This window comes from Podarcis muralis, chromosome 7 (genome assembly GCF_964188315.1).
Source record: "Podarcis muralis chromosome 7, rPodMur119.hap1.1, whole genome shotgun sequence".
NCBI classification, from domain to species: domain Eukaryota; kingdom Metazoa; phylum Chordata; class Lepidosauria; order Squamata; family Lacertidae; genus Podarcis; species Podarcis muralis.
Window position 1 is genome coordinate 88,716,722 of NC_135661.1, and position 65,273 is coordinate 88,781,994.

Consider the following 65,273-nt stretch of genomic DNA (forward strand, 5'->3'; position numbering starts at 1 on the left):
GGGCCTGATCCAGCGGGTGCTCTTCTGCTATTGAAAAGAGACCGGTAGTCACATTCCAACCCCAGGTGTGATTTCTTCAGCTGGAATTCCAGCTAGTTTCTGGTCTCATCTTTACAATCGCGCAAAAAAAGAGAGAAAGTCCTGTGTCGCCTGATCGCTGAATTACATAATCCTAGATGAGCTCGCCCCCCACCCACCGCTCTCCCTTCCCTGCCTGCTTTCTTAAATCCTCTGTAATTTTTTGAGAGAGAGCAGCAAAGATGAGAGAAACTAATCCAGTAGCAGCAGCAGATCATGAGGAGGAGCTGGCGAGGCTTCACTGCACCCTGGGACTCATCAGCCAGCAACACAGGGGAGGGTGGATGTTTGGCTTTTCTATAGAAGGGCTTTCCAAAATCCTCTGGCCCCAACCCCAGACGATGCTCAAGGGGCTTAGCTCTGGGACCGCTTCTCTTCCTCCGAGCAAAGAGGCCGCACGTTAAAAAGCCCCAAGCAGGGGGTGATGGAATCATGGAAGGGGCACCCCGAGGTCATCCATCCCAACCCACCCCCTGCAAGGTAGGAACATGCAGCTGTCCCATACGGCGATCCAACCTGCGCCATGCTGTCACCATCTGAGCTACCCCAGGCTCCTTTTGCTCCAGGCAGCGTGACATTCATTGGGCAAACAAATTCGCCGCGAGCGCATTCGACCGCATACCTGACCTCGGAAAAGCACTGCTTGTTTAGGCTCACCCTGTGAGGTCTGTTTAAGGTTCAGGAGTTGCCCCTGACAATGACATTTACACACAGGAAGGCGTGTGTGTGTGTGTGTGTGCGTTGTTAGGTCTCTTTTTATTGTCGTATTCTTATTAAACAGCTTTCTAAGCTCTGCCACATTTTCTTTGGAAAATACAGAAGACAGACAGACAGACATGCTTTGCCCCTCCCCTTCCACCTTCCTGCTCCTCGGCGGGGCCTGAAATTGCCAAAAACGCGTGCCACCCCCCCGTCCCCAAACCATCAATATGTCCAGTGCAAAATACCGCCAACCTGGTCTGAAAATGTGACTCTGTTGGGAGTTTTAAAAAAAGGAGATTATGTTGTCCCCATGCCCTCAGACTTAGCTCCCCAAGACGCCTCTCCTTTTCCTCTAATTCAGACAGCGACAAGGGATTCCTCTGCTCCCAATATTGCTATTCACCCATCTCCAACCTGGCGCCCTCCGTCAGTTTAGGAATATACAATTTCCCACCATCCCCCAGCCAGTTAGGGAAGCCTGGCCAAGTCCGATGCCGTGGCGCGAAAGGGCAGCCGTCTTAATTCATGGCTGCACGCATAAAGTGGGGGGGGGGCAAGGCCCATTTTGCATGAAAACGGACCGGCAGGAAACCCAGGGCAGGCAAGAGAAAGCCCTTCTCCAAAGCACCGATTCGGGGAATGTGACGGAGGGATACAGGTGGCTTCAAAGAAAGATGAGCAAATTCATGGACGGGGGGGAAGGATGTCCGGAAAAGCGAAAAAAGGACTCTTGGTTCCCTCACTCAATGCCTCTTTGCAAAGCTCTGGGTGGGATAGGGAATGGGGGAGATTGGGGGAGCAGGAATCAAAAGCCTCGCCGGTCAAAGGAGGTCTCAAACTGCTTGACATCCATAGTGCAAGCGTCTGGGGAGGAGAGGGAAATCTGCAGGCGGCAGCTTCTCCCTCTCGTGATTTCTTTAAGGAGCGGAGCAGGGGCAGCCTCACAATTTGGGAATAAGCCCCCCCCCCCAACACCGTCACATTCTCAGCCTGTGCAACCTTCAGCCTTTAAATATAGATATATAGAGATAGATCTGGATATATATTATCATTATTCATATAGAGATGTCTGTAAAATATAGCTCCGCCGTATCCTCTCTTTAAATCTTCCTCTTTCCACAATCCCACCCCCCACATTGCTGTCACTCCCAACCTCAAAAAGTGTTTAATAGGATCCACCCCCACCCCCAACCCTACTCGTTGCCCCGTTCCCTCCCCCTGGGAGGGGGAAAGCCCCGCTTGCCCCCCGCCCTGCCCTTCCCCTAAACGAGTCGCCACTGGAGGATGCTGGTGTCGGTCCCACCGGTGGAGAGCAGCAGGCTGTCGTCGTGGAGGAAGGCAATGTTGGTGACGTGGCTGCTGTGGCCGTTGTACGTGTGGCTGGGGGCCTGGAGGAATAGAGAGGAAAGGGGTCTCAGGAGAGGGCAGGAGAAACCCTATACACAAAGGCCGGCCGCCCCGCTTGTCAAAAGCCTTCCCGAAATCAAGATACACTATGTCCACAGCGTTCCCCTGATCCACCAAGCTTGTAACTCCGAGGATGGCAAGTGGGGATGAGATTGCAAGATAAATAAACATTTAAACATTTCAGTGTAATACAGTATAGTTTCTTTTTCCTCTGCAGAATATGGATAGCTGTCTTTTCAAAACGAGAGCAAGAGCATCGAGTGACACTGAGGACAATCTCATCCTATAAATGAGATCACCCAGCAAAAGTGAGCTCATACTTCCCCTTGAGTTTGCCTACATACTTAAGGTACATATAGGCTTGTTTATAATTGTATTTGGGGAAATATTCACGTTCTTAGGTAGCTGCACGCTTCTCTATTTGCTGTGTGTCCCGTGATAACATTATAAAGCAGTCGTGCTCTATGTTATAATTCAACGAGTTGTTTCTTTTTGTCCTCCAACGTACGGTATTTCTTATATTTAAAAAATCGGTGTGCTGCGAGCAAATTTTTATTCTGAAGGTGTGGACCAGAGAAATCTTTTTGAGAACCACTGGGCTAGGAAGGGGGGCAACCCAGACACGCAGGCACTGCGGAAACCGGGGGGGAATGGGGTTGAGTGGCGGATGCCGCAAGCAACTGGGAAAGAGATGAGCCAAGAGAGGTTGGCGGAGAAGTCTCAGGACGCCCCTTGCCCACTTTCAGGTTACTTAGAAGGAGAGCAGTAGGAAAGGATCGGGGCAAGACGAGAGGGTAAGAGACCCTGGGGAGGTGGGGCGGGAGGCTCACCCGCGGCTGACAGCAAGGGTAGGAGAACAAGTGCACTTTGCCGAAGTCGTCGGCAGACGCCAGGAGCTTCCCGTCGTGGGAGCGGCAGACGGCGTTGATGTCGGTGCCATCCGCACCCTCGGGCCAGATCCCTAACAGGGCAGAGAAAAAATCAGCAGCGGAAATAACAGTAATCATAACACAGTCGTGCCTTGGAAGTCCCCTTCACGGATCCCTGCCTTGCCGTGGCGAAGGGGCTTGAGTAACTCAGAGACGCTATGAGCTATGCCGTGCAGGGCCACCCAAGATGGACAGGTCATAGTGGAGAGTTTTGACTAAACGTGATCCACCTGGAGCAGGAACCGGCAAGCCACTCCAGTATCCCTGCCAAGAAAACTCCATGGACAAACTCCCTGGAAAAGTCGCTGATGTTGGGAAAGATGGAGGGCACAAGGAGAAGGGGACGGCAGAGGACGAGATGGTGGGACAGTGTTCTCAAAGCTACCAGCATGAGTTTGACCAAACTGTGGGAGGCAGTGGAAGACAGGAGTGCCTGGCGTGCTCTGGTCCAGGGGGTCACGAAGAGTCGGACACGACTAAACGACTAAACAACAACAACCTTAGAAGTAGAAGCGAATCCATTCTGGAAGTCTGTTTGACTTCCAAAATGTTCAGAAACCAAATTGCAGCTTCTGATCAGCTGCCGGAAACTCCAGCAGCCGATCAGAAGTCATGGAAGCCCCGTCGGACGTTCCAAAGAACGTTCGCAAACTGGAACACTCACTTCCGGGTTTGCGGCGTTTGGGAGCCCAAACATCTGAGTCGCAAGGCGTTCGACAACCAAGGTACGACTGTAATAATTTTCTTATTTGTACGCCGCCCATCTGACTGGGTTGCGCCAGCCACTCTGGGCGGCTTCCAACATATATAGAAAGAAAGCGAAACATCAAACATTAAAAAGCTTCCCTTTAAAGCCCTATACTGCCTAGGACCCTCGTACCTACGGGACCGCCTCTCCTGGTATGTCCCAGGGCGGACCTTAAGGTCTGCAAATAATAGCACCCTGAGGATCCCAGGCCACAAGGAGGTTAGGCTGGCCTTAACCAGAGTCAGGGCTTTTTCGGCAGTGGCCCCAATCTGGTGGAACGGTCTGTCACAAGAGACTAGGGCCCTGCGGGACTTGACATCTTTCCGCAGGGCCTGCAAGACAGAGCTGTTCCGCCAGGCCTTTGGCCAAGGCACAGTCTGACCCCCTCCTTTGGTAATCCTCACAGAACTCTAGCCCAATGGTTGCCATTAATTTGATTTTGAATTGATTTTAGAATGAATTGATTTTAGAATGCTGTGTTACTTTTATTGTTGTTAGCCACTCTGAGCCCGGCTTTGGCTGGGGAGGGTGGGATATAAATAAAATTATTATTATTATTATTATTATTATTATTATTATTATTCAGGAGAAAGAAGTTGTAACATCCCGCCAACCCATCCCGTTTTCCCGTTTTGTGCATCGTAATCTGCAATGCCCAAACGAAAACCCTCTGTTGCTTGCTGGGCCAACCACCCGCATGGCTGAAAGGACTGGCAGGAGTGGGGAGGGGGCGGTCTGTAAGGGGTATTTGCCATATCCTATTCTGCCTGGTTTAGCGGTAACCAGGGGGTTGCTTGCCGACATTTTCACTGTTTGAAAATAAAAGAAATCATTTATTAAGAAGAGGAAGTTGGAGAGCCCTGACCACCACCCCTGGCCAGCCAGAGGGGTGGAATATAAATAATTATTGTTGTTATTATTTCTTCCATTTGTGCTTCTGGGCGGAGCCAAGGGCATCATCCTGTCTGAGGGGGTTAAAGGATGAAGTGTGTGCCTTGGTTTTGGGAGCCCCGCAGAGCCTTTCTGAATGCAGCCCTGTTTAGGGAAGCTTTTAATGTTTGATGCATTACTGCATTTTAATATTTTATTGGAAGCTGCCCAGAGTGGCTGGGGAAGCCCAGCCAGATGGGCAGGGTATAAAAAATAAATTATTATTATTATTATTATATTTCTTGCTCACACCACCCGCCCAGCCAGGAGACACTCACCAAAGACCCCAAAGCCCAGGACGCAGGTGGCCGTGGCCCAGTCCATGTTGCGGACGGCCTCAGCGCTGGTGATCTGGCGGCAGGTGGAGGGGTCCCCTGTAGGGAGGGAGGAGGAGGAGGAAGGAGACACAGACAAGAAAATGTAAAGCACGTAATGCCATCAGAACCTGGGCTGTTCCTTCTGCAGAGATCTCAGATTGTGGAAACAGACTCTAAAGGAGGAGATGGTTTGATAAGGAGGACGCCTCCTAGTCCCACTCCCAGCGCAAAGGTGGCGCTAAGAACAAGAACCCAAACTCTATACTCACAGTACAGGATTTCGTAATCGCCAGAATTGGTGACCAAACAGCTGCTGTCAAAGGCCCAGTCCAGATGGGTGATGAAACTGGAGTGGCCCTAGAGCAAAGGGGAGATTTTAGATTGATTGATTGATTGATTGATTGATTGATTGACAGACACACACACACACCTGCAAGGGGAACACTTCCTGTTACACACATAACCCCGAGGCTCCTCACGGGGTCCCTGCCAAGAAAGCATATTCACCCAGTGCTTTACCAGTCGCACTGGCTCCAGGTGGAGTATAGGGTCAGGTTCAAGATGCCCGTCTTGACCTTTAAAGCCCTTTGTGGCTTAGGGCCCTCATATTTACGGGACCGCCTCTCCTGGTCTGACTCGCAGAGGACCTCAAGGTCCATGAATAACCATAGTTTAGAGGTCCCAGGCCCTAAGGAAGTCAGACTATCCTCCACCAGGGCCAGGGCCTTCTCAGTGATGGCTCCGACCTGGTGGAATGCTCTGTCCCAGGAGAGCAGGGCCCTGCAGGATTTAACCTCCTTCCGCTGGGCCTGTAAGACAGAGCTATTCCACCTAGGCTTTAATTTGAATTCAGCCTGATCTTTTATTTCCCTTCTCTTCCCTCCCCCTCCCCTGTTATGAAGATCACCCGCTCTGAGACCCCACAGCTCATTCTCCCCTGGCCTCCTCGCTGGCCCAAGTAGGACCAATTCAGCCAGCTAGCCCTAGGGATCATCTAATTGATTTTTGATTTTTATTGTTATTCAGTATTTTATGCTGCTTTTATAATTAAGTGTTTTAAAATAAGCCGCCCTGGACCCGGTTTTTGAACCAGGAAGGGCGGGGTATAAATAAAAAAATATTATTATTATTAATTATTGTTATTATTATTGTTTGATGCTCTACAACCCCTTAGAAACCACAGAATCATTGACTTGGAAGGGACCCTGAGGATCATCTAGTCCAACCCGCCTGCAATGCTAGATTATGCAGTTGTCCCATCAAGGGATCAAACCTGCGACGTTGGCACTATCAGCCCCACACTCTAACCAACCGAGCCCAGAGTGTTTTATTTCCATTCAAGGCAAAGGACCCTGGCACTCACGGCCACTGTGTGCCCTGCTAATCTCCTCGCTGTGCCCAGATGAGGTGGACACTCTGCGCATGGCCAGAGGCTCATGTGGTTCAGCATCTCCTGGGGCCAAGTCAAAAAAAGCCCAGGAAATCAGGCTGTTGTGGACAGCCGTACCTGCCCAGAGGAGGGAAGCGCCACAAACCATTCTCCATTTTTTAAAAGGATATATATATATATATATATTAAAAGACATACCCATCATTTATTTATGCATGGCTGGCTGGACCCCTATATCTGACAAAGCAGCTCCCTCTGCTGCCCACTTGCAATATTACAGTGTTTCGCTACCTTAATATGGCAGCCTTTGTCAAACTGGTGCCCTCGATATAAAGCTATGGTTTTCCCAGTAGTGATGTATGGAAGTGAGAGCTGGACCATAAAGAAGGCTGGTCGCCAAAGAATTGATGCTTTTGAATTCTGGTGCTGGAGGAGACTCTGGAGAGTCCCATGGACTGCAAGAAGATCAAACCTCTCCATTCTGAAGGAAATCAGCCCTGAGTGCTCACTGGAAGGACAGATCCTGAAGCTAAGGCTCCAAGACTTTGGCCACCTCAGGAGAAGAGAAGACTCCCTGGAAAAGACCCTGATGTTGGGAAAGATGGAGGGCACAAGGAGAAGGGGACGACAGAGGACGAGATGGTGGGACAGTGTTCTCGAAGTTACCAGCATGAGTTTGACCAAACTGCGGGAGGCAGTGGAAGACAGGAGTGCCTGGCGTGCTCTGGTCCAGGGGGTCACGAAGAGGTGGACACGACTAAACGACTAAACAACAACAACAACCTTTGGGTGAAAGGAAGTCAAGGAGGGAGGAAGGAAGGAAGGAAGGAAGGAAGGAAGGAAGGAAGGAAGGAAGGAAGGAAGGAAATCTTTCTGGGCAGAATGCAGTTCTGTCTTTGGTTCTGCCTCCACTCACCGAACACTTGCCGACGCGCCCATACTTCCTGCCACCCTCAGAAACCAGGTAGATGTAGACAAAGTTGTCGTGGGAGCCCAGGGCCAGGTATTTGCCATCTGCAAAGCACAAAAGCAAGAGTCAGGGGACTGGAGGGGTGGGCAGACACTGGAAGGCAAAATGGGGGTCTCAATGCAGCTCAGCATTTTTAGTCTCCAGTGCACACTTAGAATCAGAGAGTTGTAGAGTTGGAAGGGACCCCGAGGGTCATCTAGTCCAACCCCCTGCGATGCAGGAATCTCAGCTGAAGCATCCGTGACGGACAGACATCCAACCTATATTTAAAAACCTGCAAGGAAGGAGAGTCCACCACCTTCCGAAGGAGTCAGTTCCAATAGGCTTAGGTTTTTTTTGTAATATTTGAACATTGCTTTCCACTGAAAAGGTCCCAGAGAATATTCCCAACCCGGCAAAAAAAAATAAAAAAAATAGGAAATTGCATAAGCGTTGTTAAAAAAATATTGAACAGTGCAACAACATATCTCTGGGATTCAGTGTCCCTCCAAATCCCATCGTATTATAAGTAGGGCTGCCTCTGAAGACAGTTCGGAAACTTCAGCTGGTGCAGAATTCAGCGGCCAGGTTGCTCAAGACGGTATGAGCATATTACACCAGTTAACTTCTGGGCCCAATTCAAAGGGCTGGTTTCGACCTATAAAGCCTTAAACGGCTCAGGACCGCAATACCTCAAGGACCGCCTCGTTCCATATGAACCAACCCAGACCCTGAGATCATCTTCTGAGGCCCTCCTTTGTGTGCCTCCTCCGGGAGAGGTCCGGAGGGTGGCAACATGAGAACGGGGCCTTTTCTGCAGCGGCTCCCCATCTGTAGAATGCTCTCCTCAGGGAAGTTCGCTTGGCGCCTTCATTATACACCTTTAGGCGCCAGGCAAAAGCATTCCTTTTTAACCAGGCCTTTGGCTGATCTGATTGACATCCTATGCCCTTTTAAAATGTGTTTTTTTGGGGGGACGGGCTATCACATGGTTTTTATTTCTATTAGGTATTTTGTGGTTTTATATCTTGATTTTATTCTGTGAGCCGCCCTGAGACACCTGGGTATAGGGCTGAATATAAATTCAATTAATAATAATAATAACAATTTGCTGGGAATCACAGGAGGGAGAGAGCGCAATTGAATTCATGTTCTGCTTGTGGGCTCCCATAGGCATTCGGCTGGTCACTGGGAGACTGGACGCCCTCTCCCACCGGCCAACTAGCCAAATCTTTGGTCTGATCCAAAGCTCTTTACACTCCTTCCATCAAGAATGGAAGAATGAACCAAGAGGACAAGCCCTCCTATCTTAACAGCGAATGCTCTGCTTGCCTTTCCCAGGCGGAAAAAATGCTACTTGCGGACATCACAATTCGACAACAACAGCAGCAGCAGCTAAACCCAAAGACAAACCAACAGATCCCGGTAGGATTCTGCCGCAACCTTCCTTCCAAACCCACCTCTTGGCTCCTCCCTCCGTACCCCTCCCTCCCCCCCCATCTCCTACCTGGGGAGAAGCTGACCACAGAAATGGGCTCCCCTCCATCCGTGTGAATGGTCACCAGATCTCGGGTCTCCGTGTCCAGCACCAGCCACCTGAATTGAAGCAGAGAGGGGAGGGGGAAGTTTTCCAGGATGTCAGAGCAGCTGAAGATGCCGGGATCAAAGCAGAGAACAGCGCCGGAAGTTGGATTTCTTCACCTTCCCTGCCTCCAGTATCTACCGTATTTTTCGTCCCATAGGACGCTCCGTCCCATAGGACGCACCTAGTTTTTGGGGGGGAACCGAATGTGGGGAAACCGAACCAGGTCGAGGAACAGCGGGATGGCGGCGCTGCGCCTCCCTGCTGTCCCCCGAGCTTGTGGGGCTGGCCGATGTCTGCCCGGCGCGAGGGGTGCCCTGCTTCAGGGTGCCCTGCCCGCCGGGCGGCAGGCTGCTATCCGCAGCATGGGGAGCCCTGCGGGACCTCCCACAGGGCTGCCTAGGCTGCGGATGTCTTCCTCCAAGCTTTCTCCAAGCTTCAGCGAAAGCCTGCATTCGCCCCATAGGACGCACCCAGATTTCCCTTTCATTTTTGGAGGGGAAAAAGTGCGTCCTATAGGGCGAAAAATACGGTAAGTTGTGGGTCCAGAAGCTCCAATTAATAATATTAATCATAATTACTTTATACCCCGCCCATTTGGGCAGCTTCCAGCAAAATATTAAAATACAGTGGTACCTCTGGTTGCAAAAGGGATCTGTTCCAGAGGCCCATTTGCAACCTGCGCCTGCATGTGCGCGTGTCGCGATTCGCCGCTTCTGCGCATGACGTCATTTTGCGCATCTGCACATGCGTGAGCGGCGAAACCCAGAAGTAACCCTTTCCGGTACTTCCGGGTCACCGTGGGACGCAACATGAAAACGCTCAACCTGAAGCAAACGTAACATGAGGTATGACTCTACAATTATTCATCAAATATTAAAAGCTTCCCTGAACAGGGCTGCCTTCAGATGTCTTCTAAAAGTCAGACAGTTGTTTATTTCCTTGACATCTGAAGGGAGGGCGTTCCACAGGGCGGGCGCCACCACAGAGAAGGCCCTCTGCCTGGTTCCCTGTAACCTCACTTCTCGTAGTGAGGGAACCGACAGAAGGCCCTCGGAGCTGGATCTCAGTGTCCAGGCAGAACGATGGGAGTGGAGATGCTCTTTCAGGTATACTGGGCTTTTGAGGCCGTTTAGGGCTTAGAAGTTTCCAGGCCCAGCTCAAAGTGCTGGTTCTGACCTTAAATGGCTCAGGACCGCAACACCTCAAGGACCGCCTCTTTCCATACGAACTGTCCTGGACTCTGCGTTCCTCCTCTGAGGCCCTTCTACTTCACGTGCCCCCTCCACTTCAGGTCCAGAGGGTGGCAAGACGAGAACAGGGCCTTTTCTGAAGTGGCTTGTGGAACACTTTCCCTGGGGAGGTTCGCCTGGCGCCTTCATTGTACACCTTTAGGCGCCAGGCGAAAATGTTCCTATTCAACCAGGTCTTGGGCTGATTGGCATGCGATACCCTTTCAAAATGTGGGTGGGGGGGTAGTTACTGGGTTGTTCTTGCTTTCATTTTTAATATGTATTTTTGTATTGCGATTTTATCCTGTGAACCACCTTGAGACATGTGGGTATAAGGCAGGTTTGCAAATCTAATACAGTGGTAAAGGTAAAGGTAAAGGGACCCCTGACCATTAGGTCCAGTTGTGACCGACTCTGGGGTTGCGGTGCTCATCTCACTTTACTGGCTGAGGGAGCCGGCGTACAGCTTCCGGGTCATGTGGCCAGCAGGACTAAGCCGCTTCTGGTGAACCAGAGCAGCACACGGAAATGCCATTTACCTTCCTGCCGGAGTGGTACCTATTTATCTACTTGCACTTTGATGTGCTTTCGAACTGCTAGGTGGGCAGGAGCAGGGACTGAGCAACGGAAGCTCACCCCATCGCGGGGATTCGAACCGGCGACCTTCTGATCAGCAAGTCCTAGGCTCTGAGATTTAACCCATAGCGCCACCTGCGTCCAATACAGTGGTACCTCGGGTTAAGAACTTACGGTAATTTGTTCTGGAGGTTCGTTCTTAAGCTGAAACTGTTCTTAACCTGAGGTACCACTTTAGCTAATGGGGCCTCCTGCTGCCGCTGCGCTGCCGGAGCACAATTTCTGTTCTCATCCTGAAGCAAAGTTCTTAACCTGAGGTCTTATTTCTGGGTTAGCGGAGTCTGTAACCTGAAGCATCTGTAACCCCGAGGTACCACTGTAAATAATAATAATTACCTGCCAGTTACGGTGCCCACCACTAGAACAGAGCCGCTGGGATGGAATCCAGCCGAGCGAGCCGCGTCCTGCAGGAGACAGAGAAAGGAAGTGCAATTATGGGATGTATAGCACTAAGCATGGGAACCATTTTATGTCACCAGGGAATTGGGGAGGGAGGGATCCCACGGAACAGCATTGGCATCACCCAAGTGATCTCCCTGGGGCGCAAGCCTGGGCAGTGTGTCTGGAGGTCCTGGGCTGCCCAGAGGACAAGACCCCCCCCCATCCTCAGCCTCACATAGAACCCCCCACGGAATGCCCAACCCAGTCCTCCCCTCTGCCCCCCACCCGGCACAAGAACCCACCTCGATCCCCTTGCTCCACAGGGGCTGGTGGGTGGCCACGCTCCACAGGTGAACCTGCTTGTCTTGCCCGCAGGTCAGGAACTGGTCCAAAGCCGGGTGGGTGGCCAGGCCCCAAAGTTCTTCCGTGTGTCCCTGGGGAAAAGGGAGAGAGAGAGAAAAGACTACGGTCACCCAGGTCTCCCACTGCAGGCAAAACTAATATGGGTCGTCCGTTTAAGGAAGACTGCAGCATTTGGGACTTTTTTTAATAGTTTGGAGTAAGAGGCGACAAGGTGCAAGTTTGTACAATTATTCACGGCATGGCGAAAGTGGAGAGAAACTTTTCTCCCTCTCTTATCACTCTGGAGCAGGGATGTCCAACAGGTCGGTCGTGATCTACTGGTAGATCCCTGCAAGGTTTTGGTAGATCACAGTCGATCTCTGGCTCCCTTTGCTTAGTGTCGCTAAAACTGACTCCTGCCCTCCATTGTTGTATGATCTCTGGAAGGGAAGACGGAGATTTCTCTGTGCTGCTGTTCTGATCCATAGCGATCTTTTTATGAGTGACTTTACCCCTTTTCCCTTGCCTTTAAAGGTAAAGGGACCCCTGACCATTAGGTCCAGTTGTGGCTGACTCTGGGGTTGCGGCGCTCATCTTGCTTTATTGGCCGAGGGAGCAGGCGTACAGCTTCCGGGTCATGTGGCCAGCAGGACTAAGCCGCTTCTGGCGAACCAGAGCAGCGCACGGAAATGCCGTTTACCTTCCCGCCAGAGTGGTACCTATTGATCTGCTTGCACTTTGATGTGCTTTTGAACTGCTAGGTTGGCAGGAGCAGGGACTGAGCAATGGGAGCTCACCCCGTCGTGGAGATTCAAACCGCCGACCTTCTGATCGGCAAGCTCAAGAGGCTCAGTGGTTTAACCCACAGCGCCACCTCGGCAAAACCACTTCTCACTGTTTATAGCAGAGTATTTCCCCGGAGGCAGACAACAAGAACAGGAGTCCTACTCAAATTCCTCAGTCAAGAGCTTCTTTATTACTTGACTGGTTTCACAACCATTTATTACAAATATATACAAACCATTTACATGCCTTCTATATTTTGGACTCACAGCTGTCCATGGAGGCGCAGGTCCATTCTGTGTCCAGGGCAGCTGTCTGCCAGCTCCATCTGGTACGCAGGATGAGACCCTCCCTGCCCGCAGTCTGTCTTGCCAGAGTGGTGCATGCTCTGGTTATCTCCCGCTTGGACTACTGCAATGCGCTCTACGTGGGGCTACCTTTGAAGGTGACCCGGAAACTACAACTAATCCAGAATGCGGCAGCTAGACTGGTGACTGGGAGCGGCCGCCGAGACCACATAACACCGGTCCTGAGAGATCTGCATTGGCTCCCAGTACGTTTCCGAGCACAATTCAAAGTGTTGGTGCTGACCTTTAAAGCCCTAAACGGCCTCAGCCCTGTATACCTGAAGGAGCATCTCCACCCCCATCATTCTGCCCAGACACAGGTCCAGCGCAGAGGGCCTTCTCGGTGGTGGCGCCCGCCCTGTGGAACGCCCTCCCAGCAGATGTCAAGGCAATAAACAACTATTTTACTTTTAAAAGACAGCTGAAGGACGGCCCTGTTTAGGGAAGTTTTTAATGTCTGGCGCTGTATTGTTTTTGATATGCTTTTGGAAGCCGCCCAGAGTGGCTGGGGAGACCCAGTCAGATGGGCGGGGTATAAATAATAAATTAAATTAAATTAAAAAATTAAATATCTCTCTCCAGCACAGTATAAACTCAGCGTGCGTGTGTGTGCTTTCCTCGTGCTGAAATTGCAGTCTGCAACTTCCTCCCTTTATCTGCACCTCCGGCTGACACCCATCAAGCCACGAGTGCCACTCCCACACACTAAAGAAAATTCTGGAACCCTCTTTAAAACTTAAAGGAACTTTTATCTGTTTCTTGGAAAATGTTTTCCTATGGAACTCCCTGCCACAGGAGGCAGCGATGGCCACCAAGAAGGATGGCTTTAAATGAAGATTAGACAAATTAATGGAGGAGGAGAGGGCTATCGATGGCTACTAGCCGTGATGAAGGCTCCTTGATGAAGGTCTCCACAGTTGGAGGGAGCAACGCCAGTTGCTGGATAGCACAGTAGAGGAGACCTGCTCTCGCACTCAGGTCTGGCTTGCGGGTTTCCCCTTGGGGCACCTGGTTGGCCACTGTGAGAACAGGACGCTGGTTCAGAAGGGCCATTGGCCTAATCCGGCAGAGCTCCTTTGGGGCCCTTATCAGTCACCCCAGTGGTACATCAGTGATCCCAGTCACCACACCTCTTCGAATCCAGACATAAACCTGCGCAGTAGCTGCCCTCTTCCTTACCTGTATACCTGAAGGAGCGTCTCCACCCCCATCCTTCTGCCCGGACACTGAGATCCACCTTTGAGGGCCTTCTGGTGGTTCCCTCCCTACGAGAAGTGAGGTTACAGGGAACCAGGCAGAGGGCCTTCTCGGTGGTGGCGCCCGCCCTGTGGAACACCCTCCCTTCAGATGTCAAGGAAATAAGCAGCTATCCTATCTTTAAAAGACATCTGAAGGCAGCCCTGTTTAGGGAAGTTTTTAATATTTAATGCTGTGTTGTTTTTAACATTTGACTGGGAGTTGCCCAGAGTGGCTGGGGAAACTCAGCCAGATGGGCGGGGTATAAATAATAAATTATTATTATTATTATGTTAATTACCTGCACTAGGAGGGAGAAGCCAGTCGCCAACGATCCATGGAGCACTGAGTTCCGGGTGGTGCCCACAAAGAGCGAGTCGCCCTTTCCCTCCGCAATGGTGCGCACTGGCCCAAATCCCTCAGGCACCTATAGGGAGAAGGAAACAGAGACCCCCTCAGGGAGAGCAGAAGATGCCCAGACAGGGCTAGCAGAGACGTGCATCCGAAACAGTTTGCAAGTGGTGATTTGCTTTTTATTATATGATAGAATCATAGAATCCTAGAGTTGGAAGAGACCACAAGGGCCATGGAGTCCAACCCCCTGCCAAGCAGGAAACACCATCAGAGCACTCCTGACATATGGTTGTCAAGCCTCTGTTTAAAGACCACCAAAGAAGGAGACTCCACCACACTCCTTGGCAGCAAATTCCACTGTCGAACAGCTCTTACTGTCAGGAAGTTCTTCCTAATGTTTAGGTGGAATCTTCTTTCTTGTAGTTTGGATCCATTGCTCCGTGTCCGCTTCTCTGGAGCAGCAGAAAACAACCTTTCTCCCTCTCTATATGACATCCTTTTCTATATTTGAACATGGCTATCATATCACCCCTTAACCTCCTCTTCTCCAGGCTAAACATGCCCAGCTCCCTTAGCCGTTCCTCATAAGGCATCGTTTCCAGGCCTTTGACCATTTTGGTTGCACTCCTCTGATGTTTTTATTAGCTTTTTAATTTCCTCATGTATCATATTCCAGTATTTCTTAATTTGACCACCACATATGGTATAAGGTTCTAATCATTCTATTACACCTCCAACACTTATTATCACCCGGTTTTTTTCATTTTTGCCAACCTGTCTGGTGACATATACCATCTATGATGCATCTTCATGAAATTTTCTTTCAATTGATAAGAAGCTGTAAAATTTATATTTTTTTTGTCCAAAATTTAACCCAATCTTTGTATTCAATTTCATAACCTAAATCTTGTCCCCACCTTAACATAATCTTACTTTTGATTTCTTGGTCTATTTGTATATTATTTAATAATTCACACAGTTTTGTAAGTATTTTTTTGTTTGTAAGACTTCTTTATCTAACTGAATAAATAAAAAATACTTACAAATAGGTACCCGAAAAATACACCGCTGAGGTTAAACATGAGGAAATGAGCTTATTGAATGAATGCATTCTAATTTTTTTTAAAAAAAGATTTCACCTGTAGGCAGATCTGACCACTGTGACAGTGGTCAGAGACAGTTCAGAGACAGTTCACTGCCAACTAGCAAGTGCTGGGGGGGGGGTTAACAACAGAAGATGCCATCCTGCGCCATTTGTAAACCTCTCAAACCAGGCAGAGGACCTTCTCGGTGGTGGCGCCCGCCCTGTGGAACGCCCTCCCCTCAGATGTCAAGGAAATAAACAACTCTCTGGCTTTTAGAAGACATCTGAAGGCAGTCCTGTGCAGGGAAGTTTTTAATGTTTGATCTTTTATTGTGTTTCTAATATCCTGTCCTGGATCACTGCCTTGTCGTGGCGAAGGTGCTTGAATAACTCAGAGAAGCGATGAGCTATGCCCTGCAGGGCCACCCACGACGGACAAGTCATAGCCAAGAGTTTAGACTAACTGTGATCCACCTGGAGAAGGAACTGGCAAACCGCTCCAGTATTTTGCCAAGGAAACTCCATGGAGAAGCTTTGAGAAGAAAGTGAGTGTTTCCAAGGCATGCTCTGGCTTATGGGGTCATGGAGAGTCGAACAGGACTAAGACGACTAAACAACAAAATATCCTGTTGGAAGCCACTCAGAGTGGCTGGGGAGGCCTGGCCAGATGGGTCGGGTATAAGTAATAAATTTGCAGCTGGCTATTTGCTGCCAGAAGGTCAGGTGCTGAACCAGAGGACCTCTGTAACATGAACCAGCAAGGAAGGAAGTGCTTGTGCCTCTGTTTCCCCTACTAGAGTTGTGCCAATAAACTAGAAGTCCCGCCTCGCAGGCCTGGCGTGTTGTTTCTGCATCGACAATATCTAGGCAACACGATGACCATGTACATACACAATAGACAACCTTTATATTGTATTATATTTATATTGTATTATATTCTACAGTATTACTGTATTTTAATATTTGGTTGGAAGCCGCCCAGAGTGGCTGGGGAAGCCCAGCCAGATGGGCGGGGTATAAATAATAAATTTATTATTATTATTATTATTATTATTATTATTATTATTATTATTATTATAGAATTCCTTCAAACCATAACAAGTACAAAACGAAATCTTCAGTCTCAAAGTCTCTGAAAATCTTTAAATGAAGCGAGGTACCAGACTTTGTATGATGAAAGACAAGCTGTGAAGCTTTGTCTCCTGTCTCGTAGAATTCTTCGTCAAATATTGAATGCTGTGACTACATTATTACATGAGCACTGTCCCACAGCATTTGGTATTTTCATTTACATACATTCATTCGAAATAAGGTGGGTTCATGAAGCGATTCTATATCCTCCCACCACGCTGACAAAGAATTCTACGAAACGGTAGTCAAAATCCGGAATCACTGTTCAGTGTTGGACGTCATATTTGCTGAATACACAAAGCTTCGCAGCTTGTCTTTCATCGTACAAAGTCTGCTACCTCGCTTCATTTAAAGATTTCCAGAGACTTTGAGACTGAAGATTTCATTTTGTACTTGTTATGGTTTGAAGGAATATTGTAGTGCTGGAGGAGACTCTTGAGAGTCCCATGGAGTGCAAGAAGATCAAGCCTCTCCATTCTGAAGGAAATAAGCCCTGAATGCTCACTGGAAGGACAGATCCTGAAGCTGAGGCTCCAAGACTTCGGCCACCTCATGAGAAGAGAAGACTCCCTGGAAAAGACCCTGATGTTGGGAAAGATGGAGGACACAAGGAGAAGGGGACGACAGAGGACGAGATGGTGGGACAGTGTTCTCGAAGCTACCAGCATGAGTTTGACCAAGCTGTGGGAGGCAGTGGAAGACAGGAGTGCCTGGCGTGCTCTGGTCCAGGGGGTCACGAGGAGTCGGACACGACTAAACAACAACATTGCGTATGTACACGGTCATCGTGTTGCCTAGACATCGGTGACCTTCTCTTTGCAACACAGGGGTTTGTTTGGTTACGTGTTGTTCCTGCTTGGCCGGAGGTTGGAACAGATGGCCTTTGTGGCCCCTTCCAACTCTACAGTTCTGTGATTCTATGATCCCTCGTTCCACAGCACCTTCGGCCATGTCTGGGTCCAAGCAAGGCATGAACTGCTGCTACCCTAAGGAGGCAGGACTCCACCCAGCCGGCCGCAATACCTCGTTCTCCTGCAGCTTCTGGTAATCCCGTCCCCAGAGCACGACTCTGCGGTCCCGGCCGCCTCCCGTGACGATGGTCCCGTTCCGCAGCACGCACAAGCCGAAGATGCCCCCTTCGTGGGCTCCTGGCACCGCGTGGCAAATCCTGTTCCCCCCTGCCAGGCAAAGGACAACGCTGTTAGATGGGACAACCTTCCCCCCTGCCCAGGACAGAACCTGGAAAGGATTTCTCTTCTGCAATAGAAACCAGCTTCGCTAACAGGGCTGCAGCATCCGTTTGCAAGCCTTTCCACGCTTACTTCGGTGCAAGTCCCTTTGACATCAGTGGGACTTATATTTGAGTATACCTGCCTTGTCTTGTGCTGATAATCCTCCTTCTGGAATCCTCATAGCACCTAGCTCAATGGTTGCCATTAATTTGATTTTGAATTGATTTTGGAATGAATTGATTTTAGAATGTATTTCAATTAATTGATTGTGATTTTATGTAAACTGTGTTATTTTTACTGTTCTTAGCCGCTCTGAGCCTGGCTTCAGCTGGGGAGGGCGGGATATAAATAAAATTGTATTATTATTATTATTATTAATCTGCAAGGACGCCATAAGCCTACCCCAACCCGCTCCCCTCCAGCTGTTTTGTACTACAATTCCCATCAGCCCCCCCCCCCAGCCAGCATGGCCGTGTGGCGGCCCAGGGGCTGATGGGATATGAAGTCCACAACCTCAGGAAAGCATCTGAATAGAAAAGGGTGCCTTAGAGGCCTAAGTGCTGCCTGGAGACGCAACGGAGCCTGTATGACATAAGGAGAGTCAAGTCTGGTGTAGTGGCTGGTGTGTCAGACTAGAACCTGAGAGACCAGGGTTCGAATCCCTGCTCGGACATGAAGCTCACTGGGTGACCTTGGGAGCCAGTCACTGCCTCTCAGCCTAACCTACCTCACAGGGTTGTTGTGGAGATAAAATGGGGGGGGGGGGCGACCATGTACACCACCTTGGTGAAAAAGGGTAGAACATAAATGCAATAAATCAATAAATGCTTTTTCCATAATATTATGCTCCACTACCCAAACCTTTGCCTTTACTCCCAAACTTACGTTTCTTTTCAAAAAGTAATGGCAAGAGCAGCACTCAAGGGAGGGGAAGGAAAGAAGCCCCCCCCACCAGAGGAGTCATTCGCCTCCCCCAATGTCTCATTCCTTTCTTTCAGAAATCTATTAGGAGAGGTGGGCTCTTTTCTCCCCCTGAGCCAAATGCACTTGGCCCCTCCAGTTATTGGTTTGGTGTTTTTTTCTGGCGTCGCATCTGAGTGTTGGGAATTACCGTATTTTTCGCTCCATAAGACACACCTTTTTCCTCCTAAAATGTAAGGGGAAATGTCTTATGTGTGTCTTATGGACTGAATGCCTACAGATGGCGGCGGGATCCTGCTGCAGTCGTGAGCAGAGGATCCGTGGCTCCCCTTCCTTCCCTCTTCCATGGCTCGCTTTGAAGCAGCAAAGCGGGAGAGGAGTCGCTTACACGGGTGTAAGCCGCTCCTCTCCTCTCCCGCTTTGCTGCTTTAAAGCGAGAGAGCTCTCTTTCCCTCCCTCCACCCTGGCTCAGTTCAATTTAAAGCAGCCAAGCTGGACAGGTATCTCTTCGGTGAACCTATGCTTCTCATTCCAAGAACATTATGCAAGCGGAATATTAAAAGGTAAAGGGACCTCTGACCGTTAGGTCCAGTCGCGGACGACTCTGGGGTTGCGGCGCTCATCTCGATTTACTGGCCGAGGGAGCCGGCATTTGTCCGCAGACAGTTTTTCCGGGTCATGTGGCCAGCATGACTAAGCCACTTCTGACGAACCAGAGCAGTGCACGGAAACGCCGTTTCTCTTCCCGCTGGAGTGGTACCTATTTATCTACTTGCACTTTGACGTGCTTTTGAACTGCTAGGTTGGCAGGAGCCGGAACCAAGTAACGGGAGCTCACCCCATCGTGGGGATTCGAACCGCCGACCTTCTGATCAGCAAGTCCTAGGCTCTGTGGTTTAACCCACAGCGCCACCCGCGTCCCTTTTCAGGCGCTTAATAAAATGCTAACACGGTTATGTGACTGGTCGGTACGAGATAGGGAACGAACCATGAGTGAGAAAAGGCGAGTGAGGGATTCAGTAAGAGTAATATAATTATTTGTCCCTGCAGCAACTCACAAATTCTCCCAAAAAAGAATTTCAAGAGCACCCAGCTAGACTGATTCAGCCCAACCAGACAGAGCTGCTGTTTAGGAGCACCTCAACGCAATCCCATCTCTCCTCGCCCCATTCCCAAACTGACCTTTTCCCCAAATGTAGAGGTTTCCCCCAGAATCTCCGGTCACAGTGTCCCCGTTCTCTGTGAAAGCCACACACAGGACATATTTGGGCTTCTCGTGTTTCTGCAGAAGGAAAACAGGTGAGCCTCAAAAACAGGGAGGAGAGGGGGCGGGAAACCCACCCCAAATCCAACTTGGAGCTCCCACTTCACCCCACTTCTAAGGAGAGGTGGCCAGCAAGACAACAGCACCTTTCCCGCCCCAGTCTGGCCACAGTGATCCATGCAACGGTCACCTCCAGGCTTGACTACTGTAATTCGCTCTACGCGGGGCTGCCCTTGAAGCTGACCCAGAAACTCCAGCGGGTGCAGAATGCTGCAGCGAGGCTCCTCACGGGGTCTCTGCCATGGGAGCATATTCACCCAGTGCTTTTTCAGCTGCACTGGCTCCCGGTGGAGTACAGGGTCAGATTTAAGGTGCTGCTTTTGACCTTTAAAGCCCTTCACAGCCTAGGACCCTCGTACCTACAGGACCGCCTCTCCCGGTATGCCCCACGGAGGACCTTAAGGTCCATAAATAGCAACACCCTAGAGGTCCCAGGCCCTAAGGAAGTTAGATTAGCCTCAACCAGAGCCAGGGCCTTTTCAGTGATGGCTCCAGCCTGGTGGAACGCTCTGCCTCATGAGACCAGAGCCCTGCAGGATCTTATTTCTTTCCACAGGGCCTGTAAGACAGAGTTGTTCCACCTGGCCTTCGGCTTGGAATCAATTTGATTCCCTCCCCCTCTTTCCTTTTTCCTCCTGTGATGGAACTCCTATTTGGAGACTTCCCTGGCTTTTTTCCAGCCCGCTTAGGACCAGTTTGGATAGTTAGCCTTGGTGAAGACTTGGCGTTTTCATCCCCCAAAAAAGTTTTTGATTTGAGTTTCCATTGAAACGAGGCTGTATTTTAATGTTTTAATGTTGTATTTTAATCTTGTTTTTAAGTTGCATTTTGATCAATTTGTTTTTATATCGGGTGCTAGCCGCCCTGAGCCCAGTCTTGGCTGGGGAGGGCGGGGTATAAATAAAATTTATTATTATTATTGAAACCTGGGCATGAAAGCTCACTGCGAAAGAAAGGGTTAAGAGTCAACCCCTTTAGCAAACAGATCCGAACTGGTTCTCCAGGACCGTGTGCACACACAGAGCAGTTGGTTCAACTGGTTTGGCTGGGTGGGGTTGGGAAAGTGTCCCCCCCCCCCCCCGTCCCAAAGAGCAAATGAAGCATAAACCCCCATCTTGTCTGCAATTCGAGAGCTAGTGACTTGCTATGGACTGGGACCTGGGAGGGAAGAGGTTTCAAATCCCTGCTTGGCCCTGAAGCTCAGAGGGTGATTTTGGGGTCCGGCCACTCCCTCTCAGCCTAACCTGCCTCGCAAGGTTGTTGTGGGGATTAAATGAGGAGGAATGGAACCATGAACGTCACCGCTCCTTGGGAGGAAAAGGCAGGGTAGACATGTAATGAAGAGGACAAAGCAAATCAGCAATGGTGGCTGGGTCCAATTGGGTCATATGTTGGTTGGTTGGCATACGTTTGTCTCGAGAGGCAATGGAGTGCACCTCCAGGGGTGAAGCCAAACCGTAGCGTTAGCAGCGCCCAAATTACCTTAGGGGGCGCAAGCCTGAGCAGCGCATATGGAGGTCCTGGGCTGCCCAGACAACAAGACCCCCTCTTGGCCTCGCAGTTACAGTGGTGCCTCGCAAGACGAAAAGAATCTGTTCCGCGATTCTCTTCGTCTTGCAGTTTTTTCGTCTTGCGAAGCAAGCCCATTAGTGGCTAAGAGGATTAGCGCTTTTAGCGGCTTAGCGGATCAGCTGTTAAGCGGCTTAGCGGATCAGCTGATAAGCGGCTTAGCCGATCAGCTGATAAGCGGCTTAGCGGATCAGCGGCTTAGCGGCTTGGGGAAAGGGGGGGGGAACCCTGCAGGAACTCGCAAGACATTTTCGTCTTGCGAAGCAAGCCCATAGGAAATTCGTTTTGCGAAGCACCTCCAAAACGGAAAACCCTTTCGTCTAGCGGGTTTTCCGTCTTGCGAGGCATTCGTCTTGCGGGGCAGCACTGTAGTTATCACTGAAGCAATGCAGTGGTACCTTGGTTCTCAAACGCTGAAAACCTGGAAGTAAGTGTTCCAGTTTTCGAACGTTTTTCGGAAGCCGAACATCTGATGCGGCTGTTGGCTACTGTTTCCGGGGCGCCTGCGCCAATCAGAAGCTGCGCCTTGGGTTTCAAACGTTTCAGAAGTCAAACGGAGTTCCGGAATGGATTAGGTTTGGCGCTTTTGTTTTTGCTATTTATTTTGCATTTTCGTTTTTGAGGCTTTTTCAGTTAATTCGTTTTTGTGACTGTGTGGAACCCAGTTCAGCTATTGATTGATTGTGTGACTGTAGAAATGGATAAAAGCCTCCCGTCTAAACAATGACTGTCATCAGTGCAGGTAAGGAAAAAAAATAATTTTAATTTTTATCATCTACAATACTGTCTTATTTATTTTATAGTACAGTACAAGTACATTGATTATTGCTTTCATTGTATGGATCAATGGTCTCGTTAGATAGTAAAATTCATGTTAAATTGCTGTTTTAGGGGTTGTTTTTAAAAGTCCAGATTAGTCCGTTTTGCATAACTTTCTATGGGAAAGCACGCCTTGGTTTTGGAACGCTTTAGTTTTGGAATGGACTTCCGGAACGGATTAAGTTTGAGAACCAAGGAACCACTGTATTACTGAAGCAATACGTGTGACGTGCATTTTTCAAATTTTTAGAATGCTCTGTAAAACCTGTATTTTAACGGGTGTCGTTTCGCAGAGTCGCACAAGGCTTCTCCCTGGTTTTACCCCGTCTGGAGAAAGGAGGCTGACTAAGAAAACAAGGGGAAAAGCCCCCTTGACCCCACATGGCCATGCAAAGTGGAAGAGAGGGGAACCGGTCCCTGTACTTCTCAGGATACAGTTTGTAACCCACCTAACAGAAGAGGGGTCCGGGCAAGATTTCTGTGCAGAATCCACCAGGAAGCTCTTGTGTGGAAGCCTGTTGATGTGACCAGGAGCTGGACTGAGGGGGAAAGCCCGCCAACCACCCCAATCCTGGCCTACCCACAATCCTCTGCAGCTTCTCCCTCTCCCTTCCGATCCTGCTCTCACCTCGAAAATGCCCTGCCTCTTGCTGAGGCTGCCTGCCTCCAGCGTCCAGAAGTGGATGTGAGATTTCCCGCAGGTAATGAGAAGTGTCGGCTCCGTAGGGTGGAAAGTTGCGGCCAGCACAGACTCATTGGAGCACTGCGGAGCAGGAAGGAGAGAGGGTCAATACAGTGATGTAACAGGATGCAGGGGCCAGAGGCTGCGGCCATGAGAGTCTGTGGCAGCCTGTGCACAACCTGGTGTCCTTCACAATTCTAGTTCATAATGTATAAACACCACTTCCAACTCCTCAAAAGATTCTATCAACGGAGTCTCTGAAAATTTTTACACATCACTTGGGAAGACAGGCGAACTAATACCAGTGTACTGGAAGAAGCAAAGATCACCAGTGTTGAAGCGACGATTCTTCAACATCAACTTCGTTGGACTGGTCATTTTTTGTGCGGATGCCTGATGATCGTCTTCCAAAGCAACTACTCTATTCCAAACTTAAAAACGGGGCGCGTAATGCTGGTGGTCAACAAAAGAGGTTTAAAGACTCTCTCAAGGGAAATCTAAAAAAATGTAGTATAAATAACAATTGGGAAACACTGGCCTTTGAGCGCTCCCAAAGGTGTCCTGGGCTTTGAAGACACTCGAACTCAGGACGCAAGGGAGAAACGTGCTAAGAGGAAGGCACGCTTGGCAAATCCACACCGTGATCAACTCTCCGCCCGGAAACCAATGTCCCCACTGTGGAAGGACGTGTGGATCCAGAATTGGCCTCCACAGTCACTTACGGACTCATTGTTAAGGCTGTGTTTATGGAAGACAACCTTAGTCGGCTACAAGGGATCGCCAAAGAAGAAGAGGAAGGCTGGATTTTGGCCAGAGGAACAGGGCAGAACACAAAGTTACCTTCACGTCTGCCAACTTCTGCTCCTTTTGCCAGTCCCACACGGAGAGTACATGGTCATTGGAGTCATCGACAGCACATAAGAGTCCTCCGCCATTCTGGTGAGAGAAAAGAGACATGGAAAATAAATAAATAAATAAATAAATAAATTATTATTTATACCCCGCCCATCTGGCTGGGTCCCCCCAGCCACTCTAGGCGGCTTCCAACAAAACACTAAAATACAATAACCTATTAAACATTAAAAGCTTCCCTCAACAGGGCTGCCTTCAGATGTCTTCTAAAAGTCTGGTAGTTATTTATCTCTTTGACATCTGGTGGGAGGGTGTTCCACAGGGCGGGCGCCCTCTGCCTGGTTCCCTCTAACCTCACTTCTCGCAATGAGGGAACCGCCAGAAGGCCCTCGGCGCTGGACCTCAGTGTCTGGGCTGAATGATGGGGGTGGAGACGCTCCTTCAGGTATACTGGGCCGAGGCCGTTTAGGGCTTTAAAGATCAGCACCAACACTTTGAATTGTGCTCGGTAATGTACTGGGAGCCAGTGTACTGGGATAGAGGCAGCACCCCTCACAACTGCCATTCAATGCTTTGGATTCACCATGGCAAGCCATTTCTAGCAGCAAAACCTAATTAGAAATTTCATATTTTTTTATAAAGATATTTATTAAAATTTTCAAAATGTTACAAAATGAAAAAAGAAAAAAACAAAATAAAAATAGTTAAAAAACAATTCCATCTTTCATCACTTATCTTTCATTTGCTTGTTTCCCAGACCTCCTCACACCTCCCTTTTTGTATTCCAATTCAATTTGTTAGTTCAGCAAATCCTTTCCCTCTTTGTTTATCCTAGTCTTTAATCTTAAAATATTGTAACATTAAATTTTTACCTGTTAATAATCCATTTTTTTCATATTCCTTATAGCGTTATAGCTAGAAACCACTTAACCTTTTATCCAACATCATTCTAACATTCATTAATTTTACAATATTTCTGTAGATAGTCTTTAAATTTCTTCCATTAGAAGAATTAGAAATTTCATGCCTGCTCCCTCTTCAAAAAACAGACCAACCAGTGCTCTGTGAAGAAGCATGAACAAGCTCTGTAAAACTAAGGTTTAGGCGGTCTTGATAGCAGAACTGACATCCCCCCGACTACAGAATTTGGGACTGGGAAGGGGAGGGTGTGCCTTCTCAGAATATGAAGGCAGGTGGGTGGAGGCTGGGGCTCCTTGAACTTGCAAACTCCTCTTCCTTCCACACACACAGACCCCCCCACAAAACACAACCTCACTAGCGGTCAACGGGCCGGGCCGTAGCTTAAGGCTAGAGCATCTGCCTTGCAAACAGATTCAATCCTAGTTGGGAGACGTTCCTGCCTGGAATCCTGGATACCTGCTGCCAGTCAGTGTAGGTAATTCTGAGCCTGATGCACCAATGGTCTGAGTAGGTTCCAATTGCTTTCTGTAGGGTCAGACAACATCAGGGGCCTTTTCTGTTGTGGCTCCCTGTTTGTGGAACTGCTCTCCCCAGGGAAGCCTTTGTTACATATCTTTAAAGGTAAAGGGACCCCTGACCATTAGGTCCAGTCGTGGCCGACTCTGGGGTTGCGGCGCTCATCTCACTTTCTTGGCTGAGGGAGCAGGCGTACAGCTTCTGGGTCATGTGGCCAGCATGACTAAGCCACTTCTGGCAAACCAGAGCAGCGCACGGAAACAGCGTTTACCTTCCCGCTGGAGTGGTACCTATTTATCTACTTGCACTCTGACGTGCTTTCAAACTGCTAGGTGGACAGGAGCTGGGACCGAGCAACAGGAGCTCACCCCGTCACGGGGATTCGAACCACCGACCTTCTGATCGGCAAGTCCTAGGCTCTGTGGTTTAACCCACAGCGCCACCCACGTCCCTTTACATATCTTTAGGCGCCAGGCAAAACTGTTCCTCTTCTCCCAGGCCTTTGGCTGATTAATCTACGGCCTTTTAAATGTGTCTGTGGGAGGGGATGTTATTGGTTTGTTTTTCTTTTTCCTACGTATTTTGTGTTCTTGTTTTGTATTTTTATGTTGTGAGCCGCCCTGGGATCTCTGGAGGAAGGGCAGAATACAAATTTAACACATTGCTGGCCTCTGTCTGTCTCAGGAGACAATAGAGGATTTCGGTTTCAGGGATGAAGTCAAACCACGGGAGAGTTTCAGCGCCTGCTGTGGCTGTAGAGACCGATACAAGAGAGACATGTTTTGTTGCAGCTGGGGCAGAGGAAGGCGTCCTGTTGTTCTACTGCAGATGCACTGTGGCGTTTTTCTTTCTAAACTCCTCCCCTTATTTATTTATTATTATTATTAATACCATCATCATCATTATCTACCTAACCCAAGCTTGTGGGATTGAACAGTGGGCTCTGGGTACCCCCTATTTGGCGGAAGGAAGGAAGGAAGGGAAGGGAAGCATCACTCACAGACTTTGAGAATCCCACGCAGCTCACGGCTCGGTCGAAGGGCCCAGGGCCCAGGACGTGGAGCGTATTCAGACTCACAGAGTCCCAGACCCGAACGTGGGGAGGCAGAGGCTGCCGGAAGGAAGAATACCGGTTCAGGATGCACAAAAGGAAGCAACTCTTCACACAACACAGAAACAACTTGTGGAACCTGGGGGCTCTGGAAAAGGCACTGGCCACAAGGTTTGTTTTAAAAGCAGAACAGAGGAAGGCAGGGCTGGAGTCGGCTATTAGCTGCAACAGAAGATTGGTGCAACCACATTTAGGCGTTGCAGACACTTCTGGCTACAAGATACAGTGGTACCTCGGGTTACATACGCTTCAGGTTACATACGCTTCAGGTTACACACTCCACTAAGCCCGAAATAGTGCTTCAGGATAAGTACAGAAATTGTGCTCTGGCAGCAGGAGGCCCCATTAGCTAAAGTGGTGCTTCAGGTTAAGAACAGTTTCAGGTTAAGAACGGACCTCTGGAACGTATTATGTACTTAACCCGAGGTACCACTGTACTGGGGAGAAACAGCAGCAGCAGCAGACCAGGATCTCCCTGCCTTGGCTGGGACGGGGAAGGGGTGCTAAAGTAAAGAGACATAAAGGGCAGCTCTTAAGTACACAAATGTTCAGCTGCCCCATTATTTCAGAAGCGGGGGGGGGGGGTTCCCCGTTGGCTTTAAATGTATGCAATCTGTCCCCGTTTCTCCTTTCCTCCTCTCTCTTCCCGCCACCTCCCAATCTCTGGCACCTCCGCCTCTATAGCCAGCCGCCCCTCACCTTGCCATCTTTCGAAGTCCCGGCCACCTGCCCAGTTGCTATGGTGACCATGTCAGGATGCACAGACAGGCTGAGTGAGACAGGAAAGGACAGAAGTCACACACTCGTACGCAGAGAGAGCACCGGGTGCTCCGAAAGGCCACCCACCCACCCACCGGAGCGTAGGAAGGGGGGCGGTGGGGTCGGACTGCCCTGGGTGCCCTCATTGAGGGGGGTGACATTCATCACACTGCCCACCCATGACTCCCAAGCCTATCCCGAGCCGTCGGGGTAAGGTGGGGGGAGCTGTGCCGCTGTGCCGACGGCCTTCCCCCCTTCCCCCTTCGTTTTGACAGCCTGTGGGAGGATTGGGAGTCACGGGCAGGAGGTGCGATGAATGTCCGCCATGGGCACCTGCGGGTGGCTCACTCTTGCCCCCGGCTGCAGGGCGCGTGTTGCTCCAGGCACCCGGGTGTCTATCCCACGCCTGGGAGGGCACCCTCCACACCCCGCCCCCCTTGGGAGCCTGCCCGCCCTGGGCAGCATGGGCATATTCTCTGCCACTGCCACCCATTCCTTGCAATGACTCCTATTTTTACAAGTGGCACCGCCTGCAAACTGGCAATAATAATAATAATAATTTTTATTATTTATACCCCGCCTTCCCCAGCCAAGGTTGGGCTCAGGGCGGCTAACCAGCAATAATGAAAACAAGTTGAATGAATACAACTTAAAAACAAGATTAAAATACAACATTGAAACATTAAAATGCAGCCTCATCACAGGAGGAGAAAGGAAAAAAGAAAAAAGAAAGAGGGGGAGGGGATCAAATTGGCTCCAAGCCAAACGCCAGGTGGAACAACTCTGTCTTACAGGCCCCACAGAAAGAAATCAGATCCTGCAGGGCCCTGGTCTCATGAGGCAGAGCGTTCCACCAGGCCGGGGCCAGTGTTGAAAAGGCCCTGGCTCTGGTTGAAGCTAATCTAACTTCCTTAGGGCCCGGGACCTCGAGGGTGTTGCAGTTTATGGACCTTGATGCTCTCCGTGGGGCAAACCGGGAGAGGCGGTCCCGTAGCTACAAGGGTCCTAGGCCGTGAAGGGCTTTAAAGGTCAAAACCAGCACCTAGAACCTGACCCTGTACTCCTCCGGGAGCCAGTGCATCTTGCCCCCCCCAGCTCCTCTGCCGTTCCAGCTGGAGAGGAAAGAAACCGCGCAGGAACCACCTCACCACCCCCGCTCACCACTTGATGTCATCATTGTGGCCCAGGTAGTGGCGTTGGCGCTGCTCCTCCACGTTGTAGAGGACAGCCACAGCAGCCACGAAATACACGATCTCCCCCGTGGGCAGCAGGAAAAGGTTGGCGCGACAGTCGCGGCCCCGATACCCATAGCTGGAGCGGATGCCGGCGGGTCAAGGGCAAGAATAGAGAATGGGCTTTGCGGTCCTAGCCACCAGCTCTGGGAGCCAAGGAAGGGAAGATCCAGAAATCGCTTCAAGCACCCCCACTCCCTTTTCTCCTCTCCCGCCCCTAGGGAGACTGTTTTGAGTAGGATACACCCAGTCCAGCTTCAGCTTCTTATGGGGCAGGTCCAGCTTGGCATCGAGGCTGTAGGTGGCGACAACGGCATCGGGGACAAACATGGGGATGGGCCGCCCCCGCAGGAACATCTTCACGTAACCATCCTCTGCGTATGGATCGCCGGGAGAGAGAAAGCGTCACGATCACCCATCACCCGTAACCGCGCTTGCGCCAGCTGCCCAGAGGGATCGGGGCTGCCTCTACACAAGAGAGCACCTTGATTTCCCCGAAAACCAGACGCTCTCCTCCGTCTCTCACCTCACCCGCCCGGAAGCAAAACTTGTAGAAAGCTACCGTATTTTTCGCTCTATAGGACGCACTTTTTCCCCTCCAAAAATGAAGGGAAAATGTGTGTGCGTCCTATGGGGCAAATGCAGGCTTTCGCTGAAGCCTGGAGAGTGAGAGGGGTCGGTGCGCACCGACCCCTCTCCCTCTCCAGGCTTCAGGCAGCTATCCGCAAGCCTTCTGAGCGCAGCGGGTGTTCCCGCCGGGCTCCAAAGGCTTGCGGATAGCAGCCTGAAGCCCAGGGAGTGCAGCACTGTGCTCCCCGGGCTTCAGGCAGCTATTTGCAAGCCTTTGGGCTCCGAAGGCTTGCGGATAGCAGCCTGTTCTGGGGGCTGGGGTCGGGGGAAGCTCAGGCTGGGGGGGGAAAATAAAACAAATTCTTTATTCCCCCCCCTAAAAACTAGGTGCGCCCTATGGTCCGGTGCGCCCTATGGAGCGAAAAATACGGTAATCACTTGGGGCGAGCAAGACCCTCCCTCCTGGCGACCACGAAGGGACAATTTGCAGAAGGCAAGCTTATTAGACGAGTTTCCCTCTTTGACCGGTCTACTCCCCCCGCTATTCTAAGAACTCTTGCTGTGTTAAAAGGGCACACACACCCCGTCTCTCAAGACTTTTGTACAACCTGAAGCATGCAGGCGCACACCATTCAGATACTCCGCGTGACCTCCAGGCCTCTAAGGCCATGCCCAGCTCCCAGCCTCGGACTGGATTCCTGGGTGTTTCCCCCCACCACAAACTGCAAAGTGTGGCAGCATCTACTCACCAGCGCTGAAGGTAGATTCTTTAGGTTTGCTGCGAAGGAAAGAGAGGAGACAGTTAGGATGAAAGGGGAAGACTGCGGTGGGGGAGGAAAGGAAGGCGAATCTCTGCTGCAACAATCCGACTACAGAGTTATTCTCCCTCCCTCATCTTCAGCCTCCCGTTGGCAGCAAACAGCTTTCAGCTGACCCTCACATCTCTTCCTGCCTTTCTGCCAAAATACACCCGCTGCTATCCTTGGATTCTGCGTGTGGTTCGCTCTTGCACCTCCCCTCTGCCGGGCTTGTACTCCCCTCGCGGCGGCGACTGCACCCACATCAAACAAATCCTCGCATCCCGGCAGGCAGAATGTTGCTGCTCATTCCGTGACGTCAAAGCAGATCAGTCTATAGCAGGAGAGGCACCACCGGAGGGGAAGCCAGCTTGCAGCCCGATAGAGACGTTTGCTTCAGCAGGACAAGCCACGCCAAGCATTGCCAGTGCATCAGAGAAGAAGAACAGGCCTCTGCAGTCGTGCTGCTCGTGGGCTTGTGAGGGAGCGAGGGAGTTTGCAAAAGCGCATTATCTGCCAAGCAAATGTCCAGACTCCAAAACTGCATGTGGCAAAGTTTTATAGGCTGAACCGTATTCTCTGAAGACTCTTAATAGCTCTGGACATTTAAAAAGGTAAAGGGACCCCTGACCATTAGGTCCAGTCGTGGCCAACTCTGGGGTTGCGGTGCTCATCTCGCTTTATTGGTACAGCTTCTGGGTCATGTGGCCAGCATGACTAAGCCGCTTCTGGCGAACTAGAGCAGCGCTCGGAAACACCGTTTACCTTCCCGACAGAGTAGTACCTATTTGTCTACTTGCACTTTGACGTTCTTTCAAACTGCTAGGTTGGCAGGAGCAGGGACCGAGCAACGGGAGCTCACCCCGTCGCGGGGATTCGAACCGCCGACCTTCTGATCAGCAAGTCCTAGGCTCTGTGGTTTAACCCACAGCGCCACCTGCGTCCATTTAGTCCAGTACAATTCTTAAAGATGTTGCACTGCCAGCTATCGGAATGCTCTCAGCCTTCAGGATAAGGTAGTATGCAAGACGCCAGATGGGGGAACGGAGAAGAACGTAAGAAGAGCCCAGCGGATCAGGCCAAAGGGAGCCCATGCAGTCCAGCATCGTGATCTCACAGGGCCCAACCAGGGGCCTGTGGGAAACCCGCAAGAAAGATCTGAGCCCAAGAGCCCTCTCCCCTCTTGTGGTTTCCAGCAACTGGGACTCAGAAGCGTTTGATGCTTCCAATGCAAGAAATGCGAGTAAGAATGCAGAGAGCAGAACTATCTTGCTAAATCAGTCCTAAAGGTCCGTTGAAGTCAGACTGCCCCCCTCCAGCAAAGGGGCAGATGGATGCCTCCGTGCAGAGCGCAGTGTGGAGACCAGTGGGGTCACCTCAAGATATGGGGGTAGCTCAGTTGGTTAGAGCGTGGTGCTGATAACGCCAAGGTTGCAGGTTCGATTCCCAAACAGGGCAGCTGCATATTCCTGCATTGCAGGGGGTTGGACTGGACCTTTAAAGCCCTAAACGGCCTCGGCCCAGTATACCCGAAAGAGTGTCTCCACCCCCATCGTTCTGCCCAGATACTGAGGTCCAGCTCCGAGGGCCTTCTGGCAGTTACCTCGCTGTGAGAAGCCAAGCTACAGGGAACCAGGCAGAGGGCCTTCTTGGTGGTGGCGCCCGCCCTGTGGAACGCCCTCCCACTAGATGTCAAAGAGATAAACAACTACCTGACATTCAGAAGACATCTGAAGGGAAGTTTTTAATGTGTGACATTTTAGTGTGATATTTGTTGGAAGTCGCCCAGAGTGGCTGGGGAAACCCAGCCAGATGGGTGGGGTACAAATAAATTATTATTTTTTATTATTATTATTATTATTATTATTATTATTATTATTATTATTATTATTATCCCAGGGGTCCCTTCCAACTCTACAATCCACCTCTCTTTCTTTCCAAGCCTTTTTTGTGTGTGCTCATAACTCCCACCAGTAAAACCTCTGCAAACTCCATACTAGCCAGTTGATTAAAGGTAAAGGGACCCCTGACCATTAGGTCCAGTCATGACCGACTCTAGGGTTGCGGCGCTCATCTCGCTTTATTGCCAAGGGAGGCGGTGTACAGCTTCCGGGTCATGTGGCCAGCATGACTAAGCCGCTTCTGGAGAAACCAGAGCAGCGCACAGAAACACCATTTACCTTCCCGCCGGAGCGGGACCTATTTATCTACTTGCACTTTGACGTGCTTTCGAACTGCTAGGTTGGCAGGAGCAGGGACCGAGCAACGGGAGCTCAGCCCGTCGCGGGGATTCGAACCGCCGACCTTCTGGTCAGCAAGTCCTAGGCTTTGTGGTTTAACCCACAGCGCCACCCGCGTCCCTCTAGCCAGTTGATTAGCATCAGTTTAACTTGCTCCCGCCTTCTAGTTTTCCGACCAACGAGTGCCAGGTTCGTTCTCAGCATCTCTGCAGAAGAGGCTGCCCTGGGGACCCCGGAACGCACTTTATCCCCGCTTGATTTTGTTCCGAGAAACATTTAAACCACCAGCCTCTTCCCCACCACTCAGCGACCAAGGGGTTAAGTAGTTTCCTTTCTCTCTCTCTTTTGGAGAAGGGCGGGGCGACCTCCCTGCCAGCCTTCCAAGGCTCTTTTATCTCCCTCCATGTAGAGTAACAGTTGGCAGGGCGTTCCCCACCCTTTTCCATGCCCTGCCCAGGGGATTCTGCTGCCACCGCCTCCTCCCTGTTTGTTCTCTCTCTGTCTCTCTCTCTCTGGGGGGATCCTGCTAGGATCTTGCATCAGCCTAGGCAATGGGCCTCCTCTCCCACTCCCTCCCTCCAGAGCACCACTGCAAGGCCCCCTGTCTGCACCAAGGAACAGGCTGTAGGACCCCCCAGGATGGATTCCTGTGCCTCCCTTGGGCTGTGCATCTGGCACGGGAAGGCTCTAGTTTCCTGAGGCCGTGGGGCAAGGAGGGTTGGGGGCAGGAGAGCCTCAGATTCAGCCCCCCTCCCCTTGGGCACAAAGCCAGGAAACAGAACAGGTGGCCTTAGGCAAGTTTGAGGCAGAAAAATGGGGCTGCAGGTGAAATAATAGCCCTGTATCATCCTAAAAAGCAGAGACATCACCTTGCCAACAAAGGTCCGTATAGTTCAAGCTCTGGTTTCCCCAGTAGTAATGTATGGAAGTGAGAGCTGGACCATCAAGAAGGCTGATCGCCGAAGAATGGATGCTTTTGAATTCTGGTGCTGGAGGAGACTCTTGAGAGTCCCATGGACTGCAAGAAGATCAAACCTCTCCATTCTGAAGGAAATCAGCCCTGAGTGCTTACGGGAAGGACAGATCCTGAAGCTGAGGCTCCAAGACTTTGGCCACCTCAGGAGAAGAGAGGACTCCCTGGAAAAGACCCTGAGGTTGGGACAGATGGAGGGCACAAGGAGAAGGAGATGACAGAGGACGAGATGGTTGGACAGTGTTCTCCAAGCTACCAGCATGAGTTTGACCAAAGTGCGGGAGGCAGTGGAAGACAGGAGGGCCTGGCGTGCTCTGGTCCAGGGGGTCACGAAGAGGCGGACACGACCAAACGACTAAACAACAACAACAACATCCAATTGGCTTGGAGCATCCCACCCTCTGCTTCAGGGGTCAGCAAACTTTTTCAGCAGGGGGCCAGTCCACTGTCCCTCAGGCCTTGTGGGGGCCGGATTATATTTTGGAGGGGGGGAAATGAACAAATTCCTGTGCCCCACAAATAACTCAGAGATGCATTTTAAATAAAAGCACACATTCTACTCATGTAAAAACACACTGATTCCGGGCCGGATTTAGAAGGCAATTGGGCCGGATCTGACCCCCGGGCCTTAGTTTGCCTACCCTTGCTCTGCTGCCTCCAGGACTGGGCCAAACCATTTTGCTATGGCGGGGGGGGGAGGGGTGCAGAAAACCCAAAAGGTATTTTTAATATAGTACTTTTGAAACCAGCTGGTCGCCTGCCACTCAGTGGCACCTAAAGCCACCGCCCCACAGCAGAACCAGTCGGGATGCCAACAGCCCCCCCCCCAGCTTACAGCCCCCCCCCCAGCTTATGGCAGTGCAATATTACCACTGTTGCCCCTTTTTGTGGGATCCCTAAGCCCTGCACCAATAAGGGCCCCCCACCCTATACCCAATTCATTTCTGGAACCCTAAGTTCCTGCAGGGCTGGCCTCATCTCCCAGAAATGGCATACAACTAGCTCCCCATTATTTGATCCCTGCATCAAAGGGGGTTGGGCTGGATGACCCTTGAGGGTCCCTTCAACTCCACAATTCTGCTGTTTCATGATTCCTCGCGTGGAAGGCCCAGCCAAGCCCAGCAAACCAAGTCACCTGTCTTAAGGAACAATTCTGCACTCTGGGTAACTCCCTTCCGTGCCCCCCCCCCAACTTCAACATAGAGAAACTCCTATCCCAACTTAGCAACCGTATCCGAGGTGCCCCACCCGGAAAGAAGACGGCAAAGCAGATCATCCATTGCTCTCCCCCCCCCCCGTTTAAAACAAAAAGGCCTAAAGAGTAGGATGCAATTCCTTGAGATGGGCGGTCAGCGCTCAATGCACTCTGCACGTGCTCAGAGGCACTCTTCTTCTGTATGATCCACCTGGCGTCGAAAATAGGGGCTGGAGAAGAAATAAGGCCCAAAACGGCCCCTCCATCAGCGCCAACGCCGCCTTACCTGGGGCTGAGGCTGCCTGCCGCCTTCTTCATGGCGGATGCCCTGGCTTTGCTCTTAGGCTGGGGGAAAGGGGCTCCTGCTCTTTATATTTGATATTCCGGAGGCGGAGAGGGAGGCTTCTTCCGAGCAGCGAAGGGGAGGATTCCTGCCCGGGCTGCCTGGAACTGCAAGGCAACGAACTGCAAGGCGCGTCCCGGGGGATGCGGCGGAGCAATGGGGCCCGGGCGGGAAACTTTCCAACTTTCCCCTCCTTCCTGGCTTTCACTTTCCCTCCCCCGGGCCGGGGCCTTTCTTTAACCCTCTACGTGCTGGTGACCGGCGCTGGAGGAGGCGGCGGGGAGAAGGGCCGCGCTGTTTCAGACGCCTGGGAAAAAACCGGACGTTTTTCCCACGGAGCGCAAGCGAGAAGCAGCCGCCGTTTCGCCCCGGCTCAACTAGCGGGCCGAGAGCCGTTCCGCTCCGAGGGATGGCTTAAGATGCGTGATGGCCGTGCACGTGTGAATCCTGCTGTGCGCGTGTAGACGCGCTGGTAGGGCACCTGTGGCTTTAAGAGTGACAGGGAGGGGAGGAAACTCCCCACCCGGTATGGCAGGAACGGAGAAAAGTTGCGGCGCGCCTCAAGAAGGAGATATCCGGTTTTGGGGAGGGAAGCATCGCTTCCTCCCTGCTCGCGCTTTGAAATCCGATCTCGCAACTCTCCGCCTTTCGGCTGGCGCGTTTTGCTTCCGGTTTACGCTCCCGAGGGTGGTTTAGGTAGGCGAAGCAAGGCGCACTTTGCAAGACCTCAGCTGCTCCGCGAAGCCGATGCAACGGGTCTTGCAGAACCTGAGCTGCTAAAAGCGAAGGCGCGTCCCTAGCAAATAAACTCCGCTGCTTGGGCTAGCGCAAGTCAAATGAGCTTTGCTGAAGCAGAGGTGCGAGAGAGGAGCTTATTTTCCTGCCTAGAATAGCATTATGTTAAAGGTAAAGGGACCCCTGACCATTAGGTCCAGTCGTGGCCGAGTCTGGGGTTGCGGCACTCATCTCGCTTTACAGGCCGAGGGAGCCGGCGTACAGCTTCTGGATCATGTGGCCAGCATGACTAAGCTGCTTCTGGCGAACCAGAGCAGCGCACGGAAACGCCGTTTACCTTCCCGCCGGAGCAGTATCTATTTATCTACTTGCACTTTGACGTGCTTTCAAACTGCTAGGTTGGCAGGAGCAGGGACCGAGCAATGAGAGCTCTCTCCATTGCGGGGATTTGAACCACCGACCTTCTGATTGGCAAGTCCTAGGCTCTCTGGTTTAACCCACAGCGCCACCCACGTCCCATAGCATTATGTTAGGTAAAGGGACCCCTGACTATTAGGTCCAGTCGTGGCTGACTCTGGGGTAGCGGCGCTCATCTCGCTTTACTGGCTGAGGGAGCCGGCATACAGCTTCCAGGACATGTGGCCAGCATGACTAAGCCGCTTCTGGCAAACTAGAGCAGCGCACGGAAACACCGTTTTCCTTCCCGCCGGAGCGGTACCTATTTATCTACTTGCACTTTGACGTGCTTTCAAACTGCTAGGTTGGGAGGAGCAGGGACCGAGCAACGGGAGCTCACCCCGTCGCAGGGATTCAAACCGCCGACCTTCTGACCTTCTGATCGGCAAGTCCTAGGCTCTGTGGTTTAACCCACAGCGCCACGCATGTCCCATAGCATTATGTTATGTCAGTGTAAATTGTCATAAAGATCACGCAGCCTCCATGGATGGATTTGCGGGTCTGGCTTTCACACGTACCCGTCGCGTTTCCCGCTGCAGGAGCTGCTTGAGGAAGTGGTGCGGCTTCTCTGGTCCTTGATGCCCTCTCGCTTGAGTGAGACTGGGCGCTCTGGAGAAGCCCAGCTTCGCCCGCTGTGGGAGACAGAGCCTTAGCAATATAGCCAGACAAGGGCAAGGGGCAGGCAGGTGGGAGGATGAGCCGGCCGAAGAAAAAGAGGGATGCAGGGAAGGAAAGCAGCGTGATGCGGGCCTAGCAGAAGCGAGCGAGGAGCGAGAGCTGGCTGCGTGGAAAGCTAAGCACTTTGCAAGACCACTTCTGTTATGTACTGAGTTGAATAGGATCCAAAAGGCAACAGTCTGATTGGTCCCAGAACAATAGGATCCAGAAGGCAGCAGTCTGATTCGTCCTAGAACAATAGGATTCAGAAGGCAGGAGTCTGACTGGTCCTAGAACAATAGGATCCAAAATGCAGCAGTCTGATTGGTCCTAGAACAATAGGATCCAGAATGCAGCAGTCTGATTGGTCCTAGAACAATAGGATCTAGAATGCAGTAGTCTGATTGGTCCTAGAACAATAGGATCCAGAATGCAGCAGTCTGATTGGTCCTAGAACAATAGGATCCAGAATGCAGCAGTCTGATTGGTCTTAGAACAATAGGAGCCACCCAATCCAGCTCCAGGTGGAAGTGAATCCGCAACCTGATTGGCCTACAGGAGAATCCCGGAATTAGCCAATCACATGGAGCCCATTGTGTAAATAATGTATATAAAGCAGACATTCTGGGGGAACTTCCATTCCTCCTCACCGCTATGAGCTGAATAAAGAGCATGAAATCCACTCTCGACTCCGAGTATATTTCAGCTTCTCTGCAAGATGGCTTTTCGAAAGACTTGAGGCCCTGCGCCAAAGAAACTCTCCTTGCAAGACCTAAGCTGCTGAGTCCTTGTAACCCCTATTCAAAGACAAGATGGATGCAGAACGGCAGTGGCTCACTGGCAGTGAATTTGCCAGCAAAGGCATATTGGACACATCTTTGGACTCTCTGTCTTCAGAGAAATTGGAAGCCTGCCTTTAAGCAGCTGACTAACAGCTACTGGGAACAAGAAGGCGATGGATCTTGGGTCCAATTCAATACATGGCGGCCCCCCACAGGGTAGTCATTCAAGCAGATTCTTAAAGATAGCATTTTAATTTTTGTTCTTGTGCTGTTCTATATACACCTGCCAGTCTCCATTCAACCTTAATCATCTTTCAGCTCAGCAGATATTCTGAAAGCAACCCCTGCCCATCACAACCAGGCCTTTCAAAAGTGGGGGAGAGAAAGCTAAATTCTCATTTGTGCCAAATGAAAACAAAAGCATCTAAGCCTTCCCTCTCTCTCCCTGAACCGGTCTGCAGAGAGAGAAAGGGAAACGAGGAAAATTACAGCCAGTTTTGACAAGAAGCCAACCTGCCCAGTGGAAAAATTTATCTGCGTTCTGGGGCTTTGAAGCGCCTCATTCAAGCCTCTCCTAATCTCCCCTGGTTGTTGAGTATCTCTTCAAATTGGAAAAAAGGAGGGGTTTTCCCTTACTCCAGGTAAATATTTGTAGAACTATTTAAAATTAAAGTGCTCCTAAAAACTGAGCTTTAGAAGAACCACCAATCACTTCAGAATTTGAAATTTGGATTTGTGTACATTTCCTTTCCACCTCTTTTCTGTTCATCACCTACATTTTTTGGATCAAACTGGCCCTCAAGGTTGGCTTCTAGTCACAAACCATGCTAAAAAAAAATGCATTTTAAACACAGCCAGCCAATACGAAATGTTTCAGAGTAATCCTGCAGTCTCCCCGAGTTAAATAATTGAGATAAGAAGAGATTTAGCAGCAGCAGGAGGAGGAGGAGGAGAGAGGAATATGAGGCCTTTGTACAAGGTGCTCTTGGGACCCCTCACCTTTTCCCAGGAAGCAGCTCTCTCTTGGGGGACGACGGGGAGGTTGAGTAGCCCCTCCTCTGGGGGATGATCCCATTGCTCAAGCCAGGCCTGGAAGGCAGACCCCTCAGCAGCTGGTAAACTGCAAGGGAGACAAGGTGTTAATTCCAGACAGGGCCACAATCGCAGAATCACAGAATTGTAGGTTACACAATCACAGAGTGTAGGGTGCCCAGAGAGTCATGACCCAGAAACTCCAGCGGGTGCAGAATGCCGTGGTGAGACTCCTTACGGGGTCCTTGCCATGGGATCATATTCATCCAGTGCTTTACCAGCTGCACTGGCTCCCGGTGGAGTACAGGGTCAGGTTCAAGGTGCTGGTTTTAACCTTTAAAGCCCTATATGCCTAGGGACTGCCTCTCCTGGTATGCTCCACAGAGGACCTTAAGGTCTGCAAATAATAACACCCTGAGGATCCCAGGCCACAGGGAGGTTAGGCTGGCCTCAACCAGAGCCAGGGCCTTTTTGGCCGTGGCCCCGATCTGGTGGAATGCTCTGTCACAAGAGACTAGGGCCCTGCGGGACTTTACAGCTTTCCGCAGGGCCTGCAAGACAGAGCTGTTCCGCCTGGCCTTTGGCCAAGGCACAGCCTGACCCCCTCCTTTGGTAATCCTCACAGAACTCTAGCCCAATGGTTGCCATTAATTTGATTTTGATTTGATTTTAGAATGAATTGATTTTAGAATGCATGCCAATTAATTGATTGTGATTTTATGTAAACTGTGTTATTTTTTATTGTTGTTAGCCGCTCTGAGCACGGCTTCGGCTGGGGAGGGCGGGATATAAATAAAAAATATTATTATTATTATTATTATCTAGTCCAACCCCCTGCAATGTGCTTTCGATCTGCTAGGTTGGCAGGAGCAGGGACTGAGCGACGGGAGCTCACCCCGTCATTGCGGGGATTCAAACCGCCGACCTTCTGATCAGCAAGTCCTAGGCTCTGTGGTTTAACCCACAGCGCCACCTGCGTCCCTTGTGTTGAATTATACAGAGCATTAATCCTTAATGGTCATTGCACCCACTTATTGTCAGACACAAAAGTGTCCGTATCAGCAAATTAACTTCTTCTTTTTGCAGCCAATAACCAAAGCTTGCTCACAGAAATGGAAAAAAAAACCTTGCTTGTAGTAAATATCCAACTTGCTATGGACAGAGATTCCGAAATATATACTGTCAACAAAAAATGATGGATGCATATAATAGCGAACGTGACACCGCCTAAATTTAGGTGAAACAGAGCGTAGCACCAGAAGAGCTGCTGTTGTCTGAAGGAAGGTTGGGGGGGGGGAGGCCTTTGTAGTCGTGGCAGCCAGACTCTCGAACTCGCTTCCCCAGGGGACCCGCCCAGCTCCTTTCCTGTCAGTGGGAGACGGTCTTGTTTTGACAGGCCTTCAGAATGGGATTCTTCATTCGCCATATTCGATAGATTTATCTCCCATGTTAGCTGCCTTCAGTCTCTTATGTATTTACAAAAATAAAAATAAATCATAAATAAACAGTAAATTAAATTACTTTTTATTTGGTTTATTGGAGGGGGCAGTATCTGGTTTACTGCTCCTCCCCCTAAAACGAATTATTCTATTGCAGTACAGTGGTACCTTGGTTGTCAAACGCCTTGGCTCCTGAACAAATCAGCTCCCAAATGCCGCAAACCCGGAAGTAACGTTTTTCCGAACGTTTTTCGGAACGAACGTCCGCCGCGGCTTTTGCTTGAGTGCAGGAAGCGCCTGCAGCCAATCGGAAGCCGCGCCTTGGTTTTCAAACAGTTTCGGGAGTTGAACAGACTTCCAGAACGGATTAAGTTTGACAACCAAGGTACTACTGCACTGTTGCTTGCTGATTTCTAGGCCTATTTGGGCTGAAAAACAGCACGTTCAGTTTTAATAAGCAACAAGAAGAGGGGTTTTTTTAAAAAAGAATTAATATTATGTCCCAGTTTGGTTAAGTGCTCTACCTCTCTTTTAAATCAGAACCAGTGAAGGTGGTGAAGGTCCTGTGTGAGTGCCTGGAGGCGGTTGGAGGATGGATGGCGGCTAACAGATTGAGGTTGAATCCTGACAAGACAGAAGTACTGTTCTTGAGGGACAGAGGGTGGGCTGGTATGGAGGACTCCCTGGCCCTGAATGTGGTAACTGAGCCCCTGAAGGACCAGGTGTGCAGCCTGGGAGTCATTCTGGGCTCACAGCTGTCCATGGAGGCGCAGGTCCATTCTGTGTCCAGGGCGGCTGTCTACCAGCTCCATCTGGTACGCAGGATGAGACCTTCCCTGCTCACAGACTGTCTCGCTAAAGTGGTGCATGCTCTGGTTATCTCCCGCCTGGGCTACTGCAATGCGCTCTACGTGGGGCTACCTTTGAAGGTGACCCGGAAACTGCAACTAATCCAGAATGCGGCAGCTAGACTGGTGACTGGGAGTGGCCCCTGAGACCACATAACACCGGTCCTGAGAGACCTGCATTGGCTCCCAGTACATTTCCGAGCACAATTCAAAGTGTTGGTGCTGACCTTGAAAGCCCTAAACAGCCTCGGCCCAGTATACCTAAAGGAGCGTCTCCACCCCCATCGTTCTGCCCGGACACTGAGATCCAGCGCCGAGGGCCTTCTGGCGGTTCCCTCACTGCAAGAAGTGAGGTTACAGGGAACCAGGCAGAGGGCCTTCTCGGTGGTGGTGCCCGCCCTGTAGAACGCCCTCCCATCAGATGTCAAGGCAATAAACAACTATTTTACTTTTAGAAGACAATTGAAGGCGGCCCTGTTTAGCGAAGTTTTTAATGTCTGATGCTGTATTGTTTTCAGAGTGGCTGGGGAAACATGGGCGGGGTATAAATAATAAATTATTATTATTATTGTTATGATGATGATGATGATGTCAAGGAGCCAGACAACTCTGGCTAAAGGGCATAGCTGGCCATAGCGGACAAGGGAGCTGCAGGACAGCGGGCGGACGGACAGACACCACACCCAGCACCTCCCCACCAACACCCTGATACCTTTGCTGGGTCCCTTTTTCTGCAGGCTGAGCCCGTTCTCCTCGCAGGTGCTGAGACGCCGCAGGACATCAGCCAGAGCGGCCTTCAGCACCTGGATCTCATCTTCCTGCAGCTGCAACCGCTGTTCCAGGTAGGAGATGCGGTCGTCCACCTCCATCCCGCTGATGCCTGACAAGTTATCATCTGGGGAACAGAAGGGGTCAAGTCAGAAAGAAGAGGTGAGCCATCTCCTAAGACAACAGGTGCTACATGTCATTTGTCAAAACAAAACAATAAGGTGGGTTTGGCTAGGAAACCCAAGCTTTTCGCCCACAGTTGTTGGACGTGTTTCAATCACGGCAAGAGACTTTATTTCAGATTTCTGACATCCAAGCTCAGCATTCTGCAACACTGCACCACACTCGCCCTCCAGTACCGAATACCTTGCCTTGGGTGTGTTGCTTTTAATATACAGTGGTACCTTGGTTCTCAAACTTAGTCCGTTCCCGAGGTCCATTCCAAAACCAAAGCGTTCCAAAACCAAGGTGTGCTTTCCCATAGGAAGTAATGCAATATGGATAGATGGGTTCCAGACTTTTAAAAACAAGCCCTAAAGCAGTAAGTTAACATGAATTTTACTATCCAACGAGACCATTGATCCGTAAAATGAAAGAAATAAACAATGTACTGCAGTCACACGATCAATCAGTCAGTAGCTGAACTGGGTTCCTCACAGTCACAAAAGAAAAAGAGCCGCAAAAACACAAACAGAAAATAAATAGCAAAAACAGACAGACCTCATCGTAGCACTCAAATCAGAAGCGTAACACTCAAAACGGAGCACCTTTTGCTTCCGAAAAAGGTTCGCAAACCAGAACACTTACTTCCGGGTTTGCAGTATTTGGGTTCCAAGTTGTTTGAGTACCAAGGCATTTGAGAACCAAGGTACCACTGTAAACAGGTTTCTAGACTGGAGAGGGGAACTTGAAAAATGCACAGGCAGTGTCGGGGGGGGATGCAATGTTAAGGTAGAAACAAAGCTCTGCTAATTATTTTTGCGTGCATCCACATAGGCACATTAGTAAAGGTAAAGGGACCCCTGACCATCAGGTCCAGTCGTGACCGACTCTGGGGTTGCGTGCTCATCTCGCTTTATTGACCAAGGGAGCCGGCGGACTCATGTGGCCAGCATGACTAAGCCGCTTCTGGCGAACCAGAGCAGCACAAGGAAACACCGTTTACCTTCCCGCCGGAGCGGTACCTATTTATCTACTTGCAATGGTGTGCTTTTGAACTGCTAGGTTGGCAGGAGCAGGGACCAAGCAACGGGAGCTCACCCCATTGCGGGGATTCGAACTGCCGCCCTTCCGATCAGCAAGCCCTAGGCTCAGTGGTTTAGACCACAGCGCCACCCACGTCCTATCTTACTAGGAATCAAATACTACCAGCACATCATATTCATATAGTTTCCTTTCAGAGTACAACGCACCAAGAATTTCAAATCAGATTTCCATAACCCTTCCCAATCTGAAAGCTGGATAAAGGTAAAGGGACCCCTGATTGTTAGGTCCAGTCGTGGCCGACTCTGGGATCGAGCAACGGGAGCTCACCCCGTCGCGGGGATTCGAACCGCCAACCTTCCGATCGGCAAGTCCTAGGCTCTGTGGTTTAACCCACAGCGCCACCTGCGTCCCATTATAGGCACATTAACCTGTGCCAATTGGAGAGGAATGTTTTATATAAAACATGCCAAAATGAGTGAAAGGCGGAATTTGTGAGCATATGAGCTGCTGCTGGTTGTTGTTTTTAAGTAGGTTCATCTACTTCATGTTCTTCTGTATGAAAGGCAGGGCCTGTCAAGAGCCTGTAAGAGGAGATGCTGTTTGCCAAGTAAATTACAACAGGTCATGAAGATTAGATGATGGAGCCAACAGTTTTATGGCCTTTTAATATCGCTGTGCAGCTTATATCAATATCAACCTATTTGAAATACCCCTTGATTTAAAAAAAATGCACATTTACACATATATATCAAAGATTCAATTCCCCAAAATAGAAATTATTGGATAATATGACCACAGCAGCATGCATTATATATGTGAATTATCAGAAGCAAAAGGAAACTCATCAATTTAGGAAATGGTTTATGAGACCATTGAACAGAATAACTTGTGCTCTGTCAGTGAAATGAGGGGAGTATCAAACTAATAGATTAGGACAAGAATGGGAGCTCTTTAGAGAACATAAAGTGAAGCGAAAGAGGAACACAAATTGTCGTATGTATTTCATTCCTCTTTCTGCCTCTGAAGACGGTTTGGAAACTTTGGTTGGTGCAGAATTCGGCAGTCAGGCTGCTCACTGGAACAAGACAGTTTGAGCATATTACCCTGATCATGGCTGCCAGTTAGTTTCCGGTCCCAAATCAACATACAGTGGTCCCTTGGTTCTCAAACGCCTTGGTACTCAAACAACTTGGAACCTAAACATTGCAAACCCGGAAATAAGTGTTCCGGTTTGTGAACTTTTTTCGGAAGCCAAATGTGCTCTGTTTTGGGTGTTACGCTTCTGATTTGAGTGTTACGATGAGGTCTGTCTGTTTTTGCTATTTATTTTGTGTTTTTGTTTCTGCAGCTTTTTTTGTGACTGTGTGGAACCCAGTTCAGCTACTGATGGATGGATTGATTGATTGTGTGACTGCAGTACATTGTTTATTGCTTTCATTTTATGGATCAATGGTCTCATTAGATAGTAAAATTCATGTACATTGCTGTTTTAGGGGTTGTTTTTAAAAGTCTGGAACTGATCAATCCATTTTGGATTACTTTCTATGGGAAAGCACTCTTTGGTTTTGGAATGCTTTGGTTTTGGAATGGACTTCGGGAATGGACTAAGTTTGAGAACCAAGGTACCACTGTACTGTTTCTGACCTATAAAACCTTATGGCTCAGGACCACAATATTTCAAGGACCGTCTCTGCCCATATGAACCAACTCAAGCCCTGTGGTCACCATAAAAGGTAAAGGAACCCCTGACCAGTAGGTCCAGTCGTGACCAACTCTGGGGTTGCGGCGCTCATCTCGCTTTATTGGCCGACGGAGCCGGCGTACAGCTTCCAGGTCATGTGGCCAGCATGACGAAGCCGCTTCTGGGGAACCAGAGCAGCGCTCGGAAACGCCATTTACCTTCCCACCAGAGTGGTACCTATTTATCTACTTGCACTGGTGTGCTTTCGAAGTGCTAGGTTGGCAGGAGCAGGGACCGAGCAACGGGAGCTCACCCCATCGTGGGTATTTGAAACGCTGACCTTCCGATCGGCAAGTCCTAGGCTCTGTGGTTTAACCCACAGAGCCACCCGCGTCCCTGTGGTCACCATATGAGGCCCTTATTTGTGTTCCTCCTCCTCAAAAGGTCCAGAGGGCGGCCACACAAGAACGGGGCCCATCCTGCTGTGGCTCCTCGTTTGTCATATGCTTTCCCCTGGTAGGCTCGCCTGGCATCTTCACTACATATCTTTAGGCACCAGGCAAACACATCCCTCTTCTCCCAGGCTTTTTGCTAATTAAACAATTAATTAAACAATCTATTGCCTTTTAGGAACAGGTGGGATATTTTTAAAAGTATTTCTCTTTCCTCTTGGTTTGAATGTATCTATGTGGGGCTTATTGTCTGCTTACTTGTTTGGTTGGAAGTCACTTTGGGTTGCCCTGGGCAAGAGAACAGATTTAATAAATAATAATAATATCATATTTGAATTACATCTCAATGACTAGCCTAATTTTATGAGAATGTGATCATCGGTCACGAGCTTACAGTGTTATTATTAAATTACCAATATGGAAAACATTATTTTATATTGCAATGAGATTTTATATGTAGCTATGTTACATTTGTAATGAATCTGTATATTTGTTAGATAAGTAGAGAACAAATGAAATAAATTATTGAATATGTTGTTGTTGTTGTTTAGTCGTTTAGTCGTGTCCGACTCTTCGTGACCCCATGGACCAGAGCACGCCAGGCACCTCTGTCCTCCACTACCTCCCGCAGTTTGGTCAAACTCATGCTGGTAACCTCGAAAACACTATCCAACCATCTCGTCCTCTGTCGCCCCCTTCTCCTTGTGCCCTCCATCTTTCCCAGCATCAGTGTCTTCTCCAGGGAGTCTTCTCTTCTCATGAGGTGGCCAAAGTACTGGAGCCTCAGCTTCACGATCTGTCCTTCCAGTGAGCACTCAGGTCTGATTTCCTTAAGAATGGATGCATTTGATCTTCTTGCCGTCCATGGGACTCTCAAGAGTCTTCTCCAGCACCATAATTCAAAAGCATCAATTCTTCGGCGATCAGCCTTCTTTATGGTCCAGCTCTCACTTCCATACATCACTACTGGGAAGACCATGGCTTTATATAACATTACCAAAATATATACTGTACAAATAAACTGTTGAAACAGTGATCCTGTCCTGGTCAAATCTGAGCCTCTATCCACATGAATTCGGCATTCAAGAAGTGCATAAATTTTATCAAGGGATGCATAAATTTTATGAAGGGATGCATAAATTTGGGTGATGGCAATGCCACAGTCATTGTGAAAAGAACCTATTCATGACATCCAAGCAGGTTGCAGGCAGTGCATAGTGTATTGATTATTATTCGTTACATTTCTTAGTTGTTTTTCTTGCAGATGCAATCCAAAGTGACTTACAATAATAAACAAGTAAATAAGATGCACTTAAAACCTATGTAAAACGAAGCGCAGAAAAATCTAAGAAGCATTCATGTTTTTTTTAAAGGAGGATTAGAACATCCCACCCACTAAAGGAAGCCACAGATAATGAAAAAGCCAAATGCATTTAATTATAATTTTATAGATGATATAACCCCTGGTCTGAAGCCCTGCCTGCTTCTACATATGGGAGGACTGAGATAAAAGCATTGAAATAGATGTTTGAGGAGCTCATGAATTTTGTGGATCAAAGGAGCGATCAGTAAGGTCCAGTTTCTTGCAGACACTGCCCACTAGTGGCAAATTAGTGATACTTCCAGCTGCTTTTAGTAAATTGGGTTCTCTCTGCCACACCTGTCCCCCAGGTACGTGGGCATCAGATTATATCCTTCGCATATTTGGAAAGGGATTAGGATTTTCTTGGGGCAAGGGCGTAAACCAAATACCAAAAGCAACTGGTGTCAGTTAACGTGGAATAAATATCACCACTATTCCCTATAGTTGAAATAGGCAGGTTTCAAGTATGCATTGAAAACACGAGGGATAACACCACGGTTTGAAATCACGCTTTTGCCACCCTGGTGCCATACCCAAGACTCTTGTAATAATTAATCCGGAATAACTACCACCCCAAAATTCTGTCATCATGGTCAATAATATGTATTAAAATCCCCAGTTCACTTATATACTGGAAGAGCGGGGAGGGAAGAATACTTATTTTTACCAGTCTTTAAACAGCTGACCAATGCTATCTCTGAATCCTATCCACACTTACTTAGAATTAAGCCCCACTGAAACATGCATAGGATCCCCCAAGGATGCTGTGCCTTCGAAGGCTAAGGTGTATTATGGGCTAGCTAATGGTTCTCTTAAATGGCTGTGAATACATTGATCTGGCCTCTCTGGAGCTAAAAAAATGTTTCAAGGGCTGTTCAGGGCCTTGTTTACTATTTTGTTTTTCCGCCCTGGTTTTCTCTTGCCCCCTTCCCGACCAGCAGGTGCCCTGTGCTGTCTGTCTCAGGAGCGACACAGGTATTCTGCCAGGAGAGCTTCCTTTCTGAGGCTGACCAGGGCAAGGATTTGGGGCCTGCTGGTCGCAGAACTTCCCCTGTGCAAATAAACAGTGCATTTCCCCTCCTGCTAACTTCTCAAAACAGGGGTGCTTGGATAGCCAGAAGCCTGATACTCTGACATAAAAGCCTTGGGAGTCCTTCACTGTTGGTGTGCATGATAAACCTGGGCAGGCACTCTGTGCATTCTCAGAGGCATGCATTCTCCTTTATTTAAATCCCACGCCTTTGATAGCAGCTAAAAAGAAGTCCCAGGGCTGGGGGATTAAGCTTTGCTCTCCTGTGGTCAGTAATCAGGGTGTGATGGTGGTGCCTGCCTCTGGGGGGAAAACTGAGTTTTCAGTGAAGTCGGCTGATTTGCCCCGCTTTTCTTCTAGGCTCTGAGGTTGGTGGTGGATGGTATGTTTTGAGAGAGCGCTTTGCGCAAGCACGTCAGTTCCCTTTCCCCACCTTCCTTGCCAAGCTTTTCCTTCTGGCACCTCTCAGAAATGGCACTGGAACAGCTCCCCCACCCCAGCCTTTCCCGAACAATATTGCCATCCTTCCTCCGACCTAACACGACGAAGACACGGCTCAGGCGCCTCGACATTTGGCGTGCGCGTCGCGCGCACTCACACATGCACAACCCGCGTGTGTTGCTTCTTTCCCCCCCCCCCCCCGCGTTCCTCGCATTCCCACAGCTCCCTCTCCGGAGGGGCTGCGGCTGCATGCAGAATGGGGCTGGGCGCAGGCAAAGTGGGGCAAAGGCGAAGCGAGGGGCGCAGGGCCAGCAGCCACCCACCTGTCATGCTGGGGTTTGCCCTGGGCCCGGTGCCCTCGCCGCCACGCTGCCCCTGCCTGCCCTTTTCACGACCTCTGCCGCAGTGCCAGGGGCTCGCTCCCTGCCCTACCCGGGTGCTTGCCTCCTCTCGGGTTCTCCTCCTCTGCAATCGTATTTCTTAGCTCGCTTCTCCCTCCTCCCTCTTTGCTGCATCTCCCAGGCGCCGTCCAATCGCGAGCGACGGGCGGGCGCTGCAACCAGGCAGAGTACCAGGCGAGAGAAGCGAGAGAGATGGACGGACGGGGAATCTGTTCCTCCTGGACGCTGCTGATGCTGTCCAGCGACCTTGGACAGGGCAGGAGGGCGCTGGACAGTCAGAAGTGACGTGGAAACAGACGGAGCCCCAGCCCCTTGGGTTCAGAAGCAGAGGGGCGCAAGATAATTTTTTTTGGTGGGGGAGTGTTCCTGCCATGGGGAAGATGTGCAGAATAAGGCTGTGCCAAAAAGGGAGAAATGGGTATGGCTGGCACATTGGAAGGATGGCTTCCAATACCTGCTCAGTTCTGACCTTGGCGCACTCGCAATTTCTTAGCCCGACCTACCCAGCAAGGTTGTCGTGGGAATAAATCGGAATAGCCGTCGTCGTGGGCATCGCTCTTGAGAACCATGGAGATTAAAAAAAAAAATTAAATAAAGTAAAACGCAGCCCTGAGAATGAGACCCAGAACCTGTTCGGAATGCTAGGGCTCAGCTCTTGTTGTGTATTCTCATAAAACACTGCATCTGAACATATAAAGAGTGCAAGCTGGAAATCCGAGGCAGGGTTCAGCCTCAGAACCTGTTGCATGCTAGGGCTCAGTCCTGGAACGAGCATAGTTTTACTCGCACAAAGAGTATCTGGAGCATGGGCAGAGTTCCCTCCTGGAACCCTTGGCATGGATTTGTTCTTCGCAGTTCGCACGCCCTTTAACCCTCTTTATTCACCATCGGAGTGGTAAATTTGTGCCAGAAGGCAGGCTGGCTGGCTAGCTGGACCCCACCCCGCGCCCCCGCCAAGCTTTCCGTGCGCGCTTATTATAGGCGATGCGAGTGGTTTAATTCCGAAATTAGTGGTTTCGGGCGCAGAACGGGAGGTGGCAGTTATTCCAGAGCAATTCTTCCTGAGTAGTTAAAGCGCCCACCTGACCCAGCCGCCCACGGATGGAGGTGGAAGATGGGCTTGGTTGCGAATTTCCCAGTTTGCATCGGGCGGGCGAGCGCGGGTGGAGGGCGGCCAGCTAAGCTGCGCGATGACCCATTTGGGCGCGGGGTGTGGCATCGCGGCAGGGCCGGGCGAGCGCGCGGGGGGCTTGCTCAGAAAAGAGGGCAGCAGGTCAGCCGAGCGGCCCCCCCTTGCGCTCCCCACCCTTCCCTGCCCCAGTAACCCCTTGGCGCCGCACCAGCCCTGGGCGACCCTCCCTGGGCATGGAAAGGCACCCGCCCCGCCCTGCGCCCATCCCTTGGAGTTCTTGCAGAGCATCCTCGGAGCGCCCGGCGGGCACCTCCCCTGCTCTCGGCGTGCGCGCGCGCATGCAAGCAAGCGATGAAGCCAGGTCTGCAGCATCTTGCAAAGCGGGGGGCATTTCCCCCCACCCTAGCCAGGCGATGGATGGATGGATGGAGCGCGCACGGGGCTGGGGCGCCTCCGAAAAAGCGATGGTCCAGCGGGGCGCGCGGACGCTGCAGGGACTCACCATTGCAGAACTGCAGCAGCAAGGAGGTGTCGTACAGGATCCCACAGCTGGGCATCCTCTCGGCCATGCCCGCCCCCTGCGCCCCTACCGCCCCCCACCCGCAAGGACCGACTCCCCACCCACCCCGTCCCCCCACCTCCCTCCCTCCTGCCTGCCCTCCTTCGCTCACACCTTGGCGCCTTCTGCCTCTCCACCCGCCTCTCCCTCCCGCCTGGTCCCCTGCATGCCTGCCTCCCGTTACCATGGCAACCCACCTCTTTCCTGCATCCTCTTGGCTAAGCACCCCAGTGGCTCCGCTAAGGGGCCCCTCGCTGGGCTGCCCTCTCTTCAAGTCCCCACTTTAAGCAAATCAAATTACACACCCGCACACACACACACACTCGACCCTACCTTCAGCTCAACATGGAGCCCCACCCACAACCCCCCCAGCCCCACCCACACAGCACGTCCTTGCTAAATCTCTCTCTCTCTTTCTATTTTCCTCAGATCTTCGCCTCTTTTTTGCTTTTTTGTAGGCGGAGATGGAGTTGGTGTTCGTTAGGGATGCTTGGTTTTTAAATAATATCCGGAAGATCAGGGGGGAAAGGGTTGTATCCAACCAAGTTGTGCTCATAGTAGACCCGTTGCAACTAATGAGTTTAGATTAGTCCTCACCCATTAATTTCAATGGGTCTAATCTGAGTAGGACTGACGTTGGCTGCAACTCAAGATCTGTAAACTCTCCCACCTCGGTTTCATTCACTGCTACCTTATGGTCTTTCCTGTTTTCTGAATGCAGGCAATTCAAAACTAAACCATAGGAATACCCTCCCCCAATATCATAGAGTCATAGAATTTCAGAGTTGGAAAGGACCACCAAGGGTCATCTAGTCCAACCCCTTGCAATGCAGGAATGTCAGCTAAAGCATCCATGACAGGTGGCCATCCAACCTCTGCTTTGAAACCTCCAAGGAAGGAGAGCCCACCACCTTCCATCCCACTGTTGGAACAGCTCTTATTCTCAGAAAGCCCCCCCCCCCCCGATCTTTAATATATTTGGTCTTTGGAACTCACTGCTGCAGGATACGGCTGCATCTCTTGGTATCAGTGGCTTGCTGTTGCATCTGTTTGTAATATTGAATTGGCAGGGACAAGGGAGCCAGCAAGACAGACTTACTGTACCCCACAAGCTGCTTGTGCGGATAAAAGACAATAAACTTCTGCAGTTGGTCCCTTACCTTTCCCGCCCCGACCTGGCCACAGTGATCCATGCGACGGTCACCTCCAGGCTTGACTACTGTAATTCGCTCTACGCGGGGCTGCCCTTGAAGCTGTCCCAGAAACTCCAGCGGGTGCAGAATGCTGCAGCGAGGCTCCTCACGGGGTCTCTGCCATGGGAGCATATTCACCCAGTGCTTTTCCAGTTGCACTGGCTCCCGGTGGAGTACAAGGTCAGGTTTAAGGTGCTGGTTTTGACCTTTAAAGCCCTTCACGGCCTAGGACCCTCGTACCTAAAGGACCGCCTCTCCCGGTATGCCCCGCGGAGGACCTCAAGGTCCATAAATAGCAACACCCTAGTAGTCCCGGGCCCTAAGGAAGTTAGATTGGCTTCAACCAGAGCCAGGGCCTTTTCAACTCTGGCTCTGGCTTGGTGGAACGCTGTGTCTCATGACCAGAGCCCTGCAGGATCTGATTCCTTTCCGCAGGGCCTGTAAGACAGAGTTGTTCCGCCTGGCCTTTGGCTTGGAGCCAATTTGATTCCCTCCCTCCCTTTCTTTTTTCTTTTCCTTTCTCCTCCTGCGATGAGGCTACATTTTAATATTTTAATGTTTCAATATTTTAATGTTGTATTTTAATTTTGTTTTTAAGTTGTAATCATTCAACTTGTTTTTATTATTGCTTGTTAGCCACCCTGAGCCCGGCCTTGGCTGGGGAGGGCGGGGTATAAATAATAATAATAATAATAATAATAATAATAATAATAATAATAATAATTATTATTATTATTATTATTATTATTATTATTATTATTATTATTATTATGCTACCTTGAGCATCTTGGAGGAAATACCAGGCCTATCAATAAAATTGACACAGGTAGGCTGTCTCCAAACATAGCTGGAGGACACACTTGTGACTCTCTCCTACACAGCTTGGTTGCTGCTGCTTGTTTTTAGCAAGATCTGTTGTGGCCTTTAAACAGCTCTAGTCCACCAAAGTCCACCACCCATAAAGAGTCCCCTGACCATTTGGTCCAGTCATGGCCGACTCTGGGGTTGCAGTGCTCATCTCGCTTTACTGGCCGAGGGAGCTGGCGTACAGCTTCTGGGTCATGTGGCCAGCACGACTAAGCCGCTTCTGGCGAACCAGAGCAGCGCACAGAAACGCCGTTTACCTTCCCGCCGGAGTGGTACCTATTTATCTACTTGCACTTTAACATGCTTTCAAACTGCTAGGTTGGCCGGAGCAGGGACCGAGCAACGGGAGCTCAGTCTGTCATGAGGATGTCAACCGCCAACCTTCTGATCGGCAAGTCCTAGGCTCTGTGGTTTAACCCCACAGTGCCACCCGCATCCGTAAAGGTAAAGGTACCCCTGCCCGTACGGGCCAGTCTTGACAGACTCTAGGGTTGTGCGCTCATCTCACTCTATAGGCCGGGAGCCAGCGCTGTCCGCAGACATTTCCGGGTCACGTGGCCAGCATGACAAGCTGCATCTGGCGAGCCAGCGCAGCACACGGAACGCCGTTTACCTTCCCGCTAGTAAGCGGTCCCTATTTATCTACTTGCACTTTGATGTGCTTTTGAACTGCTAGGTTGGCAGGCGCTGGGACCGAGCGACGGGAGTGCACCCCGCCGCGGGGATTCGAACCGCTGACCTTTCGATCAGCAAGTCCTAGGCGCTGAGGCTTTAACCCACAGCGCCACCCGCGTCCCTATCCGCATCCTTATGCCCCAGTAAATCTGTTAGTTTTCCAGTTGCCACGAGATCCTTTGTTGCTTCTTTTTTAAAAATAATTTTTATTAATTTTCAAAACAAATATACATATAATTCCATATCAGAGTTTGTCACAGATTTTCTCTTTTGGACTTCCTTCAGCTTCTCTGCCAATCATCCGTATTTAATTTTTAATTACGCATTTCCTTAATTTAATATTGCCTTTAAGTATACCCTCCCAAACATATTATCTTTTTTTACAATACTCCTCCAATTCACAGAGCTTCTTGAAACCCCACCAGCGTTGTTTGCTTATCACATATACTTTTCAGATACTCTACAAATTTTCCCCAGTCTTCGATGAACTTTTGGTCTCGTAGATATCTAATCCTCCCGGTTAATTTATCCAGTCCATCAGTTTCATTCTCCATTCTTCGAGCATCAGTAATTCCTCTTGTTTCCATTTTTGGGCCAGTAATATTCTTGCTGCTGTTACTGCGTATTATTTGTTGCTTCTAACCAAGAGGACTCTATTTCTAACTAGCTATTGCTGACGATGGACGGCCATGGGTTGGAGCTCTCCTTCTCCATGAATCAATCTAATCCCTTGAAAGCCACTTCAGTAAATTGCTAACCCAACCTTTCAGTGGCAATGAATTCCATAATTTAATTATGCCTTGCTTATAGAAGTACTGTACTTCATTCACTCCTTCCCACTTTATATTCATGGGTCTTTTGTGACATCTAGTGGCACAGTAAGGGAATATAACTCCAGCCCACTCAGTTTAAACCAATTGGCTCCTTCTGTTCGCTTTACCCATAAAAGATAAATCTTTCTTTGCCTTCTCTCACTCTTTCTCATGCACACCTCTTTTAGAAGACATCTGAAGGCAGCCCTGTTTAGGGAAGCTTTTAATGTTTAACAGACCACTGTATTTTAATACTTTGTTGGAAGCTGCCCAGAGTGGCTGGGGAAACCCACCCAGATGGGCGGGGTATAAATAATTATTATTAAGTTATTATTATTATTTTCCTTCTAACAATAGACCTTTTACACAAAACGCAAAGTGTTTCCTTCCTTTCCTCCCTCACACCCTACTCTCCCACTTCCACCAAATATTACCTTGTCCTCTTTTCTCCTAACCTCCAGGTCTTCTTAATTCCATCCCTGTTAAAGAGGAGCATGTGAGCTCTGCATGAGTTGACTCCAAGGCACGGAGATAAAAGTGGGGGTTGGAGAGAGAGAGAAAAGAGGGAAGATGCAACATGGAGCAGGAGCAATCAAGGCCAACTAAGGCATCAGCAAGCTGTTGTTTAGCCATTTGGTCGTGTCCCACTCTTCGGGACCCCCTGGACCAGAGCACGCCAGGCCCTCCTGTCTTCCACTGCCTCCTGCAGTTTGGTCAAACTCATGCTGGTAGCTTCGAGAACACTGTCCCACCATCTCGTCCTCCGTCTTCCCCTTCTCCTTGTGCCCTCCATCTTTCCCAACATCAGGGTCTTTTCCAGGGAGTCTTCTGTTCTCATGAGGTGGCCAAAGTCTTGGAGCCTCAGCTTCAGGATCTGTCCTTCCAGTGAGCACTCAGGGCTGATTTCCTTCAGAATGGAGAGGTTGGATCTTCTTGCAGTCCATGGGACTCTCAAGAGTCTCCCCCAGCACCAGAATTCAAAAGCATCCATTCTTCGGCGATCAGCCTTCTTTATGGTCCAGCTCTCACTTCCATACATCACTACTGGGAAAACCAGAGCTTGAACTATACAGACCTTTGTTGGCAAGGTGATGTCTTTTTTTAAAAAAGCAGAGACATTAGCAAGCTATTGTTTATTTATTTAGTACCTGCCCTTTACCCGAATGCTCCAGGGCAGGTTCCAGCATTAAAACATAATACAGTGGTACCACGGGTTAAGTACTTAATTCGTTCTGGAGGTCCGTTCTTAACCTGAAACTGTTCTTAACCTGAAGCAGCAGTTTAGCTAATGGGGCCTCCTGCTGCCGCCGGAGCACGATTTCTGTTCTCACCCTGAAGCAAAGTTCTTAACCTGAAGCACTATTTCTGGGTTAGCGGAGTCTGTAACCTGAAGCATATGTAACCTGAAGCGTATGTAACCCGAGGTACCACTGTATTAAAAAAACTGAAACAACTTGCAACCATAAAAATTGGGTCCTTAAAACATGTGCCTCAAGTGTCAAAGGACAGGGTAAAGGGATGTGACTTCAGCTATATCCTGACAGTGGCAGACTTTGAGCTCTCAAGTTTCCGAATTGGTCGCACTGCCCTAAAACCACCTCTGTTCCAGCTGCTGTCTAATGAAGGTGCCGGGCCAGTGTGGTGTAGTGGTTAAGAGCGGTAGTCACGTAATCTGGGTAACCGGGTTCGCGTCTCCGCTCCTCCACATGCAGCTGCTGGGTGACCTTGGGCCAGTCACACTTCTTTGAAGTCTCTCAGCCCCACTCACCTCACAGAGTGTTTGTTGTGGGGGAGGAAGGGAAAGGAGATTGTTAGCCGCTTTGAGACTCCTGAAGGGGAGTGAAAGGCGGGATATCAAATCCAAACTCTTCTTCTTCTTCTTCTCTGTGGGGAGGGAGGTCTACAGCTTAGAGCCCACCACAGAGAAGGCCTCCTAGGCCACCCGCCCCTCTAAGCCTCTGATGGAGAAACTATGGAGACGGACCCCTCTGCCACTCTCAGCATCCAAGTGGGTCTGTGGGTGAGAAGGTCTTTCTGATAAAGCTAGTTGAAGCAAGATTGGAGGGGCTGCAGATTGCACAAATGTGGTTTCCACCCACTCAACTTATCAGGTTCTTGGTTTTAGACTCTCCCTTCTCTTTCTCCATTCCGTTTGGGCTTGTTCCACTGACCTGCCAGTGGAGGAAGCGGAAATGTTTGCAGTTAGGGAACTAACTAGCTGAAATCTGGACTAGACCTTAAACACAGCAGAGCATTCTTTCAATCAAGATTCAAAGCCTGCTCTTAAGCCTCTGCACAATATGTTTTTTTGGGGATCCTTTTACTTGTAATATACATTTCTAGGAATATAATTGTAACCAATGCAAATGTTAAATGGCCACTTCCAGGTAGGGTTGCCATACGTCCTGAATTTCCTGGATATAGCCGGTATTCAGCCCTCGTAAACAGCGTCCAGGTGGAAATCGATGAAAAGTCCAGGAAAATCTGGACGTATGGCAGCCCATGTTGGCATAGCTGTCAACTTTCAGATTTGAAAGTAAGGGATCAGCAGCCTCGAAAATAGGGGATCAGCAGCCTCACCTGTCCTGAAGACAGTCTACGGGATTTCTAACAATCCGGGATAGCAGCGGGAAGCGGCAGTAAACGGCGCTGGAATAAGGGTATTTCCCGCAAAAATGGGGAAGGTTGACAGCTATGCATGTTGATAGTGTAGATTCTGGCAGATTTCATTAAAAATCGCTCAAAACCTCTCTTTCCCCCCCCTTTTTTTTGAGATTTCACAAAATTTCAGCAACTTTTGTGTCATGATTTCCAGTTGTTGAAATATGGCAACCCTAGGTCCAGCTTGGCCAGCCAGGTGCCTCTTCACTCAGCGCTGGCTGGGGCTGATGGGAGTTTGGCCAAAACATCTGGAGGGCCCAGGGAAAGGCTGCCCTCCGTTTCTTGATGTGAAGGCCGGTACGGGTCAAGGCAGGGCATTGTGAATGTTGCATCTTATTTCGTTAAGGGCGGGGTTTTTCAACCAGTGTGAGGATCTCTTAACATTTCAGTATGTTAGTCTGGATTGCTGTTAGGGCAGATATGAAAGGGAGCCCAGGGATGATTGTGTCATGCTTCTCTCTCTGCGCATGTGTCAGAGGCGGAGGGCATGAATATTTAACAGCCATGAATGATTAAAGACAATTTCCCTCCATCTTAAAAACTCTGCTCTTGGCTGGCGCAACAGAGGCTTAGTCAATGCTTTCTTCAGTCAGCAAACTATAAACTTCACTCTTCTGTCAAATGTCTTAAGTCAAAAGACTGAAGCTGGGTGAGGAGCCAGACTGCCCCCGACAGTTGTCACCTGTCCTGTAGACATATTGCTCGCAGTGTCTGCTGGCAGGTGACCTCATCCCAGCCACCATGCTTTATTGACATATACTGTGCTGTTAGGATTTTTTTTAATCCGCAAGGGCTGAGATTGCTTTCCAGCTGAAACCGGTGGCCTGCATGTTTGCTTCCATGCCCTCACAATACCTGCTCAACCTGTACATTTGTTAACAAAAAGATTATTACAGAGACACTAAGTTTCCAGTGCTTTTTGCTCCACAGGAAACTCCTTCTCCCATATCTTGGGGGGGGGGGGGGTTGCTGAAAGTTGGGCCCTGAACTTGTGCAAAAGCCCCAGAATGTTTAGTGCCCGCCTTGATACAGGAAAGTGAGAAAGAAGCTGGTTGAGAGAGAAAGAGAGAGAGATGTCCTAGGTTTTTAATGGGCTAAATACTGGAGGAGTCCAGATGAAAATATCTCTTCCCTTTGGGGAATTTCTTCAGTTCTTATGGTGTGTCAGCTCACAAAGATGTCAAGGGATCTGGAGGACAACTGGGGGCGTTATCCTCCCTCCTCTCTTTGAAGGGGACTTTGATGTCTGCAAGCCCAATAGCCACCCGGCTTGCAGAATCGTCTTGGACAAGCGCCCTCAAGTTTGGCTTCAGCACCTTCAGGGTCACGCATTTCAGCACCCTCCGCACCACCGTTCCTTGGCCCGTCAGGCTCTCTGGGTACTGAGTCCAGGAACTTTCTCCAGGCTCCCAGTGGTAAATGGCATCGTGAGTCCTGGAGGTGCATACCCCTCCCATCACATAAATTTTCCCCTGGAAGTAAGCTGCGCCTGCGAAGGCAAGAGGCAGTGGCAGCGGAGGGATGGTGACCTCGTTGCTTATGACGCCATCCTCGCGCATGAAAAAGCAATTCGAGGTACATGGAAGAAGCTGGCTGAACCTGCTGTTTGGGTACGTCTGGGTGTGTTTTTTGGCAAAGAAGCCCCCTAGGACGCAGATCCCGGTCTCCATGGTGACAGCAGCTGCACCGTGGAGACAGAATTCCAGAGGCACCTGTACCCAGGTATCCAAGAGGATGTCATAGAGAAGGATGCCCTGGTAAACCACTTCGTCGGAATCTGCATCTCCTCCGATCAGGTAGAGCTTGTTCTTGTACGAGGCCGAGGCAGAGAAGCGCAGGATGACGGGCAGGCTGGCGATGGGTGACCACGTCTGCTTAACCACGTCAAAACTCTCGGCAGAGGCGAGGGGGCCTGTGTCATTCCAGCCACTCAGGGCAAACAGCTTGTGCTTGCAAGTCAAAAGTATGTGGACGGACCGGGGCGTTGACATGGCAGGCAGCTGGAGCCAGTGGTTGGCCACAGAGTTGTATTCGTGCAGCGCCTGGGAGTAGGAGCCATCGGGGTGTTTGCCTCCTGAGATATAGAGCTTGTGATCCAGCGCTGAGCATCCAGGGAGCGCCACGAGCTCTAAAGGTGGCAGTTTGGTCCTGGACCCCGTAGCTGGATCTAAGCACTCCATGTAGCAATCCATATCTTCGTTGACGGAGAGGATGTCCCTCAAGCGAGGCACTTTGATGCAGATGATCCTTTCCTGGTACATGCCCTGCCGGAGACCCCCACTCGCCTGCAGCCTCCCTGCCCCATCTAGGTCTCCCCACTGCAATTCCACTTGCTGGTCGAGCGCCGCTACATCTTCCTGGACTTGTGCAATTTCCCTGGGCGCCAGGAGAGGGAAGCGGACATGTTGCAGGAGCGTCTTGAGTACCGGACGGCGCTCAGCAGGTACGGCTGCCACCCACCGCTGCACAGCCCAGAAGACGTACATTTCGGAGGTGATGACCAAGTGGGCCGAGGAGATGAGGCAGATCAAAGCGCCGAGGTCGAGATTCGGGAAATCCTTGTGTTCCAAGAGGCTTTCGAAGTTGAGGCCTAGGTAGTGCATGGTGCTTCGCAGCAAGGTGGGGTTGTTGTGATCGTAGGCCAGCATGTACAAGTGGAAGCAGTTCTCCTCGGAGATCCTCTCTGATAGATATCTGCCAGGGAGCAATGGAAAGAAAGAACGTCACTGGGAATCCTGTGGGTGGAAGCCGCTTATTCCTTTGGCTTTCGAAACAGGTGTTGGGGAGAAATGTAAGAGGAGCCAGACCTCTTGCGCTACCTGCTGATGTGTTGAAGGGCTGGTGTGACCTGGAGCCGGCTGGCTGCTGTGAACAGATCTTCAGCGTTCTCTGAAGTGAGGGCCAGTTCCCCCGAGTAGACGTAGGCTAGCAGATTCTGGAGGAGGGAAGGATCCATGTCTTTCAGCAAAACTTCCCCGTCTCTGGATTCCTTAAAGTCGCTCGTAAACATTGCCTGGAAGTAAGGGCTGACGGAGGCTAACAGGGCCCTGTGTGGGAAATGGAGACTGTCAGATTGGCCGTGGAGTGGCTGGGTACCTTCAAGTACCAACCATCCTTTTACCCTCAGTTGCCCCACCTGAAAAATGGGATAAATCATATCTCTTCTCTTGGAGGTATGTTGTGAAGAAGAAGAAGAAGAGTTTGGATTTGATATCCCGCCTTTCACTCCCTTTAAGGAGTCTCAAAGCGGCTAACATTCTCCTTTCCCTTCCTCCCCCACAACAAACACTCTGTGAGGTGAGTGGGGCTGAGAGACTTCAGAGAAGTATGACTGGCCCAAGGTCACTCAGCAGCTGCAGGTGGAGGAGCGGGGAAGAATACAAGTCTACCGCTCTTAACCACTACACCACACTGTGCTTATGCAAAGGAGAGGGTCTTTTCTGCGGTGGTGCTTCTCAGTACTAGCTCAGACCACGGGAGGGGAGAGGAGTTGCTCTTGTGCTCAAATCCTGCTTGCAGGTTTCCCACAGGCCTCTCTGGTTGGCCGCTGTGAGAACAGGATGCTGGACTAGGTGGGCCATTGTCCCGATCCAGCAGGATTTTCTCGTGTTTTTATGCTCTGACTCTGAACTGCCCCTTCTAAAGAGTCACGCCAAGTGCTGACATTAAGAGCTGTTCAGCACCTGGTTAAGAGCTTCCTATTTGTCCATGAGTTTTAGACTGGTTTAGATGGTTTGGGAAATTGTGTTTTATTCTGTTTATTCCAAACCTTTTACTCTAGGGCAGTGGTGTAGCGTGGGTTGCCAGTGACCCGGGCTGTGCAGTAATAATAATTTTTATTGAATGATTTTATATTACAAAAAACATTACAACCATACTACCACAAAATATAATTGAGAAATAAAAATTACATACATCAGTATTTTGTTTGTTATTTGTTATTTACCGTCTTATTTCCTCCCAAACATTCCATACCCAACACACAAACGCACAAGAAAAAATTAATAATGAAAATAATGAAAATAAATATTTTCCCCCTTTTATCTTACAAACTCTTTCCTTCAATTTTGACTTCCTGTCAAGTCCCTTCGCATATGTTTTGTCTTAGAATTGAATGTACACAAAACAATAAACCTTCCTATATAAATTTTCCAATACATTCAGAAAACATAATAAATCCTTAATTGTTATCCACCTCCTTTTACTTCCTTTGTCACTCGAATGCTAGCATGGAGTCAAAACTATTACTGTATTTTTGAACATATCTTCTATAACCATCCCATTTTCCCGCAAATTTTTGCTTAGAGTTTCCTCTGAGTTTGCTAGTCAATTGAGCCATCTCCACAATTTCCTGTAATTTGATTTGCCAATCTATTATTTTTGGAGCCTCCTGATCTTTCCAATCCCTTGGCCACGAGTATTTGAGCTGCTGCAGTTGCATACAAGAATAACTCTCTTGAATTTTTGGGAAATTGTGTTTTATTCTGTTGACAGGGTTTTCGGGCTTTTATTTTGTCTTCCTCTGTTTTGTTACTGTTTCCTGTTGGTTTTCAAATTGTATTTAGTCAGACTTTCGCATGCCACCCTGCGAATAAGACTTGAAATGAATAAATTCCCATATCCAACAGCACTGCCTACACATTCCCAGTGGGATATTAGGGAGGCTTCCAAACTTACAAATTCCTGGGATTTCTTGGCATGGACGTAAGAGGTTTTTAATTTTCCCCCACCACTTTCTCTGGGAAAACACACTGTTTACCGCTGAATTGGAATAAACGTCAATCGGTTTTTCTACAGATTGTTCTGATTCAGTAGCAAACAGCAGGAATGCGGAAGGACAAAAGGAAAATGTCTTGGATCTGTGCCTGGGAATCACAGGAGAAGCAGAAATGTGGATGAACTCTAAGAAGGAGCTGGCTGCTTGGCTCCATTTGCTAAAAAGGCTTTTCTGGCCCTCCTGTCCGGCATGGGACCCACCTGTTGCACGGAAACCGCTTCCCTCCAGCTACCAAGGTGGCATTGCAGAGTTCCTGGGTCTTACGCAGCTGCTTCAAACCTGAGGGAGAGGGAAGGAAATGAAAGCCTTCTAGGTCATTATAGCTGCTCACCTGAGGGGAAAGGGCAGCTCCCCAGAGAGGGGAGGTTAATGTATGGGCCATAACATACAATCCAGAACAATTGCTCAAAAGCTCCTGTCCACGGAGAATGAAAGTTTATTTTTTTTATTTAATTTTTAATGGAATTTTATTTACAACGTAACACACACCCCCCACCCCCATACAGAAACCCCCCCTCATTAAACGTGAACATAACATACAGCATAACATACAACAATACGAACAACCAAATAAAAGACTTCCTTTATCCTGTATCTGGCCTCCTTATTTACTGCTTATAAGCTGTTTCCTTTATGAGTAATTATTAAGATTTTTTCTAATTATAACTTAAATATCCACAAAGTCTCCTGCAGACATTAATCGAAACAAGTCCAGGTATGTATTTTAGGGCACTGTTTTGTGAAGTATTCTCTGCATTTCCTCCATGCTTTTTGAAACTCTTGTCTAGTGTGAACTCTAACTGCCTCTGTTAATCTAGCCAGTTCAATATACTCTTGCCATTCCTTTTTTGTTGGCACAGTTTCTTTTTTCCAGTTTTTAGCAATTAGGATCCTTGCCGCTCAAGGAGAATGAAAGTTTGGTGCAATTGGATTGTGCTCTATGGTCCTCTCTGCTAAATCATTGGGAGGGGAGAGATGTCACTCAGGATAACGTGGGTCAGATACCAAAAAGAAACCCCCCCCCCCCGACACCAAAAACACCAAAAACCCCTCCAGCCATTTATGTTTTATTCTTTTATATTTTGTTAGCCACACATTGAATGTATGCGCTCTATGCGGGGCTACCTTTGAAGGTGACCCGGAAACTACAACTAATCCAGAATGCGGCAGCTAGACTGGTGACTGGGGGCAGCTGCCAAAACCACATAACACCAGTCCTGAAAGACCTACATTGGCTCCCAGTACGTTTCCGAGCACAATTCAAAGTGTTGGTGTTGACCTTTAAAGCCCTAAACGGCCTCAAAGGCCCAGTAGACCTGAAGGAGCGTCTCTACCCCCATCATTCTGCCCGGACACTGAGGTCCAGCACCGAGGGCCTTCTGGTGGTTCCCTCCCTACGAGAAGCAAAGCTACAGGGAACCAGGCAGAGGGCCTTTTTGGTAGTGGCACCCACCCTGTGGAACGCCCTCCCATCAGATGTCAAAGAGATGAACAACTGTCTGACATTTAGAAGACATCTGAAGGCAGCCCTGTTCAGGGAAGTTTTTAATGTGTGACATTTTAATGTATTTTAAATCTTTGTTGGAAGCTGCCCAGAGTGGCTGGGGAAGCCCAGCCGGATGGGCGGGGTACAAATAAATTGTTGTTGTTGTTGTTGTTGTTGTTGTTGTTGTTGTTGTTATGAGTTTGTAAGTGCCAGACCTTTGAACACCTGGACCCAGCAAGTGTAAAAACATAAGCCAGGCTAGCTTCCTGATGAGCCATTAAGAGAACCAAGGATAGGGGCTCTGTGCCAGAGGCCAAATGGGTGGGCCTCCCCTCTCTTAGACAGTTAGTAGGACAAAGCAGGAGGTTGAGGGCAGAATTTGCTGTGATGTGACCTAGAGGGGAAGAGGTTGCAGGCTGGAAAAGGCAGAGAGCAAGAGTGTGCCATGGCTGACTTCTGTTTGACTCCAAGGCTGTGGCTATGGGAGAAACAAGACCCTTTTGGGGGTGTTGATGCTGTGAACCCCTCCATCACAGGCTCAGGTTGTATGTGTGTGTAAATAAACCCTATATCCTGATGACACCACAGTCTCTGCTGTGTCTCATTCCCAAAAGGAAACCCTGGAATTTTGCACTGATCAGAGTTTGGGGTGACATGTGGCAGTATATTATCGGGCAGCCTGTATAAAAACTGTTAATGATAGCAGCGGCCAGAATAATACGTTGCTCTTATCCTGTCATGCAGAAAATGCTGCAATCATTTGCTGCTGCCGGGGTTTCAAGACCAGAAGAAAGGCTTTGCTCAGGTGGCCAAGTGAGATCAGAAGAATGGGCGAATGGGCTCCCAGTATTTATTCCAGGACGGGCGACTTTCCACATCCCCTCCTACCCCCCGAAGAGGCTTTGGCCTCAAGGACAATGAGGCTGCCGGCTACTATAGAATCATAGAGTTGGAAGGGACCAGGGGGTCATCTAGTCTGACCCCCTGCAATGCAGGAATATTTTGCCCAATGTGGTCAAATGTGGTCCGAGTTTGAGCTCAGCCTCGGACTCACCCTGGCTGAAACAAGCTTTCAGCGAAGAGGTCTCTGGCTCATGCTCCTCCTCCTTTCTGCCGACTTCTGCCATGTCCGCTGGATCCATGCCTCCTGCCGCCGAGTCCCGAGGGGCTGCCACTCTCTCTGGGAACCGGCCCAGGGGGGACTCCGACCTGCCTCCCACTTGCCCCCTCAAAGCCTCTCTTAAAAGCAGCCTACAGCTCAGGCACCAGTGTCCCTGGGGCAGCCATCACCACCACAATGGCCGCCGTGGCAACTAGGGCCTCCTCAGGGTGCCCATGGAATTTAGTGGCTTGCCCTGGCTCAACTTGCTGCCAGGGGTGCTGCAGCAGTCGTCGTGAAGATGGCGCCTTTGGGAACCCTGCGGACCCTTGCTCCGCTCCCTGAATGTGGGAAGAAGCGCTGCAGCACCTGGGATAGCTCCCTGCCTCGCAGCAGATCCATGTGGCACCCTCTCCGCTGGATGGAAACTCGGTTTCCGATCGCAACCCAATCGCTTAGTGCGTTTTCTTGTGCGGAAAGCTGGTTTTCTTTTTATCTCGCAGATTGTGCAGGGGTAATCGTAGTACAGTGGTACCTCGGGTTAAGTACTTAATTCGTTCTGGAGGTTCGTTCTTAACCTGAAACTGTTCTTAACCTGAAGCACCACTTTAGCTAATGGGGCCTCCTGCTGCTGCCGTGCCGCCGGAGCACGATTTCTGTTCTCATCCTGAAGCAAAGTTCTTTACCCGAGGTACTATTTCTGGGTTAGCGGAGTCTGTAACCTGAAGCGTATGTAACCTGAAGCGTATGTAACCCGAGGTACCACTGTATGTGTTTCGATAAAGACAGCTTACATAAGAAGAGATGTGAATACTGTGACAAACGGAGGTTGCTAGGAGAACCTGCTTATTTTAAGAATGGGCCAAGAATCATCATTTTATTTATTAAATTTGTATACCGCCCTATACCCCCAGGAATGCTTGTGCAGGAAAGCTCAGCCTTGAGCTAGCTAGAGAGAGAGCAGGCACCCTGTTTAGGGCTGGGCGATTTATCATCCAACAGTGGTTTGACGCCCATATCGTCATAGCGATTTCATAATTTTTGACCTGGCAATACAACGTGAATCATGACGTACATTAGGGGCTGGGCGATATATAGACCAAAACTGGTTTGAAGTTCATATCGTGATATCGGATTCATAATTTGTGGCCTGGCAATATATCGTGAATCATGACTCTGGGGTTGCGGCGCTCATCTTGCTTTATTGGCCCAGAGGCGGTGGAAGACAGGAGTGCCTGGCGTGCTCTGGTCCAGGGGGTCACAAAGAGTCGGACACCACTAAACAAAATGTAAGCCTGCATCTCTCTAAGGCTTTGTACTTTATATGCCTGTGGACACCACTTTCCCCCACCGGCTGGCAGTTGTTCTGACCAAGTAAAGCTGCCTCAAACATCACAATGGGGCATTTGTGGGGGGGGGGGACACCCACTGCACAATTGCTTATAGTTTATTATGTGAGCCACCGTAAGTACTCTAAAGGAAGGCCTGAAATATAGAAATTGTGGTAGAGGAAGATAATAATAACAACAAATAAGAAGAAGAGGGTGCAGGGCAGGCGATGCGGGCGAGTCGCTGGCGAGTTGGAGCTGGAGAGAGGTATCCGTCACATCTTTTCGTGGGCTGCAGCAAACCTGGTGATTTTGAGCCACCCCAAAACCAGTGGGAAACATGAAAACCAACCCGGTCATCCAAGCTGCCATTGACCTCACGGCGGGGGCTGCAGGAGGCACTGCCCGTGTGATTACTGGCCAGCCATTTGATACCGCCAAGGTGAAAATGCAGACGTTCCCGGCCATGTACCGAGGGTTTGTGGACTGTTTCGTGAAGATTTACAAGCAAGTGGGGCTCCGAGGCTTCTACGAGGGCACCACCCCAGCTCTGGTCGCCAACATCGCCGAAAACGCCGCGCTCTTCATGTGCTACGGCTTCTGCCAAAGCGTTGTCCGGAGCATCGTTGGGCTGGACAGCAAAGCAACGCTGAGCGACCTTCAAAACGCCGCCGCCGGCTCCTTTGCTTCGGCCTTCGCCACCTTGGTCCTCTGCCCCACCGAACTTGTGAAGTGTCGCCTGCAGGCCATGCACGAAATGCAATTATCCGGGGAGGTCG

At 49.9% G+C, this 65,273-nt stretch overlaps 2 protein-coding genes and 1 pseudogene across 6 annotated transcripts; 1 reads left to right on the plus strand and 2 right to left on the minus strand.

Annotated features, from left to right (window-relative positions):
- Window positions 1-803: 803 nt before the first annotated feature.
- EML2 (EMAP like 2) lies at window positions 804-49,901 on the minus strand. Of its 5 annotated transcripts, none has more exons than XM_028741900.2 (22): window positions 49,794-49,901; window positions 41,276-41,458; window positions 38,244-38,364; window positions 36,324-36,437; window positions 29,816-29,844; window positions 28,741-28,870; window positions 28,426-28,575; window positions 27,205-27,274; window positions 26,395-26,505; window positions 23,946-24,041; window positions 23,052-23,186; window positions 19,894-19,993; window positions 17,582-17,736; window positions 14,291-14,416; window positions 11,584-11,715; window positions 11,237-11,304; window positions 8,958-9,046; window positions 7,418-7,515; window positions 5,381-5,468; window positions 5,073-5,168; window positions 3,018-3,148; window positions 804-2,168 (listed from the first exon to the last, which is right to left on the minus strand). In XM_028741900.2, the coding sequence occupies exons 1-22, from the start codon at window positions 49,804-49,806 to the stop codon at window positions 2,043-2,045; spliced, it is 2,361 nt and encodes a 786-aa protein (XP_028597733.2). In that variant the 5' UTR covers window positions 49,807-49,901; the 3' UTR covers window positions 804-2,042. The 5 variants fall into 5 exon arrangements, with proteins under 5 accessions (XP_028597733.2, XP_028597732.2, XP_028597730.2 ...); XM_028741899.2 differs by lacking the exon at window positions 49,794-49,901 and adding an exon at window positions 49,540-49,643; XM_028741897.2 differs by lacking the exon at window positions 49,794-49,901 and adding an exon at window positions 47,828-47,958.
- Window positions 49,902-56,820: 6,919 nt separating this feature from the next.
- On the minus strand, window positions 56,821-60,992 carry LOC114601978 (kelch-like protein 6). Its single transcript, XM_028739654.2, has 3 exons — window positions 60,782-60,992; window positions 58,624-58,851; window positions 56,821-58,498 (listed from the first exon to the last, which is right to left on the minus strand). The coding sequence occupies exons 1-3, from the start codon at window positions 60,961-60,963 to the stop codon at window positions 56,974-56,976; spliced, it is 1,935 nt and encodes a 644-aa protein (XP_028595487.2). The 5' UTR covers window positions 60,964-60,992; the 3' UTR covers window positions 56,821-56,973.
- A 3,473-nt stretch (window positions 60,993-64,465) lies between these two features.
- The window catches only part of LOC114603006 (mitochondrial ornithine transporter 1 pseudogene), a 1,320-nt pseudogene continuing 512 nt past the window's right edge, over window positions 64,466-65,273 (plus strand).

Bases quoted from the DNA above. Each gene is read 5' to 3' on its own strand.
- EML2 (XM_028741899.2), bottom strand. From the start codon at position 49,606: ATGGCCGAGAGGATGCCCAGCTGTGGGATCCTGTACGACACCTCCTTG. The intron at 41,459-49,539 runs GTGAGTCCCTGC...TCTGTTCCCCAG, and splicing joins GCTGCTGCAGTTCTGCAATG to ATGATAACTTGTCAGGCATC. The intron at 27,275-28,425 runs GTGAGCGGGGGT...TGTCTCACTCAG, and splicing joins CACAATGATGACATCAAGTG to CCTGTCTGTGCATCCTGACA.
- LOC114601978 (XM_028739654.2), bottom strand. From the start codon at position 60,963: ATGGCCCATACATTAACCTCCCCTCTCTGGGGAGCTGCCCTTTCCCCT. The intron at 58,852-60,781 runs GTGGGTCCCATG...TTTCCCACACAG, and splicing joins AAGCGGTTTCCGTGCAACAG to GGCCCTGTTAGCCTCCGTCA. The intron at 58,499-58,623 runs GTAGCGCAAGAG...GCTCCCTGGCAG, and splicing joins GCCCTTCAACACATCAGCAG to ATATCTATCAGAGAGGATCT.